The following is a 72,089-nucleotide window of genomic DNA, read 5'->3' on the forward strand; positions in this document are numbered from 1 at the left end:
GGTGAAAACTCATTAATCACATACAAGTCCGGTGCTGAAGACTGTTATTTTACTGTTTCCACAGAGTCCCATTCCAGTCCTCAAGGAACCAGGTTCACAACTCCCAACAAGTTCTCCTTCCCTTTTACTTCTCTTTTGTCCTCCCTCCAGGATCTTGGCTCCTTCCTGCATTTTTTTTCCTTCTTTTTTTCATGTATTTTTTTTTTATTGGTTGTTCACAACATTACAAAGCTCTTGACATATCATACTTCGAACAATAGTTTCAAGTGAGTTATGAACTCCCATTTTTACCCCAAATACAGATTGACCCTTGTGGCCAAGGCTGGGACAACTCTCCCTTGGTCCTGTCTTGAGAATCACAAAATGACACATCTTTCATTCTCTGAGTAGACAATCAACAAGAAAAAATACTGCTCTTACTGCTACTGTCTTTCAAAATAACCCCAATTCATAATTACACTAAACTCCCTTTCCATCAAAAATGAGGAAGAAACAAAAAAGTAGAGGGACAAAGCCTCTCACCCTGCCACACAACCAAGAAAAGCAACAGCAATACAAAGCCCCACAATGACCTACATCCCTCGTTCCCTTCAATTTATATTTTCAAACAACCCCTGCTGAGAATTTTTTTTTCCAAACCAGCATTCTCCGGGTCCAAGTTCCTCTTCACCAAAAAGGATACCACACTGCCCTCTGCCAGCTGATGGGTTCACCACTCATCTCCACAGCATCCGAGCCCACCCATCATTCAATGCTGGAATGGACTAGGAATGGACTAGGAATCCCTGACAATACCTCTGCTCTCTCAGTAATAATCTCTGCCCCTGCCAACAGGCAGAACTTGATCAGAAATGCTGCCCTCTTTAGGACAGCTTAGCTATTTAAGGTTTAGCTGCACATGATTGGCAGCAGCTCATGTCAAAGGTCAAATGGGGTCTCCTTGACTCTTCTACTGAGGTTCTTGCTTTTGTTGCTGTTTCTGATTCTCATGGAAAACAGGATGGGCTGCAGACTTCATGGCCCAAGTGTTAATGCACTCAAGGTACAAATCCCTAGTCCCAACCTTGTGGGCTGGCAGTCCACATAGCCTGTAGTTTACTCTTATTCCTCACAAAATAGCAGTAGCTAAATAACTGAAGGCCCTCAGATGTTGCCTACAGATATTGGGTGACTGTTGAGAGGAAGAGTGAGTTTGAAAAAGGAAACTGTCTTCAAACCCCAAAAGTTACACTCTAAAGTCCTTGTTTCAATTAAACAGAGTCAACTTAATGATTAATTCCCACAACAGTCTAGATATCATTTTCTACCTCCAAAGAGCAACAGTTCATTATTTTAGTCCAAAATGTCTTCTATGATGAACCAAACTATTTCTTAAAACAAAATATTAACTACAAAGAATATAAAGTAGTTGACCTTTAAATTGCTATATTTCCAAACGTTTATGTTTTCTCATAAATATGTCCTGGGAAAACAGATATTCTCTCTGAATTTTTGCTTCCTCTTTCTTTGTTTCAGTGTCCTTGAAGGAAGATAAGCTGAGTGCAATTAATCACAAAGAATTTAGCAGAGCACAATTTAGATAGAAATACTGTGTTACATCTGCCTTACCAAATCTCTGACCAGGAAAACTCTGGGAGAATTTTGAATGTATATATCAAATTTGATCATGTTTTTGCCACCTCCATGCAGGCATGCATACTAATAAATCAAGCTGATAAAACAAACCAAAGAACTTCTCTATTAGCATAGTTGGTATCATGAAGGCTTTTCCCCAATGTCTTTCCTACCCTGGAAAATATTCATGGGTATAAAGGCAAATAATTCGTCAACTAAATTGCTTAACCTTTACCCACTTGAGAAAACAAAAAGTATTATTTGATTGACAGTCTTGACTTTTTATTTTAATGCTCTCAAGTTTGGTTCTCAAGGAAAAATACTTCTCAATTCTACTTTCTTATCACTTTTTTTTTTTTTTTTTTTTTTTTTGCTATCTGGTGTTACTTTCTTGGTTGTACCAAGAATCTAATTGTCAGTAGAAGTTGCACCAAGAATAACTTAGAATTTTACTGATGGAGACAGGATGATTTATTGGACCTGACTCTTGTCTAGACTGGCAGGTTATATAGACATTTCTCAAAATCCAATTCATCTTTTATGTTTTGCTCATGTTCTGGATGAATCATGGCTCATGATTTCCTCGCCTAAACTCTTTCTTTTTATACAGTTGTATGACAGCATAAGTCTTCTTCACCCAAATCAGGGAGACACAGATGAGGTTAAATAACATCAATAAATAGTTCTCAAAAGCAAAATGTCAGCTATTCTCTCATCCCTCTGCAGTGGCACCTAATAGTAGGTTGACCAACCTTCCTGCTTGGCCTTGTTCATACTTACTTTAGCGCTGAATGTTCTCTGTTCCAATGAATTCCTTAGTCCTGGACAATATGCAACACAAAATCAATTTCTAATCTTGACAACTTATTATGACATGAGAAAATGTCTAGTTAGTGTATTTTCTGGAATCCCTGAAACAATCAAGATCATGGAATAAACTGGACTCCAAAACCAATCATCTACACAGGCTTTATCCCCCAACATTAAAACCAACTTGTCTTAAATGAAAAGTTTTAGGAAAGCCTGCTCAGAAGAATCTGTACCTGCTCAAAGTGTATCCCAATAGCTAAAATACCATGATCCTGACTTAAAATTGTTGGATCTTGCTGTTTGTTTCTCCTAAGTTTCCATTAATGCTTCTTGCCTGAATTCTTCTCTAACTCTGTCTTACTCCTATAAGCAGGAAAATATCCAATCTGTGGTGTTTCTTGCCAATGTCACATACTCAATTGCTTAAGCATTGTTCTATAAACATTAATTTACCTGCACTTTTAGGCCCCACTAACAGGTAAAAATTGATCTATCTCCCTAGGCTTCAGAGAAAGCCATGAGGCAGAGAAACAGGAAATATTGACTAACTTCATTATGTCAAATAGGTTATAATGTATTCATATCCCATGTAAAATTTAATTGTGTATCATAAAACATGAAAAGATTTATATAATCTTGTTTTTGAAATTAGCAATTTTGATATTGCAAATGTTTTGTATTTTCATTTTGTTTATTGACTTATTCTTAATTAACAAATAGTGATTTTATATATTTAATGGAGTAAAATGTGATGTTTTGATCTATGGATAACACTGGGGGAAAATTGGCTCAAACTAATTAACATACACATCACCTTACCAACTTTCTTTTTGTGTTGAGAATATTAAAAATCTGTTTTTAGCAATTGTGAAATATACACTATAATTATCATGGTGGTATTTTTGATACTATTTTGTTTTATAATTTTTAACCCTGTTTGTGTGTGTGTGTGTGTCTTAAATATTTTTAAAGTTTTTAAATATTTTATTCAAATGAAGAAAGCAGTTCTGCTTCCCCCTCATATCTGTTCAACAGGCCAGATGAGGGGGTACACATCTGTAATCCCCACATATTCAGGAGACTGAGGCTAGAGGACTGCAAGTTCAAAGATAGCCAGGGCAACTTAGTGAGACCCTACCTCAAAATAGAAATTTAAAACAGACTAGGAATATAGCTCAGTGGTAAAGTATCCTGGGTTACCAGAAAGGAAAGAAAGAGGAAAAAAAAAAACTATTCAGTAAAAAAAGTAACTACAACTCTACTTAACACTCTACCCACAGATAATTCTGAGAATTCAAATTCTCTGAAGTTGGGAACACATGTCTTACCTATCATCAGGCTAAAACAATCTCCAGTGCAAACAGGAATGGAATAAGAATGGTTCAGGGCAAAAGTAAATGATCAGAGAAACAGAATAACAAAAGCAGAACGGACAGAGAGCAGACCAGGAAAAAGATATTTCTACCAACTTCACCTGGTAAAGACTCAACAATTTCCTGGTAAAATGAAATTATAAATTAACATCAGAACCACAGAAGACTGATGTAATCATCCTAATCCATTTAGTTATTTCATTAACTCTTCTGAATTCTGATTCCAAAATGTGGGATTGTATTGTCAAATCAACTTTTGGGTTTTCTTTACAAAGTCCAAGTCAAGAATCTTTCCAGGCATTAGGAAAATCGACAATTTTAAGTATGGTCTCTATAATAAAAGAACAAGATAAGCTACTCTTCACAAAATACTATCTTACCAAGGCTCAGACAGAGAGAGAGAGAGAGAGAGAGAGAGAGAGAGAGAGAGAGAGAGAGAGAGAGAGAAGAGTCTTTATTACTATTTCACAAGATTCCTCCATTCTCCAGTTCACCAGTTCATGGGCATTTCTGGTAACCCCAGCAGAGCTGAGGACTTGAGACAATCATTAATCACTTTTAAGTAAATAAATCAATAGTGGCACACAACCAGGACTCTATTACTTAGAGTTGCCCATATAAAAAGAAGCTCAGTGGTATATATGTGTGTGAGATTGAGAATCTGTTCTTGAGATTTTGATTAAAGTTCATATTTGAAACTGCTCTTCATTTCAACTGTCCTCAGACCCCTAACCATCTAAGAGACAGCTTCTCTTCCTAAACAATGAAATTCTGGTAAAACAAAGAATCATTTTTAGAAATCACAACATGCAGAAACTTTAAAGTTATAAATATACATTAATTCACCAAACTTTTGAGAGTAGGCCAGTTTCTTCTTGTTTTTCACACCAATAACACGTGGTTGGTGCTATGGTTTGGATGTGAGGTTATAAGATTCTTAATCCAATCACTGAATTAATCCCCTGATAGGGATTAACTGAGTGGTAATTGAAGTGGCACAGTATGGCTGGAGGAAATGGGAAATGGAGGTGTGGCTTTGGGATACATATTTGTATCTGGCAAATGGAGATCTTACTCTCTGCTTCCTGATCATCATGTGAGCTGGTTCACTCTGCCACACTCTTCCACCATGATGTCCTGTCTCACCCCAAGTCCCGAGGAATGGATCCTACTGTCTATGGATTGAAATCTCTTAAACTGTGAGCCCCTAAATTCACTTTTCCTCCTCTTCAGTTTTCTTCTGGGGTTCTTTCAGTCACAGAAGAGTGAAAGAGCTGACTAAAACAGTTGACCATGTCAATCTTCATTTTTCTTTTCAATCATGAGTTGCTTAATGATGGAACCATGTTCTGAGATATGCATCATTAGGCAATTTCATAATTTTGCAAACACCATAGAGTATGCCTAGACAGTAAGGGCCAATCACTGGACTTGGCCAGTTGATACAATCAAGAGACATGGCAACAAGGGTGTGACCTCAATGGTCAGTGCTTGCCTAGCCTGTGCCAGAATCTGGGTTCAACAAACAGACAAAGTTGAAGTACACAAAAGGTACATAAGGTTACTGCCAGGCTAACACAGCACATGGTTTTACAGTAATGTTTTTTAATCCAAAGAAGTAGCACACTCTAAGATAATGATGATATGTATACTATAACAAACACATTAACCAATAACATGGTCATTAATTATCATTATCAAGTATTATGTACTGGATATAATTGTATGTGTTATACTTTTGTAGGACTGGCTGCATAGTAGTTTGTTTATATCAGTGAATTAGGGTTCTCTAAAGAAACAGAACCAATAGTAGTTGTAGATGTATGATCATAAAACAGGATTTATTAGATTGGCTTATAGAAGCAGAAGATGAACAGTCCATAATGGCCATCTGGAGACTGGAGAGTCAGAGGAACCAGTAAGGTGCTCAGCAGAAGAAGCTGGAGCTTCAGAACAAAAAAAGACATATGTCTGAGATTAAACATCTAGAAACTCCTGGGGGAAAAACTGTTCAGAGTCCACGGAGAAGAGATGGCAGCAGCTATCAATGCATTCACTCAAGAAAAATTGATCTTGCATTTGCCTTGACTGCCCCCTTCTTCCACCTTTTGGTCCATCTGCATCCCCAGTCTATTGGACTGTGTTCCACACTCAGTTTGCTGTCCCATATCCCAATCATCTCTGGACATACCCTCATGGACACACTCAGAAGTCTCCTCGTCCTAGGCATCTATCAATCCCATCAAGTTGACAATCCAGTTAAACCATCACAACTGGCCTCACCACAATTTGCAAGTAAAAAATTACTCTGATGTTAAGATGGCTATCGTGTCATTGGACAATGGGAATTTTTCAGTTCAACCATAATTTTATTTTTTGGGATCACATTCATATGTGGAGTTCACTGTTGGCTAAAACAAAGTTATGTGGTCCGTGATCATAGTAGGAAGAGACAAAGGATGGAGACAAAGCAATCTGAGGACATAATCCATTTGTTTTTTGTAAATTACTTTGCTCCCAAATCTGTTGCAGCCTTCTCACTGAAACCAAAGTGTCAGCAATTGAATCTCTTCCTTATGAATCTCTCATTTGATATTTTTGCACCCCATTGCTCTGAACTTCACCAGTCTTAACATTACATTTTCTTGTATTATGTATCTATGTTTTGTTTTCTAGAACATCAGGTTAGCAGCAATGGCCATGTGCCACTAAGGTTTAATTTCAGGGTGATGGTCATGTGATCATGATGCTGGTTTGTGAGCAATGATATTGATTTAATGAGTCCAGGCAAAATATTTTAAATGAAATTAAATAGAATGGGAAATATCAGTCAGAGTGAAACACAAGTAGCACGTCCATCGTAAAACTTTTTGTTGTTGCTGTTGTTTTTAGTTCTATAGGTTTGTGCATGACTGTGTAAACTGTATTACAATGAAGTTTAGAAGCCACAAATTTAGACCAGGGCTGCTCAGGTAGTTATTAACCTGACAATGCTCATTGATTTACCTTAAAGAAAGATCATGGCTCATATTAAAAAAACCATCTCATCTGAATTATACATAAAACATCAATATAAAAAACTATTTATCAATACTTATTTTGCTAGCCAATGTAGATGCAATAAATAAAAAGACAGTTCTTTTCTTCAAGGAGTTCACAGAGTAGGGAGGACATATGAAGAGGAAATTTTAATTCAATATAATACAGCATAAATTAGGAAGCCAGGCACAAAAAAAAAAAAAGTGTTCCTTTGTCTCCCAGTGGTTTGTTTTCAACTGCCCTAAAACTTCAGAAAATCCCAGTCTGTAAGAGATTCATATTTTTGGCCAAGAACCTCACGGGTTTTAAGCCAATATTCTGTTATTGTTTGAATCATAAATGTCCCCAAAGACCCATCTGTCAAAGGCTTGGTCCTAGTTCATGGTACTGCTGGGAGGGAATGCCTAGTGGAAGAATTATCCCCTTGAAGGGAACTGGGACCCAGCCTGTGGCCCTCTCTCGTTTTTGCTTCCTGGCATCAGAAGGTAAGCGGCTTATTCTACCATGCACATTCCCCGCCACTGTGCGCTGGCCCGCCACAAGCCCAAACACACTATAGCCAATTGATCATGAACCAAAATTTCTGAAACCATGAGCCAATATAAATCACTCCTCTTCCTCATTCTCCAGGTGTTTTGACACAGCTTCTGAAACATGACTAATACAGTAAACATCACGTCAGGCCACACAATGGAGACTCGGTTGGACTGACTCATCTTTCAATCAGACTTCTAATTCTTACAGGACTCATGAGGCAGCTTTCTCTTCTCTGTTCACATTTTCCTGTGGACTTAAGGAACACAGCCCAGCACTTCCAGTCTTTCAGGAAGCATGTGTATTCTATGACTTATGCTCTTTGTCTCTAGTCAGCCCTCAAGCAGCACTGAGATTTGTCTGCAGGGTGTTAATCTGTGAAGGGGAAAGCAGCAGAATTGCATAGAAGAAGAGAATGAACTGCACAGAAGGATGAAGCAGGGCTCAGGCAAGCTGATGGGAGTTCTGCGAAGCACCCCTGGAAATTCCAGAATAAGACAAGAGTCTTGGCCTTGACAACTCTCATGATTATCAGTCACACATTGAATATGGGACGCCTCCAGGGAGGTGGCATAACCTTGACTGATGGGCACCATGGAGCAGATTCCTGATGGTGGCAGAGGTCTGAGCTATCAGCACCAAGCTTTCTGGGGGCTGGAGAGACAAGGACGTTGTCCCCGAAGAGGAAGCTGGTGTCACCCCATAGCATCCACTATACTCTCACTGTAGAGTATGTGTTCTCAGCAATCACTTCGCAATTTATCATCTCTATGTTGCTATCACTAGGAACCAATCTAAACACAAGAGATCAAACTATTTTTTAAATTCTTTCCTGAGAATTCTGAGTCAAATAGTCACTCATGGGAAAAATATGACCTCTATGAAAACAGACCCATCTCCACCATTGAATTATTCAATAATTCAAATTTCACAAAAGTTTGTATTTTAAAAGTACAGTCATTTGTCAGCATTACAGGAGATCTGTTCCAGGACATCCTCCTGATACCAGCCTCCAGGGACGCTCAAGTCCTTCATGTAAAATAACACAGTACTCGCATACAATCTGTAGACATTCTCCTGTATACTTTAAATCATCCCTAGATAATTTTTGATAACCAGCATAATTTAAGTGTGGTGTGAATTGTTGTTATACTGAATCATTTAGGGAATAATTCCCCAAACCAAAAATCTACATATGTTCAGTACAAACAAATTTTTCTCCCATATTTTTGATCTGTGATAGGTTAAATACACAGATGCAGAACCCACTGATACAAAGGACCAACAGAACCACATATTTGTGATCCTGAAGCACAGGATAGGTGAGAGCTATTGCCTCATTTAGGAATATCTTGGCTATGCCCCTTATAGGAACTCATGATAGACTACTGCCAATTTTTGGAGTAACAACCCAGAATCTCATAACTGTGATGTAGAAAGAAACTTACCATCAAAGAATTAAAACTCAATTGTTTAAGACTGTCTTATTTTCCCACTGTGATTTCAGACATTTATATATGAAGGTTAGGCTCAGAAATGCCTGTGGCTGAATCCTTTAAAGCAATTTTGAGTTAAATAAAATGTTTGGACAAATTGAGAACTCAAGAGTTTTATATAATATAAGAGGAGAAATAATTTGAGCCTGGAAATTTTTATGTGCAATTATTTTTGTTTCACTACCCCAAACTCCAGTGTAACTCCATCATCCTATCAGATCTTACATACACTCATATTTCCACCAAAGATGAACTGGCTGCCTCCAAAACTCACACCAAGGTGGTTGGATGAATTGCTCCAGATTATGAGGGTACTCATTATTTCTCATTAAAGGCACTAAAGTCCTCTAAAGATACACTTTAAAAAAAACATATTTTAGTTATAGATGGACACAATACCTTTATTTTATTTATGTTTTATGTGGTGCTGAGGATTAAGCCCAGTGCCTCACATATGTCAGGCAAGTGCTCTACCACTGAGCTACAGCCCCAGCCCTAAAGATACATTTTTATTTCAGTACTTTTAAGATAAAGAAGTACTGATCCTTGGCCATCAGACTGACAAAAATCACCCACTAGGATTGACCCATATGAAGAATTTGAGTCTCAGAAAATGATATTATCTTCCTAGTACAAAGTAGATACCTGATTGAGATAGATTGAAGATGTGTATCTAATTGATTAGAAAGGAATACATTAAAGGCATCCTACAGGATAAATACTAGTTAACCGAGCTGGGAAAATATTCCAAATAGAGGGAACAAAAAGAGAAGGGAGAATAGTTTGTTTATATAGTTACAAGGAGACCTTCATGACTGGAAGGAGGAAGAGACTTTGAGAGGGAAGAATCTAGGCAGGCTGCAAGGGCCAAGATCAAGAATTTTAGATGATGTGCAGGAATTCAAAAACAAATGTGATAGTAAGTGAAGTATAGTCTCAATTGAGGCAGTGTATATGTAACCAAATGGACACTAGTGGAAAAGGGGCCTTTCTATTTACTAGTATCTTGTCATGATTATTGAAACTACTCATAGCCAGAGACCATGAGAGATGGCACAGTTTTGTCGTGAGGCAGCTCTGCCTTGAAGTGAGGAGCTGGCGAACACCCTTAATGAGCTCACAGCACTTAGCTGTCTGCATTCAACAGAAAAGTTGTCGTTCATAAAACCAATCCTTCCATTTGAAACTTATGTGGGCAAACCAAACTCTGCAGTTTTCTATGAATAATCACAAAGGAAAAGATTAATAAATTTACCAAAATTTGAACATCAGTGTATATGCTAAGAACTGCATGTTTGAATCCCCTTTAAATTTATATTGAAATCCTAATCTCTAAAGTGATGGTATTAGAGGTGAAGCCTCTGGGAAGGATAAATAATTTAGAAAAAGTTTAAATTTCTTGCCATAATCACATGTTATTTGTATGTATCAAATTATCATACGCTACCCTATACATATGTACAATTAAAATAATAATTTAAAATAAAAAATAAAAGCACATGTTTCTCTTTGGGGAGTGAGTTTATTGACATTTGAATCCACTCTGAGGGAAATACACCTAAGAAGAGAAAAAAAAGTAAAAATTAATTATAGTAGTACATACTAAAAATAATTTTGACTGCAAACGACTCATGAAATTCCTTTGGTTCCCTTATTCTACTACGTAATGCAACAATAATTATGCTTTGTGTGCTTCCTCTGGCAACTAAAGAACCACTTTTCTATCTTCCAAGAAGAATTTAGCAGTATGGCAAGAACACGACAGGTGATTTTCTCAGAACACCATGTGCCCGTTAGTCATTACCTGCTTAAAAACGCAACAGCACAATGGGGTACAAGCCATCTCTTCTGCCTTCCTATCTGATTCAAGTGTATAAAATCCAAGGAGTGATTTCAAAAATAAAGCTAATATAAGGGCAGAGAGGAAACGTGATATAATAAAATCCTTTTCAAATAAATCTCACCCCTTTCTAAACATTAGCCACAATCTTGGCTCTGCTTCACTTAATCGTTCTTATTCTATATTAAAATTAAAATTAAATTTGCATTCATAAAAATTCTCAGACAGTACATTTTTAATTAGGAGCACCCCAAGTTATTCTTGAAGCCTTTTTGTTGTTGTTGTTGTTCTTGTTGTTGTTGTGGATGGACATGATACCATTATTTAATTTATTTATTTTTATGGGGTGCTGAGGATCCAACCCAGGGCGTCACACATGCATGGTGAGCGCTCTACCACAGAGCCACAACCCCAGCCCTCTTCAAACCTTTTTATTTGAATTGTTCTTTACAGATTATAAAGCAGGTTTACATATGGTATAGATATAGTTAGGCTTCTGACTCTTAGTACCTTGCTCCTTCTGAAATTCCATGCTTTACTTCTGTTTGTGCAGGCCTGCCAGGGAGTATGGTTTTTAAACCCCAGTGGATTTTTCTAGAAAACCAGAGGTTTATCCCTTTAAGTGGAAAGATTATGAATATTCACCATTCTTTCAAAAAACTTCACACTTACATACACACACACACACACACACACACACACACACACACAATAGCTTTTTGTCCCTCTTCGAAGGAAGGCCCTGCTCTGTCCTGTTCTGATTTCAATAAAAAATGATTACAGGAAAATGGCAAGAAAATATGATGGGAAATGTTAACATTGAAAGTCAAAATTGTGATTTTAGTGTTAAACATATTTGGATTAAAGACAACTGTTTGAAACTATGACACAAAACCAAATGACATTTCAAGTTTATATTTTGTTGAATATCTACAAGGTTGATATCCCTTGAATTCTACCCTCCAGGAAACGAGGATGGGATTCCCAGGAGAGGCTGCCTGTAATAGTGAGAAGCAGCTTTCTCTCTAATTTAATTTTTTTAACACTGCTGGGGATGGAACCCAGGGCCCTGCGCATGAGAGGCAAGCACTCTACCACTGAGCTGAGCTACATCCCAAGATTCTAGCCCTTCTTAAGATTCCTTTATTTTCCTCCCCCCCCACCCTAGATAGGGTCTTGGTATTGCTATGTTGCCCAATCTGGCCCTATACTTCTGGGCTCACTGATCCTCCATATCCACCCTACAAAATGTCTGGGACTAAGCATGGCAAGGCTACATCTGACCGGCAGCTTTGTGAGGTGGAAGGGTTTGGTCCAGAACTGAGTCCTGGCTCTATAACCATGTATATGACCTTCCATCTGCATGAGCTTCGGCTCTCTGAATGTCTCTGCTCATCTGTAAATTGGCAATAATTTCTAACTCATGTGATGTCTGGTATATGCTCTGTTTGCCCCCAGGTCTATGCACAGTGCTTCTCTGTCCCATTTTCTGGTGACCTCTAAGAACCGAACCCCATTATTCTGGCTGTTTTCAGCCAATGGAAAGGACTTATAGGTGGCTGGGAGGAAAGAAAAGGGAGACTCTGGGAAGGCCATTCATCCTGGCTCCTTCCCTCCTTCGCAGAGATCTTCCATCCCTACGCCTCTTCACAGATAGAGCTGTGAATCAAGCCTGGAACACCTTCTCCCCTGCCACTTTATGTTGGGGGCTGATAATGACTTCCCAGTATTCTTTTGGGTTGCCTTTACCCTGCCCACACCTCCGTAAAGAGTTCCTTCATAAAAAATTCCCTTAAAAAATCCTAGCTAAATGTATCACCTACTTCCTGGTCAGATAACACTGCTCAGTAAATGCCATTATTAGCTTGAGTCCTAAAGTTTTCAAACTTTACAATGGCACTATGCATTTGGAACACACAGTCATAAACAAAAGCAAAGCCAATGGTGAAAGGTTTCTATAGAAACTGGCATTGAACTGGACCTTGAAGTAGAAACTTGGCTAGGCAGAATAAAAGCAGGGGAGGGGAGGTGGTCATGCTCTCTGGTAATACATTTGCATTCTTTGAGATGCATGTAAGCCTTATGTTTTTATACGCACTCACATTGTGCACAGTGTCTTCTATACCATCAGACTGGAGGATCCTCCACAGGTAAACCCACGACCATGGGAGACTATTCTTGCTGCGCTACAGTCAGAGACCTTAGCATTTTATTTTTCACTTTATCTTTGAATCCAAATCATGTCTCATCATGGCCCATTACAGGGAGACAGGCATATAAAAGATAATGACAATGTGGTAAATGTAATAAATATATACTTAGAACCAAAAGTATGAAAAAGAGAGAGGTGGGCTGTGAATGCTGAGAAGTTTTTCTCAAAAGGTAGAAGAGCCACATATATCAGAATCATCTGGGGAGCTTGATAAAAGTACAGATCCTTGGGTCCTGATCTAGTTCCACCAAATCATAATCTGGAGGACTGAAAATGTAAGCCTACATTTTAACAAGTGCCAAGAGGTGTTCATTATTGACACAAAAGCTTGAGAACCACTGGACCTGAGAAGGTGCAGGTACAAAATAATAGCAGCCTTTTATGCAACATGACATAGCTTGTGCTTTATAATACAGGATGTGGAAAATCACCATTTTATGTAAGGCACCCTGGCAGGGGTGAGATGAGGACAGCAAAACTACTAAGGAAATTGCCATATTAGGCTAAATAAAAAAATTTAAAATGATAAAACATTAGGATAGTGGTAATCAGGCTGGGAAAGAACACATATCCATAGCAATTTAGGGGGTAAAGTCATCAAAACTTGACAAAGAGATGAAGAAGACAAAGGGTTAGAGATCATTATCAGGATTTATCTTGGGAGAATGATGATTGCTTGTTGCCTGTGGGTATGGGAATAGGTGTCTGGTAGGTAGATGAGCTACAAACTGTAACATCAGGAAAATGGGTGTCCTACAAGTGTCCTCCAGAATTTAGTTTTTTTGGCCCATATGATAATTGAAATCTCCCTTCCCAAATTTTACACCCTGAGACACTGAGCCCCACTGGAACTGCACTGGAGATTTAGGGCCCACCTGAATACAGACACCAGAGAGCTCTCTGGCTCCTTCCACATCATATAAGGACACAGCAAGAGGGAAGCCATTTGCTGAATAGAAACACGAGAAATTGAACCAGCCAGCACCTTGATCTTGGACTTTCAGTCTTCAGAAGTGCAAGAAAATAACTCTCTTGTTTAAGCCACTCAGTCGAGAGCACTTTTTGTGGCTACCCAAGCTGACTAATATAGTTCACTTTTCTTATTGTTCTATCTATACTCCTCATCTCACCTGAATGCTTCCTATAGCTAAGGAGGTAGGTATCTAGGATATGGGCACATACAATTAGTGACATTCTGCAAAGATGTCCCAGAGAGGATAGCTGGAATGAGAAGTGGGCCAAGGAGCAAATCCCAGAGAACTCCAAAGATCCAATGATGAGGGACAGATGAAGAAAGAAAATTGCAAAAAAAATGAAATTCAGGGTAAGTGGTTGACAATGACCAAGCCTAAAACCAGTAAGGACAGAGCTAGAAAGAACATGTTACCTTTGTCAATGACGCAAGCCAGTCCACCAAGTCCAGTCATGTGAGTTGTGCTCTGCACAACATTAGAAGTTTCAAATCAGCTCTAGGTAGACTAGAATCTATACACCCTGATGTGGTCCTAAGGCAGACAACCATGAGCATAAAGGAAGCAATTTTGGCTGAGAGACAAAATTTGCAGTTAAATTGCTGTAAGTTGGAAAGAAAATGAAAATTTAGAAAGTACAGAACATGCTTGTAAGAAATATGGAATAGAGAGAAAGTAGACCAGGTGGCAGGTAGGAGAGAAACCCAGACAAAATAGTTAAGATTAAAGAACACAGATTAGCTGTGCCAGGAAACTTATTAAAGAGAGCATCAAGCAGAAACACCATTAATAAGACATTAGCCATGAATTCAAACATCAGTCTAAGAATAATTCATCAATATCACTTCAACCACCCTGAAGAAACATTTCTTCAGAACTGCTCCACTTCAGAAAAGCCAATCCTGCTCCAGGGGATGCTAGCATTTGCTGCCCTAGTGACAAAAACCAACAAATACTGTATCAGACAGGAATCCAGGAACAGTGGCTGTATGACTAGGGTGAGCATAAAGTTGTAATGAATGAGTTTTCTCCCAATTGTATACTTTTTTTTTAACAGAAAAAGAACAAAATCTGTGACAAAGAGACAAGTTCTCATGAGATTAAGTCAAAACACTAACTACCAGTTTTGGCTGGTGTTAATCTCCATAGTCAAAAACTAGTAACTTTGTTATCTGTGATGATGTGTATTAGATCCAGGATGTCAATGCTGAGGCACACCAAGATCATCAGAGATGTTTGTTCTAAGAAAACAATTGGGACTGAATTTAAAAGGTTATCAACAGGATTTTTATCATAGCATTACTTGTAATTCTAAATATATCAGAACCCAACTAAATATCTAGAAAGGCTATCACCTAAACAAATAATAGTACCCCCATTCAGGAGAATATTACACAGCCCTAAAAATGATGTTATCAAATAGGATTTAAAATGTTTACAATACAGGACACACTGAGAATAGGATAAACTATAAAATAATATGTAGGAAATCATTTTTGTAATGTGTATGTGCAAAAAAATATAGTTGATATTAACAGGTTTATATTTGTCTACTAAGATTACTGAGACTTATTTTTTTCTTGTATGTTTCACCAGTTTTATTCAATAAACATATCATATTATAAAACTATATATTATTACATAAGAAGTAGAATAACAAATACTAAATCCTTTACAATACATTAAATAACAGGTTATTAAAAAGATTTCTTATTTAAAGAAAATTAATAATATTTTTTTACCTCAAATACCAAAATTATACTTTCTCATGGAAGAAATATAATTTCATCAATTTCCATTGTCCGAATTTCTAAATCAGATAAGAACAATCTGGAAATGAAATAAAAAGAGTAAATCAAGAACTCTTGGTAGGAATAGAAGGATTACTAGTTAGAGAACTGCTATAATCTGATTACTCAGTACTGACTTGGGGTAGTGAATACTTGAAGAGCCAGGCCTTGACATTCTGGCCATGAAAGTTAGTAACTAGCTCTCTCATGACCTCAACTGGTAACACTGTGTGCATATTATATTGCTTATAATTATTTATATTACTTATTATTATTTATCTCATTTTATGGTAAATAGCAAAATTAAGCTAGTGATTTCCTAAGCCTGTTCTGGTGCTATGTGGAAATACAGACAATGTTAGAGATAAAACAATGACACGTCAACAACCCTGCCATCTCCCGTCTTCTAAAGGAAATTCTGGAACACAGAGAGCAAACAACTACAAAAACAACAGTCCAGTTAACTATTTTTAAATCATCAAGAATTCTAGCCAGGCATGATGGCACATGCCTGCAATTCCAGCTGCTTAGGAGGCTGAGGCAGGAGGATCTCAAGTTCAAAGTGAGCGTCAGTAACAGTGAGACACTAAGCAACTCAGTGAGACCCTGTCTCTAAATAAAATACAAAATAGGGCTAGGGATGTGGCTTAAGGGTCGAGTGAGTTTAATCCCTGGTACTACCTCCCCCCCAAAAAAGAATTTTAAAGTGCTCTCTTGATTAAGCCAGATCACCATCCTATCTAAAGCAACTGTGTCTGTCACCACACAAACCTGTGGCTAAATTTGAAAGGGGCAATGCCATCTCCAAGGAGATTTTCATTTCCTGGTCCAAGAAAGGGAAAGACACCAAAGGCACAAGTTAAGTAGGAGATTGAAACAAAGGTCACTAAGGATTGTTGAATTATGTGGATTACACGACCTTATAGAAAGAAGGGCCCTTTCCTATTATCTTTGAAGATTCATTTTTCAAGAGGCATGTACAGATGCATATTAATAAGCATGACATGATGAAGTTACTAAAAGATGTGAGGTCTGCAGTACATTTCTAAAGTAAGAGAAATTATATCAGAAAATGAATGCCTCCCACCTAAAAAAAAAAAGACACTTAAGAAAAACGATATTCCCTAAGATGCATGATGTGTTGACAAAAGAATAGACCTTGAAAAGACTCTGAGACAGTTTGAAGTATTGTAACAGAGTGTCAGCAAATTCTGTGCATGAGATCACACTGCAATCACGCAAGGAGTTATAGAAAATATTCATGCCTGGACCCCACCCTCAGACTTCACTGCAGTAAGGTAGATCCTGAGCATGGGGATTTTTTAAAAAACTTTCTCAGATCATAATGAAACACCAGTGAAACTGACTTTATAAAATTATGGGTATTTTTCCTTTTCAACCAATGCAGCATTTATTAACCTATTCTATAATTTCACTTTCATTAAAAGTAAAAATAAAACAATTAATCACCAATTAAACATAGTGGAATTGGATGAAGTCTAGAGGACTGTTTCTTCTACCCACTGTATCTCTGTGGGCCTCTGTGGCCTCCGAGCTTTCCTGGGCCGGGTCTTCTTCAAATATAATATGAAAAGAAGAAGCTAATAAGACTTGCTGGTCAAAGGGTATGTTCTGTGGCACTGTGAAGCACTGTGTCATTTACCCCACATTCAATTCTGTGATGACTTATCCCATTATTATGGATAAAAGACCCGACTCGGAATATTAAGTGACTTTCTCACGTCACATAACTGCAAAGCATGAAAACTCAGGGCTCGAAAACTGGCCTAACTGACCTCCTAGTCTAAGCTCATTCCACTATCACTGTGCTGCTTTCCTGAGTCCCTCAGAGCCTTGAAATTCTGTAAAATATGAGCTATAAATATCAGGAAAACTACCATTTGCTCAGGAGCATTTCCTCTTGGGGTAGAGGTTAAAAAGCAGTTGACACATTTAGCTTTTTCCAAAAAGGGCCAAGTGGCCGACATTACCAAAGAAGTCCTTCCAACCTAATGAGATTTAATATCTCCTTCTATCCAGAGGCTTAACAAATGCATGAGAGCTAACTGCAGAATGTGACTGAAGGAAAAACAAAACCACCAAATAGGTTAGTAATGAAGTTCAGGGACAAAAGAAGTAAGAAGACATAGCAACACTGGGAAGATTCTCCACATAAAAATCTAGTGATATACACTAATGTGCAACATGTGTCTTCAATAGGGATTTTGTAATTCTATTTCTTCTGAAACACTAATACAATATTAATTAATATAAGAGAGAAGAACAATTATATTAGCAGGATGACTAGAAAACAGGAAACCCTGGGAATTCTTTAGCATTATAATAAACATTTATAATATTTTCATTAGACAGATTGGTAGATCATTGCTCTCAAAGGAAATGCAAACTGAAATATTTGGTCTAAGCCCTGAGTATAAAGGATTTTTAAGAAACCAAAGCACAAATTGGATATGTTTTTCATGAGGAAGCTCATTTTAAGAATCTTCCAACATTATTAGACATTTCTACTTAATAATAAATAATCAATATCTTTGTGAATCATGTAGGAAACTAAAGGAGAATAAAACTGAAAACTACACTAGGAAATAATCATCAGATAAATGTATCACTTCCTTTATATGTAATCTGCCCAACAGAAAGTACTCAAACCTATCCAGGGCATTGCATTACTCATTCATTCACTTAACAAATATTTATGGTGTTGCCTCAAAATAATCCTGTTAAGCACTGAGGTCATAGCATACGAAAAAGCAGCATCTGACCCTACACTCAGGTAGCTCCCAGTCTTCTAGAACAGGGAGCATCAATCACCCAAAGAAGTGAGCACATAATTACCTAAGGCAGCTGCGATGAAAGACAGTGAGACAGTCCTAGGACAGCCTGAAATTTGGGGTCTTGATGTCATCTGTTGGGACAAAGAAAGGTAACTATAAAAAGTAAGGAGAGGGCTCCTAAAGAGCCAGACTTAAGTACAGATGAGGAAAGGGAAATGAGTTACTGGCAGAAATACCAACAAATGCAAAGTCCCCAAGGCAGGGAGTATGACATATTCTCTGAATAGAAAGAGGACCCAGTGACCAGGTGCAGAGGGCAAGGGTGAGAAAAAAGAGAGACTAAAGACATAATCAGGGTCCAGATCAGCTGGGGACTTTGAGAGCAGACAGTGGAATTGTTCAAAGCTTCCAGGGTGATTTCTCAACTTGCAGCAAGGTTCTAGAACCAGTGAAAACTACTATATTCAATCACACTGTATTTTCTTTTCAACCAAGTTAGCATTAATCAACTTCATCTATAACTGTATTTTGGTAAATAGCAAAATCACATTATTAACTAAATGTTATGAAATAATTTGTCATTGTAACTTGAAGTCTAAAGGTCTGGGCCCCTTAGATGCAAGAACATTGGAGCCGGAGCAAATATAATGTTGGATATGCATTTCGGAAAAGTCATTGGCTTCTGAATGAAGAATGACTTGGAGGGGCAGGGAATGCAGGAGCCCAGCTAAGAAGTGACAGTAGTATTCTTGGAAAGAGGTGGTGGCACTTTCCTCTTTGTACCTTGGCTTTCTCCTCTGTAAAGGACAAGGAGGCTAGATTAAATAATCCTAAGGGTTCTTTCAGCTAAATGTCACCAAATGCAAAGGGAGTCACTTTTGTTGAATAAGAAAGCTATATTAAAGGTTGTATTATAAACTAAGTTCACAGCATGAAGTAGGAAAATGTATGCTTATGGTATTCAAAAACTCTATATTCCACAGTATCACTATAATTCTTTTTTAAAACCTTTACTCTATATCATCTAGCTATTGTCATGCAAAACTATTTGCAACAGAGTGTCAGCAAATTCAAAGCCTTCACCATCGTCTTACTCCATTTTTGTTGCTATAACAAAATTCCAGAGAATAGGGACTTTATAAGGAAAATAAGTTCATTTTTTATCACAATTCTGGAGGCTGAGAAGTCCAAGGTCATCTGGGGAGGGTGTCATAACATGGTGGAAGGTGAAAAGGAAGAAAGCATACTAGGGCTGTCTTGATAACAAACCACTCTTGCAACAACTAACTCTCAAGAGAATTAACCTACCCGCATTTTTCTTTATATCAAATCACATCTTAAAGGCTCTACCTCCCACTACTGCCAAAGTGATAATCTAATTTCAACATGCATTTCGAAGAGGATAAACCATATTCTGACCACAGGAACCATAATTACAGGGTGGTGGGACACCACCATATTACTTCTGGAGTTTGTAAAAATAGTGTACTTAGCTAGCAAAGAAAATATATTTGGTTTAAGCCTTAGTAAGGACAGAGTGAAAGTTTTCTAAAGAATGGCACCTTCCAAAACCATATACATGGATGTTTTTATTCACAATAAATTCCCTATTTATCTTCATTCCCCCTTCAGTAGGCAATAACCATAACAGGGTTTTGCAGACAATACATGGACGAAGGAGATGTGTAGTATGAATGAATAAAAAGTGAATTAATGATAGATGTTTTTCCCTTGGAATGTCTCTTCTTGATGAAAATTCTTCCTGATATTTTAAAGAATTTTATGACTTTATGACCTGATCAGCAACTGATCCATGTATACTCGCCATAGAAAGGAGTTAATTAAGTACATGGCTCTAAAATCCCTTCACTATTTTTCCTGCAATCTAGAGACACTAATCTAGGGCCTGGGCATACGGAAATAGACATTAAATCTGAGTTCCTGGAACTTGCTTTCCAGTGGGGAAGACAGATTAAGAAAATTAAACAAATATAGCATCAACATCAAATACTGTTAAGAAATTGAAGTTTTCTTTTTAAAGTAAAACTCTATAAGGCTTCAAAGATAATACCATCCCGTTCTGGTAATATTCACTTCAAAAGACATCTTGAGCAGCTGGAGAAATCAATCCGGCCCATGACATCTCCACAGAGGCTCTAAGGAAAAGTTCATGCAGAACATGGAATTTACAAGACGAGGCTGGGGAAAGGATGGTGACCCCCATGGGGGCTATTCCAAGGAAGACATCAGGCCTAGCATCAGAGACATGAGTGGGGTGAAAAGGCAAAGCCTGTGAATTTCTGGGAAAGAGTATTTGAGGCACCAGCAACAGAAGGTACAAAGGCCTCTTTAGGGGAGCAGCTTTGCACTTGAAGGAATATCCAGGAAACCATGTGGAAGGAGAAGATAAGAGATGAGGGAGAATCAGACAAGGTGCCCAATGACAAGCATTTCTGGTTTTTTATGGAGGATTTGAAAGAAGATTGATAGTCAGCCTCTCATCTCCTGAAGCATCTCAGTGACTGACGTTGGTGAATTTGGCTTTAGAGAGCATGAGAGAGGACATAGGGAGGACAGAAAAGATTCTATTACAGAGGTAAGGATGGCCTAGAATCTTTGTGGCAATAGAGACGGCAAGACATGGCTTTGTGCAAGATATACTGTGACTACAGAACCAAAGGATTGCCTGGATGTTGAAATTGAGAGAAAGAATTTGAGAAGGACTCCAACACATAGACAGTGAAAGTCTTGACATTAAAAGAAACGGGGATTCTGGATACAAGGTACTGGACAGAATATGAAGAATTCATTTGGTAGCATGTTAAATGTTGGCTACTGCTATGATCTGAATGTGTCTCCTAAAATCATGCATTGGAGATTTGACATCCACTGCTGCCATGTTGACCAGTGGAAACTTTGAGTGGTATTTACGTCATGAGAGTAGAGCCTTCATGAAAGGATAATAGTCATTAGAAAAGGGTTTAATGAAGAGAGTTTCATCTTTCTTGCTTTTTTACCTTCCACCACAAGAGGATGCAATAAGGACCTCGCCAGAAATCAGTAACTTGTTCTTTGACTTCATAGCCTCCGTAACTCAGAGTCAATAAATTTCTGTCCTTTATAAATTCCCCTGTGGCGTTCTGTTACAGCAACACAAATGACTGAGATAGAAGTGGGGTATGGCTTTAACAAATACCTAACAATGTGAAAGCAGCTTTGGAACTGGGTAATGGGTAGGGCTTTGAAACACGTGCTGAAAACAGCCTATACTGACACAGAGCATTAAGGGTGATTCAGGTGAGGACTAAGGAAAAAGGAGAAATGTAGAAAAAGCCTCATGGAGATTATTCAATTGGGTATGAACAGAATGTTGGTAGAAATATGGAAGTAGAGTCTACTCTAATGAAGTCTTAAAAATAAGGAGTATTAGAGCATGAATGAAGGAAAGACCATCCTTTTTACAAAGTGAAAAAGAACTCTTCTAAACGGTGTCTCTGTTCTAGAACTTTGTGAAAGACAGAACTTGAGAGCAGAAACTAGCATATCTGGCAGAAGATCTCGCTAAGTAGAAAATTGTTCTGGGTACTTCATAACTTCTCTTAAGTGCTTATAGTAAAATATGAGAAAAGAGAAATGATTTGAAGACAGAATTTATACTCCAAAGGGAAGTAGAACATAATAAAATGGTATTTATTAGAATTTAAACATGGCAACAATCTAAATGATGTATAACAGAGAAATTATTAAATTCTTGTCATTCTCACAGTGGAATATTAAACTGCTCTTTAAAGGATATGTTCCAAAGATATTAGACATAGAAAATGCTCATAATCTAATGACAAGTGGGAAAAAAGCAGAAACATGGAGATTCTCTGCAGTGTCCTTGAAATTATTTATATTTCAGAGACACATGTTTAAATTCTAATAAATACCATTTTATTGAAAAAAAAATTTGGAAAGTTATATGCCAGGCAAGGCAAAATATTTAAAAAAAAAAAAACTTTTCTGGAAAGAAAACCAGAGTATGGCCAAGCAACTCTTTGATAAAGAAGAATGATAACCCTGAATCATTTTGGAGATCTTAGAGGTTATCATGCCCATCATAGGCCCAGAGTGTCAGGACCTTGAGGGCAAAAAGGTTTTAATGGCAAAGCTCAGGGCCTCTGTAGGGCCTAGGGACTATCTTTCCAGAACCACCTCAAGTCTCTGGCCCTGCATTCCAGAGCGTCACTGCTCTCCTACCCTAGCTTCAGCTCATGCCACTGCTCCAGAAGCCACAAGTGGTATACCTTGGCAGTGTCCACCTGGTGCTAAGTCTGCCTGGGTGCCCAGGGTGCAAGAGTTATGGAGGATCTACCATCTACACTTTAAAGAATATCTCAAACAGCCTCAGAGCCAAGGCAGAGAACTTCCACTGGATCAATCCACCACAGAGTCCCTGCGGGAACAATGCTTAGTGGGGCTGTGAACGTGGACTGCCTCCAAGTCCTGAGAACTGTGAAACCACTAGCTGCAGCACCAGCCTGGGAAGGTTAGCTTACAGGCATGCAATTTTAGTGTGTGCAAGTTGAAGCGTGGGCTGGGCCCAGCAAAAATGGCCATTAGGACTGGGTTGCCCAAGGACTTGAGGAACCAACAATCACCCCAGTATTTCTAGGAGGTAGGACATGGAGTCAAAGAAGATTCTCAAACCATAAGATTTAATGTTGCGTTCAGATTCAGTGTTGGATTTACTTGGGACATGTTAGCCCTTCCTTCTTGTCTATTTCTCCCTTTGGAAATGTGAGTGTGTATCCTCTGCCTGTCTCATCATTCAACTTTGTCAAACCATAACTTATCTGATTTCACAGGCTCAAGGTGGAGAATAATTGCCTAGGATTAGGCTTTAAGTTTCACCCATACATTATTTAGGTGATATCCAGATAGTCATCTAGTTAAAAGTCTTAGGGATAGTGGGATGGAATGAATGTATTTTGCAGTGTGGAGGACATACATTTTAGTGTTCAGAGCAGTATACTCTGGTCTGAATGTATGCCCCCAAATTCTTATTTTGGATAATTAATCTCCAGTGCAACAGTGGTAGGAGGCAAGGCCTTTGGGAAAATGTTTAGATCATAATTAATGCTACTGTTTAAGGGCTTGATGGAGGGAGTCTAGTCCCTTTTTGCACTTCTGCCTTCTGCCACATGAGGACACAGCATTCAAAGAGCTGGAAACAGAGATTACACCCGCAGTAGTGAACCTGTGACACTTTAATTTTAGATTTCTCAATCTCAAGAACAGTGAGAAACAAAGTTGAGTTCTTATAAATTATCCAGTCTCATGTGTTCAAATATATCAACAAAAACAGACTAACCTCCCCTATTATACATTCAAGCAGGGATGCAAAGAAAGCAGTTCAATATATTCAACTGGAGTAAAGAATGACTAGAAGATAAGATAAATATTGTTAAAAGATGTGTGTCAAGATATTTAAAGTGATGAGACTGCATGAGATTATTAGGAAGTGAGCATAGGTAGAGAACCAAAAAGGTTTCATTCCTCAGTCCTAGGACCTTCCAATATTTAGAAATCCAAGAGAAGATGGATCCAGCAAAATGTAAAAGAGATCCAAACAATGAACATGAGAGTGTAACAGGAATAAAACCAAGAGAATAGGATGCACCAGAATCCACATAAAGAAAATGTTTCCAGAATGAAGAATGCTAATACTATTAAGAACATGAGAGAGAGAGATGAAGGCCATAAATTAACCACTAGATCTGGCAATGGGAAGGTCACTGGCTGTCTTAACAAGAACATATTTACTTCCAAATGCGTTTTAGGGTTGTTTTTTCTAGTACTATAGAGAATTTCATTCATGTTTTGATGAGAATTGCCTTGAATTTGTATAATGCTTTTGATAATATGGCCATTTTGACAATATTAATTCTGCCGATCCAAGAACATAGGAACTCTTTCCATTGTCTAAGGTCTTCTTCCACTTCTTTCTTCAATGTTCTATAATTTTCAATTTAGAGGTCTTTCATCTCCTTGGTTAGTTTTATTCCCAACTTCTTTTGGTTTTTGTTTGTCTTTTTTAAAATTTTTTTTTGTTTTTTTTTTTTTTGTTTGTTTGTTTGGTTTTTTTAGGTCATTGTGAATAGAATTGTTTTCCTGATTCTTTCTCTGTAGATTCATTACTGGAGTATAGGAAGGAAAGCTGTTGATTGCTGGATTTAGACATTGTATCCTGATACATTTCTGACTTTATCAGCTCTATTTCTTTTCATGTTTGTATTCCTTTAATTTCCCTCTCTTGCCTGATTGCTCTGGCTAGACTTTTGAGAACCATATTGAACAGCAGTGGTGACGTGGACTTCCTGTCTCCTCCCTGGTTTTAGAGGAAGGACTCTCAGCTTTTCTCCTCTATGATGCCAGCTTTGCATTTGTCACATTTATTCAATATGGTTTTGAGGAAACTTTCTTCTACCCCTCATTTCTTCAGTGTTTTCGACATAAATGGGCATTGAATTTTCTTGAAGGCTTTTCTGCATCTTTCAAGATGATTATGGGATTTTTTTTCCTTAGTTCTGTTTATGGGATGAATTACAATTTTTTATTTCCGTGTGTTGAACCAACCTTGCATCCCTGAAATGGAACCAACTTGACCATAGTGTACACTATTCTTAAAATGGTTTTGCATGTGGATCACTAAAATTAAGGACTTTGTGCCCATGTTCATCAGGGATATTAGTCTGTAGTTTTCCTTCCTTTATGTGTGTGTCTGGTTTTGGTATCAGTGTGATACTGGCTGCACAGAATGAATTTGGCGGAGCGGGGAGTCCCACCTTTCCAATTCAGGGAATAATTTGAGAAAGATTGGCACTAGCTTTTCTTTAAAGGTCTAGTAGGACTCAGCTAAGAATCCATCTGTTCCTGGGCTATTCTTAGTTAAAAGGCTTTTAACTACAGCTTCAATTTCATTGTTTGATGTTGGTCTGTTTAGATTTTCTGTATCCTCTTGGTTTAATTTAGGTTAAATGTGTCTAGAAATATGTCAACATCTTCTAGATTTTCTAACTTTATGGAATATAAGTTTACAAAATTGTTTCTAATGACCCTCAGGATTTCAGAATTGTCCATGGTGATATCTTCTTTTTCATCTCTAATTTTGTTGATATGGGTCTTCTCTTTCTTTTGGTTAATTTTGGCTAAGGATTTATCAATCTTCTCAACTATTTAAAGAACTAACTCTGTTGCATTGATCCTTTGTAATTTTTTTTATTCTCTATTTCATTATTTGGGCTATGATTTTAATTCTTTTCCTGTCTTCTACTGCTTTGGGGCTTTGTTTATTCTTGCTTTTCTTGAGGTGTCACATCATTTACTTGGGATCTTTCTTTTTTTAATGTAGGTTTTCCATGCTATAAACTTTCTTTTATAACTTCCTTCATAGTGTCCCAGAGATTCTTCACAGAATTATAAAAACACAGTCCTAAAATTCATTTAGAAGAAGAATAAAAGACCCAGAATAAAGAAAGCAATACCAAGCAAGAAGAGTGATGCTGGAGCCACCACACACCTGATCTCTTATTTTACAGAGATAGAGTAACAAACACAGCATAGTACTAACATCAGAATAGTCATGAAGACCAATGGAATAAAATAAAAGGTAACAGGAAGAACATACATAGTTGGTCATCTGATACTCATCAGAGATGCCAAAAACATACATTAGAAATAATAAATAATAAATGGCACTTGGATAATTGTATATCCACATATGGAAGAACTGATGAATTCTAGATAGGGCAGAGGGGTGGGAGGGAAAGGGAGTGGGCAGGGGATTAGCAAGGATGGTGGAATTCGATAGACATCATCATCCAAAGTACATGTATGAAGATTCTAATTGGTGTGAAATACTTTATATACACACAGAGATATGAAAAATTGTGCTGTATACATGTAATAAGAATTATAATGCATTCCGATGTCATTTATTTTGAAAAATCAATTAAAAAAAAAGAAAAAAGAAACTAGGTCACTTCTCTTACTCCAGGTGAACCAAAGACCTATAGTTATTAGACCAAAAGCTTTGCAATTTACTAGAAGAAGACATGTGGTCAACACTCCAACATATTGGCACAAGAATCAACTTCCTTAACAGGACTACTAAAATTTAAGAAATAAAACCAAGAATCATCAGTAAGTTGGACAATACCAAATTAAAATGACTTTGCACAGTAAAGGAAACAACTAAGAACATGAAGAGAGAATCTACAAAACGGGAGAAAATCTTAGCCAGTTATTTCTCTCAGGGATTAATATCCAGAATATATAAGAAACTCAAAAAATGTAACACCAAAACAAAAAATAGCCTAATCAATAAGTGGGCAAATGAACTAAACAGACATTTCTCAAACAAAGAAACGCAAATGGCCCACAAAAATATGAAAAAAAATGTTTAACATCCCTAGCAATAAAGGCAATGCAAATCAAAACTACATTGAGATTTTGTCTAACTCCAGTTAAAATGGCAATGATCAAGAATATGAAAAATAAATATTCATGAGGATGCAGGGATAAATGTACAATCATAGATTTTGAGTCAACTGAAAATCAGTACAACCAATTTGATAAGCAGTATGGAGATTACTCAAAAAGATAGGAATGAAAACACAATATAACCCAGATATCCTATTCTATAGTATTTATCCAATAAAGCTAAAATCAACATATTGTAATGATACAAGGACATCACTGTTTATAGCAGTGCAACTCACAATAGTCAAGTTATGGAACCAGCCAAGCGCTTACCAACAGCTGAATGATAAAGAAAATGTGGTAGATATACACAATGGAGTTTTATTCAGCCTTAAAGAAGCATGAAATTATGAAACTTGCTAGTAAATGGATGAAAATGAAGAACATCATACTAAGTGAAATAAGCCAGACACAGAAAATCAAGGGTTGAAGGTTTTCTATCATATGCAAAGACTAGAGAGAAGTAAAAAATTAAGAACAAAAATGAGATCCCACGAAAACAGGAGGGGGATAAGAGGAGTGGAGGAAGGGGATTGAGGGAGAGAAGGATAGGAAAGGGGAGAAACAACAGAATGAAATTGACCAAATCATTTCTGTGTGTATATATGTACAATGAATTCTACTTTTATGCACATCTCTAATGTACCAATTTAGAAACCGCAAGTAAATAAATGGAAAATCAGTAGAGTAGAGGAGCAGAGGAATGTATGAGGGGAGGGAATGTGGATTGAAATGGACCCAGTTATGTTACATCCACACTGAATGTTGACATAAACCCCAATATTATGTATAACTATAATACACTATTAAAAACATTTTTAAAAGAATAAATGGAGGGCAAACTATGTTTTCTTCAAAGTATTACTCTCACTTTTGTTTTAGTTACAATTCCAAATGGTATGGTGAATTTTAGCTTTCAGTAGGACTATTTTAATTGTTTATAGGAGACAAAGCCTGCAAATATAATCAGAATTCTGTAAAGCAAGCCTTGATCACAAGCAGTAACCAGTTTCAAGTTTCCACATTTCTGCAGTATTTTTTCTTCTCAAGATGTTAAAGATTTAGAAGGCAAAGCCAACTTTTAATTCCCAATTGTTATCTAATTTATTATCAGAAACCATCATGTCAACCATGAGACTGAGAAGTAAAAGGAGTAAATAAATGAAGGAGAGAAATCAATATTTAACCTGCATGATAAGCTTTTTGGCAAGCTTTGTCAGAATGACAAATTTCTAAAGTGTTTAAAGGAATTCAATTACAGTTTCTATTTAAAGAAAACGTTAAACTAGCAGCCAAGCAGCATAATTTACAATATAACAAATATCATTATATTTATTAATATATTTGAAGGAGACTCTGTATGATCATTATAGACCTTATGAGTTACACGTGAGCAATGTATCTTCCCTTATAAATATAGACCATAACAAAGAGAGTTCTCTAAGGCCCCAGTCTTATTTATGGAAGTTTCTTGCTCTGTGTAACATAAAATCCTGGAAAAAATAATTCATACATAGTAATAGCTTATTTTAAAACATTAGTCATTACTATAGACATATGGAGGGAAAAACACCCTACCATAATCACATTATATAGCTATTACTTCTTCTGTTTACACAACATTAAGATGTTAGACACAATGAAAATCATCTTTAAATGCTAGAATAAATTAGTAATTTACACCTGACCTACCAGTGTCCTATAAAATTTTATTGCATATAGTTTTTCAAAGAATCTCAGAAAGATAATGTTCTTTTTATGGAAATATGTTATTTGAATACATATGTATCTAGAGCTATTTCACCACTGTGACTTCATAAAAGAGGAATAATACCAACTCCTCAAGTTTAAAATCTATCACCTTGCAATGTTTTCTCTACTGCCAACAACCTTATAACCTTGAAAATGAATCGTTCCCCAGGTAAGCCTTGAAACAATGATCAAGATTTGTCATTGAGTGCTACCTTGCTGAAGAAGTGGTCATGGACAGACTCCTGACTCAAAGACTGTGAGACATCTATATGTGTTATTTCAATCTGCCACATGTATAGCAACTTGTTATGCTGAAATAGAAAAGTAATTCAGAGAGTATGATAAAGAAAGAAGTCTTGCACTAAGGAAAAAAGAAATTGGAGGAAGAGAATAATGTCTAGCCAAAACTTGAGCCAAGACTCAACCCAGTCCAGTCCCTAATTGGATTGACATGATTAGCCCTCATTCCTACGTACCTAATACAAGGAAGAGCAGACTACCTCTGGGAGACAATGCGATGCCCTTCACCGTCTCTACCAGTTCTTTCATTTAAAAATTCCTGAGGTCTGGGTGTGTAGCTCACTGGTAGAGCACTTGCCTAGCTTACACAAAGCCCTGGGTTAGATTCCTAGTCATTGAGTTGGAAAGGGGGAGGGGGTTGGTATATTTTTTTAAAAATTATGAAACAGGCAAAAGAAGAAAACCGTAACCAATAATCAAGAATAAAACAGTAAAAACTTACCCAAAGATAAGCCAGGGTTGCAGCCAGCAGAGAGAGAGAGTGAGAGAGAGAGAGAGAGAGAGAGAGAGAGAGAGAGAGAGAGAGAGAGAGAGAGGAGGGGGAAGGGATTTAAAATAAGTGTATGTGAGATTAAAATAAAAAAGAGATAGCAAAATGTCTCAAAATATGGAGAATTTCATCACATAACTCAAGTTAAATTTTTAAAAATCAAGTGGAACTTCTGAAACATAAAAATTCAGTAACTAGTGTTAAGAGAGCTGTAGCTCAGTGGCTGGATTCCATCCTTAGCAGCACCACATTAAAAAATAAACAAATAAAATAAAGGCATACTGTCCATTTAAAGCTACAAAAATAATTTAAATGTTTTTACAAAAAGAAATGGTTGAACAAGATAAATAGTAACCTGAATATAGCAATGGAGAAGAATACTAAATATGATGATAAGTCAATAAAAATATATCAAAACTGAAGCATAGAGAAAAAAAGAAAGCAAAGAGCATGTGTGTGGCAGAGTCAAAAGGTCTGCTATGCATGTCATCAAAGTCCTAGGAGAAGAGAAAAATGGGACAGCTATAATATTTGAAGATATAGTGACTGAATTTATTTCTAATTGATGAAATCCAACAACTCACTTAAGAAACTCAGAAAATAGAATAAAAGCAATGTGAAAATCTGATTACATTATTTTTAAATTCTTAAAACCAAAGACAAAGAGAAAAATCTAAAAATAAAAGCCAAGAAGAAAAGAAATATCATTTCAAAAGAAAAAAACACTGAAAGAAACTTTTCAAAGAAGCATTGAAAGTAAAATAAAATTGAAAGCATCTTTAAAATATTACAAAAAACTAATATCAATCTACAATTCAAAAAAGAAAGAGAAATGGCCATGATACAACAAAAGAAAGTCAAGTGAATTTGTTTATCAGAAGACTAGCCTCATAAGAAATGTTAAAAAAATTTTTTTCAAGGAAAAGGAAAATGATACAAGGAAGACAAAGTCACAGAATGTACTGAAGATCACAGAAATTTTTAATAGATGAAACATAAATGTTGATGCTTAAATTAATAATAATTCCTTGCATTTTTATAATAAATGTTGAAATAAAATATATTATGACAACAGTAAAGGAATGGAAGTAAATTTAAGTTATTGCAAGATTGTTGAACTTTTTTGAGAAGTCATCAAAAGTATATTTCATGATAGACTATAAAAATTTAAGATTGAAATCCATAATCTCTGATTTAATCACTAACTAGAATATAAAAATAGATAATTAAAAGGATAATGTAAGAGGAAAAGTGAAATACTAAAAACAAATTGAAGCCACTTTTTCAGAGAAGGAAGAATAAAGTATTGAAAAGTAGATGAAATGTAGCAGGATATAAAAATCAACATCCATAAATCAAAGGCATTTCTGTATTCTGTACATCAGTGACAAATCCTTTGAAAGAGATACTAGGAAAACTGCCCCATTCACAATAGCCTCAAAAATAAATAAATAAATAAATAAAATATTTGGAAATCAACTTAACAGAAGTGGTAAAAGACCTCTACAATGAAAACTACAGAATGTTAAAGAAAGAAATTTAAAAAGACCTTAGAAGATGGAAAGATCTCCCTTGTTCTCGAATGGGCAGAATTAATACTATCAAAATGACCATACTCCCAAAAGTACTATACAGATTCAATGCAATCCCAATCAAAATCCCAATGACATTCCTAATAGAAATAGAAAAGGTATTCATGGAAAAATAAGAGAGCCAGAATAGGAAAAGCAATCTTGATCAAAAGTGAAGCTGGTAACATTACTATTCCAGACCTTAAACTATACTAAAGAGCAATGGTAACAAAAACAGCATGATGTTAGCATCAAAGTAGACCTGTAGACCAATGGTACAGAATAGAGGACACAGAGATAAATCCATGTAATTAAAGAAATCTCATATTAGACAATAGTGCCAAAAACACACATTGGAGAAAAGATAGCCTCTTCAACAAATGGTGCTGGGGAAAGCTGGAAATCCATATGCAACAAAATGAAATTAAACCTCCATCTCTCACCATACACAAAACTTAACTCAAAGTGGATCAAGGATCTAGGAATTAAACCAGAGACGCTGCTCCTAATAGAAGAAAAAGTAGGCCCAAATCTTCATCATGTCGGATTAGGCCCCAACTTCCTTAACCCTAGAGCACAAGAAATAAAGTCAAGAATCAATAAATGGGATGGATTCAAACTGAAAAGCTTCTCCTCAGCAAAAGAAACATTCAGTGAGGTGAAAAGAGAGCCCACAGAATGGGAGCAAATTTTTACCCCTCACACATCAGATAGAGCACTAATCTCTAGGGTATATAATGAACTCAAAAAGCTAAACACCAAAAAGCAAATAACTCAATCAATAAATGGGCCAAGGAACTGAATAGACACTTCTCTGAAGAGGATATATATAATCAATCAACAAATTTATGAAAAAATGTTCATCATCTCTAACAATTAGAGAAATGCAAATCAAAATTCTCTAAGATTTCATCCCACTCCAGTCAGAATGGCAGCTATTAAGAATACAAACAAAAATACAAACAGCAAGGATGTTTGTATTGTGGATGTGGGGAAAAGGCACATCCATACATTGCTGGTGAGACTGCAAATAGTACAGCCAATCTGGAAAGCAGTATGGAGATTCCTTGGAAAACGTGGGATGGAACCACCATTTGACCCAGCTGTCCAACTCCTCCGTTGACACCCAGAGTACTTTAAAACAGCATACTATAGGGACGCAGCCACATCAATGTAGCACAATAGTAGCACAATTCACAATAGGTAAATTGTGGAACCAACTCAGATACCCTTCAGGAGATGAATGGATAGAGAAAATGTGGTATATATACACAATAGAATATTACTTAGCATTAAAAGAGAACAAAATCATGGCATTTGCAGGTAAACAGATGGAGCTGGAAAATATTATGCTAAGTGAAATAAGCCAATCCCAAAAAAACAAATGCCAAATGTTTTCTCTGATATGAGGATGCTGACTCATAATGGGGATGGGGAGAGCATGGGAAGAATGGAGAAACTTTAGGTAAAGCAAAGGAGAAGGAGGGGAAAGGAAGGGGCAGGGAGGTAGGAAAGACAGTGGAATAAGATGGACATCATTACCCCAAGTACATGTATGAAGACACAAATGGTGTAATCTTTGCGTACAAATAGAGACATAAAAAATTGTGCTCTATATGTGTAATATGAATTGAATTACATTATGCCTTCACATATAACAAATTTTAGAATTTTTTTAAATAGATGGAATGAATAAAAATGAATATGAAGATGGTACATTTAAACGAAACTATCAGAAATCAAATCTAAGTAGCTACAAATTTAGTAGGCGAAAATTAAGGCAAAGATATGAAGACTGAATGGAAAAAAAAGAGGTAAACTATATTTTGTCTAAAAGAAATACATTTTAAATACAAAGATAAGTAAGTTGAAAGTAAACAATTGGAGAGCTAGGGTTGTGGCTCAGTGGTAGAGTGCTTGCCTGGCATGCATGAGGCACTGGGTTCAATCCTCAGCACCACCTAAAAATAAAATAAAGATACACCTAAAGCTAAAATATGAATTTTTTAAGTAAACAACTGGAAAAAGATTTGCAAAGCAAATGAATAAACAAAATGCTACTTATGGATACATTAACATTGTGCAAAATGTTCTTCAGGGCAAGAACTTTGTAAAAGATAAAGGGGATCACTGAAATTACAAAGACCAGAATGGTTGAAAAATACAACAATGCTAAATCTCTATGCATCTAATGGCAGAATTTAAAAATGTATGATGTAAAAATTGAGGGAATTAGAAGGAGAAATATACAGACCTACAGCAATAGTTGAAGATTTTAATATACCTATCTAGTAACTAATAGAAAAGCACAAAAGTAACCCCTAAAATTTTTTTTTAAAAAATTGAACAATACTATCAAATAACATGACCTAGATGTTATTCAAGTGATGCCACATTTTAAAACTTGTGGAAAACATTGTTTTCAAGTGTACATAGAAGATTTATCAAAATAGATCACATGCTGGACCATGGAAACTACCTTTATTCCATATAGTCTTCACTGCTTTGTCAAAAATCAATTGTCTACAGTTATGTAAGTTTACTGCTACACTTTCTAATCTGCTCCATTAATCTGTTTGTTCAGCCAAAACTATATTTTTTTGACTACTGAAGCCCTACAGAATATATTGAAGTCATTTACCCTCGGTCCTCTAATCTTGTTTCTTCTCATTCAACATTGAGTTGGTTATTCTATATCTTGGACCTCTCTTCACATCAGAATAGCTTTTTCACAAGCACAGACAACTTGCTGAGATCTTAACAATAATTGCATTTAATCTACAGGTCAAGTTGGGAAGAAAGACATCTTGAAAACACTGAATCTTCCTACATGTGAAATTTGGCTTATTTCTTCATTTATTTACTCTTTGGTAAGCTTTGTAGTTTTTCTCATATAAACATTGAGCTTTTATTTTTTAGATTTACATTTAAGTTTCTCACTTCTTGAAGTGCTCATGTAAATGTCAATGTTCAATGCAATTTAAATGTCTATTTTAATTTTAAATTCCACTTCTTCATTGATGGTATACAAAGGAATGTAGCTCAGTGGTAGAGCACACCTGGGTTCAGTCCCCAATATCACAAAAAGAGTAAAAGAGAGAATTAATTTCTTCTGATTCAATATTCTGAAAGAGAATGTAGAAAATTCTTTTTTGTTTTTTGTTAGTTTTCATTATATATTTGAAAGGACTCATTAATGAGCCCATCTGGGACTAGTACTTTGTTTTGGAAGGTTACTAATTATTCTGTTTCTTTAATGAGGCACGTCTATTCAAATTGTCTATTTTTTCTAGTGTGAGTTTTTGCCAGATTCTGTCTTTCAAAGACTTGCTCCATTTCATCTCAGTTATCAAATTTGTGGGACTAGAATGATTCCTAACATTATTTTATTATCTTTTTAATATGCATGAGATCTATATTGATGTTCCTCTTTCATTTCTGATATTTGTAATATGTCTCCCTCCCACTCTCTCCCTTCCCCTCCGCCTCCCCTTCTCCTCCCCTCTCTCTCCCCACTTTTTCTTAGTTAGCCTGGCTAGAGGTTTTCAATTTTATTGATCTTCTCAAAGAACCAGCTTTGGGATTTGTTGATTTTCTGTATTGATTTTCTATTTTTTAATTTATTTGTGCTCTAACTTTTATTATTTCTCTTAATTTACTTTTTATTTAATTTGCCTATCTTTTTCTAGCTTCCTAAGACAGAAATTTAGACTATTGATTTTATGCCTTCCTTCTTCTCTATGTATTCAATGCTATAAATTTCCCTTTAAGCCCTACTTTTGAGGTATCCCACAAATTTTGATAGATTGCATTTTGATTTACATTTAGAGTATATTTTAATTTCTTTTGAGACTTATTCTTTGACCCATGTATTATTTAGATTTGACCCATTTGTTATTTAGAAGTTTACTGCTTAGTCAGTAAGTATTTGGGGATTTTTCAGCTATCTTCCTGTCATTGATTTCTAGTTTAATTCTATTAAGGTATAAGAGTAGACATTGTATGATTTTTTTTTATTTTTAAGGTGCGTTTTGTAGTCCAGGATATATTCTGTCTTAGAAATGTGCCATGTAAGGTTCACATGAATATAGTACCTGCTGTTCTTCTATAAGATGGTCCGCAGCTAGGAAGCATATCTAGTTAATTGCTGATACCATTGAGCTTGATGATGTCCTTCTGATTTTCTGCAGGTGAATATCTATCTCTAATAGAGGGATGTTAAAGTCTCCAACTCTAAGAGTTGAGTCATCTGTTTCTCTTCTAGTTGTTTTTGTCTCATGTGTTCTTACAATCTGTTATTTTAATCTTACACACAACTAAGATTGTTAAACACTCCTGAAGTACTAATCTATCATTATATAATGCCCTTATCTCATTATTGATTTGGAAATCTGCTCTGTCTGAAATTAATACAGCTATTCCTACATTCTTGGGATTTGTATAGACATGGCATATCTTTCTTCATCCATTATTTCTAAATATGTATCTGTCTTTAAAATGGATCTCTTGTAGAAAACATATAATTGGGGACTTTTATCACTGTGACAATGCCTTTCTCTTAACTGGCATGTAATGTGCAGTGTGATTATTTACGTATATTTTTGGATTGATATTTACCATATTCACTATGGTTTTCTACTAGTCACCCTTGTTCTTTGTTCTTATTTTGAGGTTCTATATTTTTTCTGCATCTTGTGGCTTATATGATCCCATTTTCTCTGTTTTTCTTAGTATACCCATTATGCATTTTTGTTTGTATTTACCACTACTTGCCATAGTGTTTACAATATATATATACAACCAATCCAAGACCAATTTAAAATAACTCTACCACTTCACCCGTGCTAATACCTACTAATAGCATAATGCTCCTAATTCCCCCTTCTGCCCTTTGTATCCCTGTTGTCATTAATGTCATTTATTCATAAGCATATATTATACACATATAATTAAATACAATGTTTATGTTATTATTTTGAATAAACTATTATCTGTCAGAGTAATTAAGGAAAACAAGCTTTTATTTTACTTTTATGTATTCTTTGTCTGATGCTCTCCCTTTTTGGAGATCTGAGCTTCTGTCCTATATCATTTTCCTTCTCTCTGAAAAACTTCTTTTAACATTTCTTTGAATTCAAGTCTCCTGAAACAAATGTCCTTGGTTTCTGTTTATGTGTAAAAGAATTTCTCCTTCACTTGTAAGACTATCTTCACAAAGGACAGAATTCTGGGTTTTCTTGCAACACTTTATATTTTTTACTCCATTCTCTTCTTGATTGAATGGTTTCAGGGGAACTTCTCTTTATTCCTCTATACATATTTTCCCCTTTGAGGCTTTCTTTTTTTTTCTGAAGTTTGAAGATGATACACCTAGGTCTAGAGATTTCTTTTTGTTCTTGTTCTTGTTTTGTTTCATTTTGGGGCATGTGCTCTATTAATGTTCTCTGACATTTCTGGACCTATGGTTTTGTGTTTAACATTGATTGGGGGGATTTCTGAGTCATTATTCCTTCAAATACTGCTTCCATTTCTTTTCCTCTTTCCTCTCCTTCTGGTATTGCTGTATGCATACATGATACCTTTCATAGTTGCCTGGGATACTCTGTTTTGTTTAGTTTTGTTGGGTCTGGCTGGGCACAAAATCACGAGCCACTCACAACCTTGTAGATTCAAACAGCAATTCTTTATTCCCAAACTCACACCGGCCCTCTACAAACACGTTCTGGGGAAATCACATTCTGGGCCCTCAGCATCTCCCCCCTTCTGATTAAACAACAAGCAATGTGGCTTAAGGACCTTGCCTGGTAGGTTGTCCAATTCAACATATGGTTCTTACCTGTCATGGGAAAAACTGACCTCTAGGCGTCAGCCTCATGTCTTAGGTTGATACCACTGCAATTGGATCATACCCGTCACTGACTACTGGTCCAGCATACAGCCATACTTGTGGATAGGCCTATGCACCAGTGGGGGGGTGAAGTTCTTTGCCTCACCTTTGTTGGCCTCCAAATTTTAGACCATCACTAGCAGAAGGGAGGAGGATACAGAAATGCCACGACACCAAGCCAATTGACGGCTCCTTTCTGGAAAAATTGCATCACTGGTGAAACCATCAGCAAAGATATGCCAGCACTACCACAATTCACTGCACCAAACGATAGTTCACAATGCATACAAGTGATATATAGTCCAGGCAAGTTCTGCAGGCAGTTCAAAGCAGAGGAGTCTATCAATATGTCCATTTCCTCCCAAAGTAAATCGAGTCCTTGATTGAGCATTACTTGTTGAGTTATATTCATTGATGCATCAGTTTATACAATTTACTATGATAGCTATCATAGAAGCTGTAGTTTGGTTTTATCTTAGCCTTCACCTGCACCGGGATGGAGATGGGAATTCTGGCATTGATGCTAAAGAGACATTATCCTGAACAGAATTATTAAATATAATGAAAAGGAAAGGTGAAAGTAAACAAACAGATCTGTTAACCTCCTTTAAAAATAATCCTTAACAGCTGTTTACCTAATTTAGATTAAACCATTTAAATCACGTGAATAAAAAAAAATTCGGATCCATTTTTTCATGAGCGCTCCTCATATATGAAATATGGACATACTCACATACAGACATACAACACAAAACACAAGAGTGCACACAAACATACAACACATAAGACAATAGTAAAGGCCTTGTAGCTTTACCTAGGTGAAATCTCCATTACAATGTTTAAAAAATCCACAGTCAAAAAATAAAACTGATTAGAAAAACATTAACCTAGGTCTGTATGAGCTCAAAAAATAAAATAGAACTTTATGATGTGGGAAAAGGTGATAATAAAATAGATATTGAAAAAAGTATCCTGGTTAATCACTGTTGCAGATGTAATAATAGCCAAACTGGAGCCCTGGACATCAGCTGTTATGGATTTGAGTCAAATCATCTTCCTTTTGGTCTGTAGAAATTGCTTTAATTAATCTCTCTGGAATCCAAATCGGCTGCTGTTCTCCCTGTGGAAAAACACAAACAGAACCCCGATACCAGACAATCACTGGGTCAGAACCTTTCCATTGTCCTGTTAGAATATCTTTCCAAAGTACCTTAGGCTTGTGTACATTTTTTGGATACATATGCCATTCCATAGCACTGAGTCCTGATAAATCCAAATTTAAAAAGTTTAGAGTAAAAAGGGTTATTTTAGGTTTATCTTTGGGGGATATATACCCCTTAAAGATTCTTTTAAATTTAAGTCTTTCAAAAGCATTCTGCCTTAGTTTTTAGAATTATTTTAGTCCTTTTAATTTTTAGATGTGGTTTTAAACCAATTTCCTTCTATTTTAATGTTTTCTAAATTGGCTCTTGTCTATAAATTTTAACACCCTCATCTAAGACTTCTAATTTCTGCACCATCAGAAATTAAAGTTGATGGGCTTTTGAAAAAAATTACTAATAATCTCCTTGTTCTTTTATTTTATCCAATATTTGACTTTAAACTTCTTTTACCTTTTTCTATCTTGAATGTCTGTATCTAATAGTTGTCTTAACTTTTTGTATTTTTTATCTGAAATACTTTTATTTGACATTTTTAATCATTTTTTATCTTATTTCTATCTTCTAGTTTTTTTTCTAAGGTTTGTACATTCACCCTTAGTTGCTTTTTTTTTCCTCCTAGTTTTTTTTTTCTTCCTATTTTGTGGGTTTAAAATTCTTGTCTTCCTTTATCTTTTTTATCTTCCTACATCTTCTTTATCTTTTTTTGTTTTTAACTTTCTATACTTCTGTCTTTAAAGTTTTTCACTTCAAATTTTTAATCATCTTTATCTAAATATCTTTTATCCTATTATCTTCCCATTTTCATGGTTTTTTTTTTCCTCCATCATGAAGGCATCTTAACCACCTTCAATTTAACCTTTTAAAGCCTTTTGCAACTTACTTAGACATTTAACAACTTTTTACTTTACCACACAAAGATTATCTCATCTAAAAACATTTCTTTTTCTTTTAACCTTCCATATTAAAATATATTTCCACATTTTTTTATATCTCTTTTTTCTTTTTTCCGCCATGAAGGTATCTCGACCACCTTCAATTTAACTTTTTAAAGCCTTTTAATTATCATGTATACTATTCTTTTAAATGTACTTTTTCACCACCTACAATTTCACTCTTTTAAACGAGGTATAGATTCTGTTTAAATCACTTTAATGTTAGTTTACATGGATGCCCTTCAACCAAAGGTTTTTTTTTTCTCCATTAAGAAGCTTTGTCTCAATCTGCCATGTACAAATATCTTTTTCTTCTTTCTTCCTTTCTCAAGCTTTTAAATTAAGTCTAGTTTCCTCAAAATCTTTTTAAATGGCATTTTACAACTTTTTACTTTACCACAGAGAGATTATCTCATCTAGAAACATTTCTTTTTCTTTTAACCTTCCATATTAAAATATATTTTCATATCTTCAATCTTTTAATAGCTCTTTTCTAGCCGTTAACCCTTTTTATAAATTCACATTCTGAAACAACTCTTATACAATTTCTGATTTAGACAAATTACTCCACTTTAAAAAGATGAAATACTTTCATTTTTTTTTATGGTACTATAATACTATAATTGAAACCCAACTGAAACTTCTTATACTCTTTGTATATAAATTACACATGATAGAATCTTAACTCTTAGACACAGACCAAAGCAATATTAAACTTTTTTTCTATTTACCAATTTATGAAAACACACATAATGTTTAAATATATTACCTTAAGGAACTTAATAAGTAAAGAGTACTTGATTTTATATTTAGTGGTTGATATTTTAACACTTTAGCTTTGTAAATTAATCAGATGTTAGACAAATGTAAGATCTTAGATCTTAGACAAATGTAGTAAACAGAACTAGCCATCTCTTTCTTGTTGAAGAAAAATCTTTTTACAGGATACCATGATGGTCCCATTGATGTACTTAATAACTCATCTTTAAAAAGCCATGGGCTACATTTTTGTACTGTATCAACATATGCTGTAATTGTTCTTGGTCTTACTGGGGTGCCTCCTTCCTCTAACAATTTCTCTTTCTCAGAGGCGAACAACTTCAAACCTTGAGTCAACCATTTTCCCCAGTTTGCCTGAGAAAGTTCTAGGAATAGGCAACTTGAAACAAAAACAAAATAAATCAAAACAAGAACACATTGTTTTTTGAAACGGTCACCCATTCTTTCGCTCTCCTTCAGGGCTGAGCAATTTTACTTACCTCCAAGTTTCAGACGTTCCCCATACGGACCACCAAATGCTGCAGTCTGGCTGGGCACAAAATCATGAGCCACTCACAGCCTTGTAGATTCAAATAGCAATTCTTTATTCCCTGACTCACACCGGCACTCTACACGCACGTTCTGGGGAAATCACGTTCTGGGCCCTCAGCAGTTGGGCAGGGCTGGCATTGGATTTTCAATTTTGGAAGTTTCTATCTTCGCATCCTCAAGCTCAGAGATTCTTTTCTTAACCATGTCCAGGCTACTAATCAGCCCAATCAAAGGAATTCTTTGTTTGTTATAATATTTTTTATCTCAAGCATTTCTTTTTATTCTTTCCATGAATTTCCATCTCTGTCAGCATTTCTCATATGTTGTTTACCTTTTCCAGCACCCTTAGCACATTCATCATATTTTTTAAATTTATCGTTTGATTAATCCAATATTCCTGCCACATGAGATTCTGGTTCTGGTGCTTACTCAGCCCCTTCAATCTACGTTTTTTGTTGTTGTTGTTGTTGTTGTTGTTTTAATCTATATTTTCTAACCTTTTAGTGTGCTTTGGAATATTTTTGTTAAAATGTAGACATTAAGAACTAAGTACAAGGAATGGCAGTGATAGGCCTTTAATACACAGTACTGAAGCTTGTGGGTGGAGGGAGCATTCTACAATTCTATGCTTAGGTCTCGATCTTTTTGGTGAGCCTGTATCTTGGACAGCAACTTCACCTGTGCTTCTGGGTTGTTTTCTCTCTCTTCTAGGTGGGACATGATGGCCAAAGGGGGTTGGACTGAATTTTACCTTTGCCTCAGGTTAGGCTATGATAAAGCCCAGCAGGTAAGCTCTGGCAAAATGGTTTTAATGAAGAAAAAAAAAAAACAGTTATGTTAAGAGGAACAGAGTGATCTGGGAATTTTGAAATGGTTCATTTTCCCTTCCCTGCTGAAGCACAAGGAACTGTTCTCCAATGTGCACTGTGACAAACAGGTTGGGCTCCTAAAGGTAAAAGTCATAGAGGTGTGGAGTCCTCCTTGCTGAGTGGAGCTTTTACCTCTCAGACTGTCCCCACGGGGCCTCCAGCAACCACCAACTTCAGTCCAGCTTTTCCACCCTCACTTGCACTGGCTCCTGTAGAGTCTTCTCGAGAGTTTTCCTCCATGCAGATATTTGCATGCACCTGTCTGTCCCTTCAATTTTGGAGGCTGCCATTTGCCTTGTGAGTTCACCAGTCAACTGGATCTAATACCTGTGGATTTCTTAGTTTGTTCACCTTTTTACTCATTCTTAGAATGAAGTGATGACTTTTAAGCTCCTTAAATGCCATTCTAAAAACTGGAAGACCCGAGTCACCTATTTAAATATAACCTGTTGCTTTTCATTTGTAAAAATGACTATAGTAATAACATCAATCTGCCAATCTCAAATATTTTTAATATAGTTTTGAAGAGAACCAAGAACTATATAAATATAAGGAAAGTGTTCTTTAAATGAAGGGCAGTTTGAGCTATCACAATGTCAACTATTATCTCTGCAAAAATCTTGGGCAACATTATTTTAATAAAATATTAGGTCATCCCTAATTTTTTAGACTTTCTTACACTTTGCTAAACAAATAAATTGCATTTAGTTAAATTGACTAGTAAAACGATATTACATAAATTTCTAGCATGGTAGGTATTTCCGGAACCACTGAAGCATTCATTGACTTTAAAAAGACTTTGATGCTTCCTCAAAATTTAAAACTTCCTCAAATTTAAAACTTTTGCCTTACACAAATAAAATCTAGCATCCCAAATCAAAGAATCACCACCCACAAAAAAAGAACTGAACTTCTACATTATAAAACTGACCTTAAGGGCTGGGGTTGTGGCTCAGTGGCAGAGCACTTGCCTAGTATGTGTGAAGCACTGGGTTCAATTCTCAGCACCTCAGATCAATAAGTAAAATAAAGGTCCACTGATAACTAAAAGAATATTTTAAAAAAACTGAACTTAATAATCAAAAGATAGAACTTCTAAGCATAATATCAATGTTTTTATAAATCAATCCTGAGAATAAAACCTCAGTGTAAAGACTTTTTAGAAAATAACAATATGGAGGATTCTAAGTTCAAAGCCAGACTCAGCAATTCAGCAAGGCACTTAGTGACTCAGCAAGACCCTGTCTCTAAATAAAATATAAAAGAGGTTGGGGATGTGGCTCAGTGGTTAAACACCCCTAGGTTTAATCTTCAATACCAAAAGAAAGAAAGAAAGAAAAGAATAACAATGGATACTAAAATAAACTGAATATGTGAAGAGAAAATTTCACAAACATTGTTTAATGACACTTGTAAACTTGAACACAGGTTTTCCCCCAAAGTATTGCAATTTCCTTGATTTCCCACAAGCTATTTTCTTAAATGCTTTTGTAACATTAGCTACTTCAAACTTTTGATGCACAATTTAAGAAGAAAAATGCATTGCAGAGGTAACTAACTTGTTTTCTGTCGACCTTATCCAAAGGCATTAAATTGAAGTTTCCATTCTGTGCTCTGAACCTTTGCTTTATAAGATGGTGATGAGAACACTTATATTCCTTGCTCTCATACTGAGTCCCTGTAACAAAACAGAACAATCTTCTGAGTGCTTGCTCAGTACCATAGGAGACGCGCTATCTAAAAAAGGTTTATAGGGTACGAGAAGCACAGCGTGTTTACTGAGCTCTACAGGGAACACATAGTTTACTGAGTTTCACAGGATACAGGGCAGTTTCTACTCTGCGGTGTTTATAATGTGCTATGTTAGGTGGTCTATCTTAACAGCTGTATTATGGTGCCAGAAAATTTTGAGAATACTGGCAAAGAGCCTCAGAGTAGGTTACTAAATCTGAAAACATAAAATGAATATAAAGACCTTCAAGTTGAATTTTAGTTGGCAAAATTCCTACTGTTCTTTCCACCCGGCTACTGGATTTTAAAAGGATCATAATTTAAAAACAAATTTCTAAGTCTAGGAATTAAGCTACATTTAATGTCGAATAGCAAATACACTCAAAAACAGGGACATCCTGGAAGCACTTCCTTTCAGTTTGTTATCATAATTATGATCTCTTTAATCCCACTTCAGGACTAGAAATAAAAGAATATAAGGTAGAGGGCTATAGTAAAAAAAAAAAATAGAGTAAAATTCTAGAAATCATCAACAACATCATTTTGCAGAACAGCAGCCCATTTTAGTGGACTTGATAAACAAAAGTCACCCTAACAGTGAAACAAAAGGCAACCTGGTCTCCAGACCCCTGGTCCGCTCTCCACACTTTAAATCACAACAAATTTATGGAAAGAAATAATAAATCCCATTAGACACTGAAACATCACTTGTCAACACCAGAGTGAAGCTGGTGATAATGGGCAGCAACAAAAGCTGGGAGACAGCTAATGACAGCAGTAGGTGAGCAATTAGGTACAAAAGGCATGTAGCTCCCAAAACAAAGAGAGGAGCACTCTAAAGTTATCATTGCTTGTGGATGCATTATTTACCACCAAGAAAAATAGAGAGAGTTATTGGGAAGATGAACACTGTCTCTAAATAAAATATAAAAGAGGTCGGGGATGTGGCTCAGTGGTTAAACACCCCTAGGTTTTAATCTTTAATCTAATGCATGGGCTGTCTGGGCTATTTCTTTTGCTCTTAGCTGGGAGGGGATATTGTCATGGGTCATCTTTTATAAAACAACAAAATAATTCATCTTCAGATAAAATTTAGCATATTATCAACTTGTATCAGACTGTTAAAGAAGCAGTATTGATTTCAGTGTTTGCTTCTATAACCATTTACATCAGAAAGATGTTTGTTAAAAGTGCAAGTTCTCAGAACCCACCGTAGGCCAACTGAATGGGCATCTCTGAATCAGCTGAACTTCTGATTTCCTGCCTACCTATAAATTCTGCCCTGAATGCTATAATTTCTTTCTAATGTATCACTAGAAGAAAGTTTTAAATGTGGTAAAAAAAATTACTTAAAACCTCCTACTTTTTATCCTGAACAATTTAAAAAGCTCAGTTTCTTAGTTCTTAGAGCCCAGGATAATATTGTTTTAAGTGTTTCCAATTTCTGCTTGAACCAGAATAATAATGGTGGAAAATAAATGTATTCAAGAGATATAAGGGGAGTAATAGCTAAATCTTCTAATGTGCCAGGCATTATTACTACTGCTTTATATGTATTAAAAACTCAAACCTCAAAAAAGCTCAATAGTAAGATTTATTACTACTTAGGATATGATTCCCATTTTGTGGTTACAGAAACTGCAATACCCAAAGGTTGAATAGATGTTAACAGCATGAAGAATTAGTAAGTGGAAGAACCATGATTCAAATCAAGTTCTAATGGTCAGTCACTATTCTAAACCACCTCCCAAGTGCTCCCCATGGAAGTCTATGAGACTGAGTGACCAGTTGCATATGAACTATAATGTGAAGTTGACCCCCAAATTTGTGCTACTTTTATGTGTCAAATGAAATAAATAATTTTTTTTTCAAAGATGGCTAACAGAACAAAAGAAAAACTGCAGTCTGGTAGAAAATAATTGTGGCCCATGTATCTGATAAAACTGTCAAATTTCTGAATTCTTAAAACTCGACAGTATGAAAACAAAAACTGAATTAAAAGTAAGTGAAAGAATCTAGTAGATATTTCACAAAAGAAGGCAAAGGGTGACAAATAAGCATATGGAAAGATGCTTCCTATCATTAGACAAAGGAAACAAAAATTAAAACCACAATGAGACACCTTTATATATCTGGAATGATGGAGGGAGGGACGCCTTGACAGTTCCAATATCAAATCCTGGGGAGGAGACAGAGTAGCTAGAACTCTGATAAAGTGTAAGTGAAAATGCAAGATTGTGTGGCTGGTTTAACAGTTAGGTACTTCTTATAAAGAAAAGCATGCAACTGGGGAAAGTTTTTGTAATCCCAGAGATTCAGGAGGCTGAGGCAGAAGAATCACAAGTTCAAGGCCAGCCTCAGCCACTTAAATAGACCTGTCTCAAAATTTTAAAAAGAACTGAGGAATGTCACTCAGTGGTAGTGTCCCTGGGTTCAATCTCTAGTACAAATAACGAAAAATGAAAAACATGCATTTAACATAATTCATCAACTCCAAGATAACTAATACCAGTTTTGTGGAGATCAGGAACAGGTTCTTGTTCCCAGTGTTGAAGAATAAACACCTGAGAAATGCCAAGGCAAGGGTAGCATGCAAGTTTTATTTAAGAAAGTAATAGAGAACAGATTCTACCAGAGAGGAGGGGGCCTCAGAGCCAAAAGTCCATGGAAGGGGATACAACTTGTTTTCTTATAAACCCCAGAAGCCATCTCTTTAATCATTGTCTTCCCTCTCTTCCCTGTATATGTGATTAGGAGCAAGAGATGTAATGTTGCATTGTGTTTACTGATATTCACACAGACTCAGGAAATAACATATGGGACCTTTGTCAAATAATAGTTAAGAAAGAGGCAAAGATAAGCTTCAGAAATAAAACAATTTGCCCAAGATTTGTCAAGAGGCCACCTAACCTGAATTAGGACTCTGCTTTTCACCTGATTTCATGTTGGAATGACTCCAAAGTAGGCTAGACTTAACTTCATTTACAGTTACTTTCAAAAGATTTTTGGTAAAAAGATGATTGTGATCTCAAAATAAACAGGGGATATAATATTACAACATTACATCCAAAACATGAATCAAACAAGGTAAGAAAGTGGCAAAAATGTCTTCATATTTCAAACTGTCAAACTTTAAATACATTGGGCTCTCCTTTTTATCTTCCAAAAATATATTTAAGCTTCCATCCCAAAGTAAGCAATAACACAAAATGTTATACATAACTTATTGATGGGAGGTTATTTTTATCCAGTTAAAAATATTAAATGACATAATTAATTCCCATCTAATTTTACGTAAGTCTGAAAGAGATTACTGCTACAGAAAGCTTTAGTTTGGAGAATACAGCTTGGTAATATGCTTTCTTAAACTTTATATTTTAAAGACCAGTACACTTGGAGGACATGAATACATCTACTAAACAAAGAAGCCAGTAACAGCATCACAATTACAATGATGTCTTTATATTAAGCAAGATTAACTTTTAAAACAAATTTAGAATCCGATGTGTAGTGTAATAATCTAAAATAATAGTTGTTTGTTTTAACAGAGTTGTATAAACCCTAATTCCTTTAAGACAGATTTCCTAAATAATAAAACCTGACACAAGAAATTATCTTGATAATTAAGAGCAAATTGGTGTTTTAAGAATCCCTTGTTACTTCAACACATAGAGAATTAAATTCAGGTTTATATCAGTACCTTAAAATTTGACCTTGGTGAAAAACCCCTGAAATACTTTTAACTGATTGTGCTAATTTTAACCAACTTAATCAGATACAAAGTTTTTGAGTTTAACCTCCACAAATGTTGTATAATTTACTTAATATTCTATAACTTGTTTACTTTACCATAAAAAAGACTTTCTCATCCAGAAACATTTCTTATTACCCCTAATTTCCATACTGAAATATATTTCCATACCTAGAACTCTCTTCTCTCTCTTTCCAAATTGCTGACCCTTTTTAAAATTCACATCTGAGATAATCCTCATGAAATTTCTGAATTTAGAGATATTACTCCATTCTAATTAGATAAAAAAACTTATTGCATTTTTACAATACTTTAATTGAAATAGCTGAAACTTTTTAGACTCTTTGCATATAGAATTACACCTGTTCAAATTTTAACTCTTAGTAACCCTGCTTTTAGTGAGGAACCAGAAACGAAGAAACTGTAAACTCCTTTTTTTTCATTTATCAATTCATAAAAACACATTTAATATTTAAATATATATTGCCTTATGGAGTTTAAGAAGTCAAGAGTAGTGGAATTTATATACTGCAGTTGATGTTTTAGCACTTCAACTTTGCAAGTGAGTCAGATGTCTCCACTAACACATTTATGAACATTATTCCCATTTATGTTAAATATGAAAATTAATCCCATTTATGTTAAATCTAATTTACTCAGGTATGTGGGGGTTTTTTTGTTTTGTTTTGTGTGTTTGTTTGTTTTTGTGGTGCTGAGGATTGAACCCAGGACTTTGTGCATGTGAAGCAAGCACTCTACCAACTGAGCTATAGCCCCAGCCCATAATTTACTCAGTTTTAACTGTTAACTTTAGGATACCCATAAACAAACAAGATATCAGAGAAGTGTAATTAATTGTATAAGCCATCTTTTCCCTGTTGAAAATCCTAGAAGCAATGGATATTGCACTTCAAACATTTTATAGAAACTAACACTTGATTAATTGACCACCTTTAAAAATGTGTGGGTTAGTCAGTTTAAAGACATCTTTACTCTTATCTGTTTACCCAATTTAAATTGAACTTTTACTTAAAGGTTTAGGTCACATGAACTAAAAGGTATTTGGATCCATTTCTTTTTCTTAAATTTTAATATCAAATTAATTGATTTATTAATTTAATTTTCATTTATCTATATGCCAATTTGGGTACCAAGTAAATGATATGTAGATAAAGACACATATATACACACACAAAACGCAGGTGCACATAAATATACATAAAAACTAAAAGAAAACAAGGATTTTTTGAACTTCCCCTTGACTAATTGTGCTGTGAGTAGACATAAAAGGAAAAACAATGCAAATAAAACCTTCTATAGTTAGGTAAAACAAGACTGATCACAATAAAATATATTAATGTAGGTGCGCAGGATTCAAATGTGAATTCACCACAAAACCATGAGTTCAAAAAATACAATTTTTTTTAAAAAAAATACAAGAGTTCTAAAAAAAATGATATGACCATAATTATTCTAGTAAAGGAGCATATAGAGAACATCTTTATCAGACCAAAGTTCGGGATCAGATTAGAGTCAGTGCAGGTGATGAAAGAATGTGGGAGCCAGTGAAATCCTCAGGTAAAGGTTCTCCAGGTAAAGAAAGAAGACTCACTTGTACTTAGGGGATCACTTTATTTTCCTTCCTTTTACAAATCAGGCTAAGCTGCAGAATGGTATTAGAATTTACATTTCCCTCGGATGGCCATGGTTCTCCATCAGAGGGTTTGCACTGAAGCCATGCTTGGCAGCAGAGGAAAATGAGGTGCTTTTTCATGAGCATCTGTGGGTCAACCTTGTCCCATTATTTCAGTATGCAGGCTGGTGGTAAACCTGGCATGACTGTTGAGAGCTCCCATCTGAGTAAGATGAAAATGGAACTCAGGTGCCTACGCCAGGGAACCTGCCCACTTTCCCAGACACTCTCCCTAATGAGCTTCTGATGGTCTGCAATCCCGCCTCTTACTCCCATGGCCTGCTTCATTTATTGAGCCTTACCAGCAGGGATGCGAGTGTCTTTGTTTGCCACATGCCAAAGACTCAGAAACTCAGAGTTAGTGGTTCTGACTGGCTTCCCCTGGCCACTATCAAATTTCCAAATGCAGTGCCCAATGAAGAAAAAAAATTATGGCCTACATACAGTAGAATGTATTCCTCTGCTCTGTGCATCATTATGATTATGTACTCTGGTCTGTAAAAATTGTCCCCATTCATACAGGGCTCATGGAGACTATGGAGGGCCAGAGTCATTAGGAGTAAAGGCTGGAATAAAGAACTTACGCTTGAATTGTTATGGGCCAAAGGAATCTCCAAGAGGGCAAGAGGGATATATAGTGGTTGTTGAATACTTAATGTCCTTTTCCTAGAGGAATAAAATATCCCTCTCTCAATGGTTAGAGTCTGATCAGCAAAAGAGAGGAGGTGCTAAGGAAGAAAGGGCACAGGAGGCAAGTGTCAGCTCACATGGAGGTGTACGTGTTCCTGGGGTATTCACTCAGCACTGTCCAATCAACCATTCACCATAAGATACCCAGAGGGCTGTTGGGAGATGGGGTCAAACAGGTAATCTTTGAGATCCACTGAGGAGAGGCCTTAGCCAGGACCTTACAATTGTTGCCCAACTTTGCCTAAATCCTCACCTCCAAATTTAGACTAAGATCTGCTGACACCAGACATATTCCAAGCCAGGACAGAAAAACAGAAAACCACCTTTGCAAAGTGCAACATGCCTGACCTGCAGGGCAGGTGATTAGGAGCCACAAAAAGTCCCGAAGCCTTTCACCTCAGACTTGAGGTTGGCAACTGTGCTGAACAGGTTTAAGTGGCTGATGGGTACTCAGAATTGTCCTCCAGAAGGAAAGAGTCAGAAATATGTAAGGTGCCGATAAGCTTACCTCGGTGGTGGTCCTGGGTGAGCCCCCAGCTGATACCCGTCTTGTGGAGATCAGGAATGGTTTCTTGGTTCCCCAGTGTTGAAGAATGAGCACCCGAGAAATGTGGAGACAAGTGTAGCAGGCAAGTTTTATGTAAGAAAGTGACAAAGGACAGACTCCTCCAGAAAGGAGGTGGCCACAGAGCTGAAAGCCCATCGAAAAGGGTATGACTTTCTTCCTTGGAGACCCCAGAAGCTGCCTCCCCCCTTTATCATTGTCTTCCCTTTCTTTCTTTTATATATTAGGAGGAGTAGGAGTACTAGGTTGATTGTCAGCAACCCAGAGTGCCAAGGAGAACAATCCCAGAAGTTAACAGCAAGCAACTCTTTGTTCTCTCTCTGATAACTAGTCATCACCCTCTCTGCCCCCCCCCATCATTCATTTCCTACACTGACTGCCTGACCTTTGCCCCTGCCTCAGTTTGATGAGGAATGGGACATATCCTGTCTATTTAGGCCAGGCAGGGTTGCAGGTGAATTGCTTTTTGGCAAAGAAAGCTTGTGGGTGTAAGCACAGCAGGCCATTATAGAACTGTTCTCTTAACCTTGTCTCCCTCACCAATTCTCATCTATCTGTCCCCTAATAGAATTACTTAAAAGATTTGCAGTTGGTTACATTGACTTTAATGGAATTTTAAATATTGTAGCCTGGAGTGTGTGGCAATATATGTATAGAAATTAACTAAGAATTAATGTTTCAGCATGAAAAAGGTCCATAATCTAGAAGTTGCTATTGAAACCCAGTTTTGAGATGAGACTAGATTCCCCACTTCACCAAATTCCTCCTGGATAGTTGCCTAGTAAAATTTAAAGAATAAAATCCACAGACAATAATGGAAATGAAGAGTTTATACAGCAGGGTTTATTTAAGTGAGAAGAAAGAGAACTTCCACCACTCAGGAGGGGCTCTGATAGTAGAAAATCCCATTTTGATGTGCTATCTTAGGAGCTTATTCAGTTCTAGGTAGAGCATGAAGCAAAATCCATGTTAAACAGGCTTTGAAAACAGCACCAAAATAAGTGATCAAAATCTATGTGAACCAGGTATTGAAAACAGCACCAAGGCTATCCCCTTCCTATAACTTGCATCTGGGTTCAGTCCCACCTTCCATGTTTTCCCACCTCTGGGACAAAGTAGTTAGCTGGAAGCATTCCCACAGGTGAGCCCCATGGTCTTTTACATTTGAAATCGGCCTTGATGGTGCTCACTAATATTTCCACCAGTTGGCCTCCAGATATAGTTTCTGCATTTGAACAGAACTGGATTGGGGCCCATCATTTCCAATTGCTGACCATTGACTATTATCATTCACTACTATAAATACTTCTTTTATCCAGCTATTGAAATATTGGAAATTATCATTTTGGTTGTCAGACACAGATCTTTATAGCCAAAAAGTATGACTTGTTGACTGGTATATAAGTATCAGGAATGTTGACTCTAAAAGTTGAATCAAACATATCCATGATATATAGATTGACCAAAATATTTGAGGCATTCCAACCTTTGCATCAAGAGGGTATAAGAAGCAGCAAATTTCTTATTTTTCACCATTAGAGATGGAACCTGAAACTTGATTGCCTAATCTGTCCTGCTTGTAGTCCTCCATACAGGCGGACTGATGCTAAGTATATGGATAGAAGAATCTGACCTCTGTAATGCTGTTGTGTCCATTTCAAGTGAATTTTTCATTCAATATATACTCAGATAACATAGAAAATAAAGAATTAAAAGAATTAAGACTTCATTCACCCTACAAAATAAATTTAGATGAAATTTTGAAGACATTATCTGCTAAGAAACTTCCAATTGCTCCAAAAAGTCATTATTTTTTTAGGATATTTAAAGGTGAAAACCCAGAATGAAATAATAAATATCTGTTATTTTGTTGTTATTATAAGTAGTTTGGTTTCCACATTACGGCAATAGAGAAAAACAAAACTAAAACTCCTTGGCCAACTGGAAATATTTTAACCAGCCTTTCTCAAAAATTCAGCCTCTGAAAAACCAGCCTCTACCTCAGAGCAAAGCCTTCCAAGAAAGAGGGTGTGACCCTTATCCTTGGAAAGACCCACAGAGCACTCCTAGGCACATTCCCACCCTGCTGAGTTGTTTATCTATAAATAACAGGAGAGATCTGCTGCGCCAGATGTCCCTGACCCAGTCAGACTAGGTGGGAACCCATAGCAACCCTCTAGCAGCCACCAATCAGCATGAGACAGGGAAATACCTGGGATGCCAGATGACCCTCCCAGTAGTTTATGGTGGTTGATAACATGTTGGGAAACCATGTAGTTCAGCACGTACTCTCCTCATGGCTTAAACCAATCAGTTCAAACGAATCCCCCTCTTGTACTAGCCAATCACCCCTACTCAACTTGTTCCTGCCAGTGAATGTGCTAATCATGTTTTAGAGTTGTTTTATGATTTTCCCTCAGTGTGTGATGATTTGCTAAGAGATGCTATGATGTATATGGGGTTCCTGCCTTCCCCAAAGAGTGTATAAAACTGCTGCAAACCCTGGGCTGGGGCCTCTCAGCGTCACCAGTTGCTATGTGCACAGAGGACCGAGTTAGCTCACAATAAACACCTCTTTGCTGCTCACATGGATCTTGGTCTCTAGCGGTCTTTGGGGGCCTGAATTCGAGCATAACACCTCTTCCCAAGAAATTAATATTCCCAAATTACTGCTACCCTGCTGTCACCTCAGGCTCAGCTCCTCTAAGTCAATTTCCTAACACAACTAAAGATAATGTCTTCTAGTCTTCATGTCCACCTTATAAGCCTGAATATTTCCAGGAACTTACTTGTGTCTTCCACTCAATCTCCTCCTTTCACATTCCTCCAGCATTCTTTGACTTATGGTTTAAGTCCTATTGACCTACTTGATCTGCATTGTCAGGGTCAATGCCACTCCAAAGATCTAGAGGTTTCCCTTCAATTAAAAAAAAAAATTGACTCCTAACAATTATCCATTCTGAACAGAGGCACAGAAACAAAATCACACTAGCAATCACTTTACTCCATTGTATAGTAGTAGCCTGTGGGTAATACAATCTCTTTCCTTTCAAGCTTGGATTTAGACATGAAGAGGCAAGAAGAGAAAACAGGTAGGAAAGAAGGTAGTAATAGTAAAATGGGAGCTGAAATGCAGGGATTGAGAATGTTTTCACAGATAAAAAAAAATTAGTAATATTTAACTCCTGGGTTTTGGAATAGAGAGCTGAACCCAAGAGTGTGGTGCTCTCTCTACATGATTTTGGAAATGGTGCAGTATTTTGAGGTGTCAATGTATTTCTCATTAATGTATATTGTTTAATTGATTCAATTAAATGACAAGTTTAATTGGGAGTTCGCTGAATTCTGATGCATAGTGAACCACTACCTGACTAACAATGATAGGAAATCATTTCACAAAGGAAACTATTTGACTATGAACATCTCCAGAGTAGTCTCAAATTATGGTTTTAAATGCTCCTGGTATTTTCTTTATATCATACTAGACAATGCCAAATTCTCAGAAAACATAATCATTAATATTGAATGAATATTGGCAGAACTGACTTAAAAATGCAAATATAATTACAAAGACAGAAGGTAGAAGGCTCTTACCACATCTCAAGAAAAACTTTCTACTCATGTACACTGTTGGCAAGATCAGAATTTGTATACCTTACCCTGAAATACAGGGATCGCTGACAGGGAAATTTAGCAAAAGAGGAAACTAAGTCAGGGGTATAACCTTTCACAAATCACATAATCTCCCTAGGCCTTTTTCCTCCTTGTTAAAATAAGATTGCTGTTGTGAGGGAATCTGACAACCTTATTCTGCTCCTAAGTACTTTAATTGTATATTTGGTGGAAATATTCCAAGAAAGAGTATCCATCATTCCTTCTTTTTCTCCCTTTCCTTCAGAATAGTGATTTCTAAAAATCCTTGAAATCATCTTGGTTTGTATTTAGTAATCACTTCCATCTATGCAAAAAAAATTAAATTTTAACTTCTTTGCACACTGTGCAGAAGATACATTTTAAAGTAATAAAAATGATAGAAATAAAAGTATATCGTGCTGGGTGCAGTGGCACATGCCTGTAATACCAGTGGCTCAGGAAGCTGAGGCAGGAGGCTCTTGCGTTCAAAGCCAGCCTCAGCAAAAGTGAAGCCCTAAGCAACTTAGTGAGACACCCTGTCTCTAAATAAAATACAAAATAGGGCTTGGGGAGTGGCTTAGTGATCAAGTACCCCTGAATTCAATCCCTGGTATACACACACACACACACAAAAAAAAAACTGATCACAGACAAAATATAACAGATTCAGAAAAGAAATGCAGTTGTAACACAGTCAGAAAAAAGAAACAAAATATAAAATTCTTTCAAGAAAAAAAGTCTAGATTACCGAAATACTGTCTCCCTCCCTATAGTGACATGTACTTTTATTTATTCTGTTTTCTAAGTTGACTTCAATAACTATACATAGATCTATCATCAATAAAAGAAAATATATTTGTTTATAAAGAAAGAAAAGGAGGAAATAATTTTGTATGTCTGCTTTTTCATAAAGAATATGTCACTTGGAGTGCAATGTGCATAGTACTTTGGTTCTTTCCATTGGGAGATATTTTCTATTTCTTAAAAACAATTTATTCAGTTTTAAGAAAAATTGAGGCATATTATGCTTAAATTTAGACTGAAGGATGAAAGAAAGCATCCAAATGGACGATTTTAGGACTGTAAGAGTTTGGTAAATATCACTAGTTAAGACAAACTGTCTTCACTTATTTGGCCTCAGCAAGAAAACAGGATTTGTCCAGAGTAATGAGGTGCCTGCACCCACATAGGGAGAGCTAAAGGGTTGCAGGATTGGGTTAAGGGGAGTTGATGGTAAAGAACACGCTTCACAGAGCATGTTAATCACAGATAGGACAGCCACGAGTCCCCAGTGGATCCTGTGAGCATTCAACAGCGTCTTGCACAGATGAGTGTGGGATGTGACAGCATGAGACCCAGAAAGCACATGAAAGGAGAGGAGAAGGTAGGTTCTCCGTGAGTGCAGAGGCTTCTGGGATTCCAAAAGGTCTTTCTTCTCTCCAACCAGACAGTTAAATTCCTGAACTTGGAGCTGTGTCTTACCCATCCCAGTGGGCCTCAGAATGCCTTACATAGAGTAAGAATAACAACCAACTGTGAATAACCATGAACAGGCACTATTGTAAACGCTGTACAGGTATTAACTTAGTGAATCCTCTAAACAGCACCATGAAGCGAGTGTTTCTGCAGATAAGCAACCAAAAGCATACAGTAATTCAACAACTGCTCTAAGGCCCAGAGCTAGTAGTGCTGGGAGCAGCATTCAGCTTGGGCAATCAGACCCCAGAGCTGGCATTCCTAATTACCTCATTCTACAGCCTCTCACATGCGTGATAAAGGAGGGAGAGAGTAAATAAAATATCTTATAATGAAGAGAGTGTTTATTCTCAATTTGGGAGACAGTTAAAAAAAAACAAAAAATCAGTCAAATGCAACCCTAAATATCTCATAAGGGGATGTGAGGGGAGGAATCTGGCTTTAAACTAAGGATTCCTGTTGTCTTAGATGAAAGTCACTCCTCAGGCTCCAAGATCCCTAACTAAAGGATGACTGAAAGGCAAGAAGATCAATAATCAAACTATCTAAGTCCATGAAAGACATACATCCCTCACACTGAGAGGAGATTGAACCTCCAAACAGCAGTGCCAAATAAACCCTTTCCAAAATAAAAAGCTCATTTCTCAATAATTCCACAATCTAATTGAAATCTATGTCAAGGGGATAGATTAGACTATCTAGAGTCACAGACAGCAGATAAACCGTGATTTGATAGTTTCATCACAAATAATATTTGGGCTAAATTCTCAGCTGCAAATCAAGAGTAACAGAACAACAGCACTGTCTTGATATGTCTGAAATATACATGTAAAAATCTCCACTTGAAAATGTATGCTTATAATTTTTTTCACCATAATAGCTGAATTTACTATGAATCCAGGCTATAGCCTGAGATGGAGACACAACTCTTAGCAGAAGCCTGTAACGAAATGAGGGAAGCAGACTACGGCAAAAGAAGAAAAGTAAGGTATGATGTGGTGTCTACTGGAGATCACAGAGTGGTCCTTCCTTAATGCAGGAAGGCCAGTTTTGTACCCTGGTGACAGTAGGTCATTGCTCATGGTCTTTAATGAAAGGCAAAGTAAAGTCATAGCAGCATGACTACCTGGTTGAGATGGCTCATGCATGCCCAAGGTGACTGTCAGGAGAAGGGCACATTAACCCATAGCTGGATATGCCTGCCATGGTATAGTGCACCAAAAGCATCAAATGCAATGCACTGTCTTTAAAATTACTGTTGAACTCCATCCACAAATCAAAAGAGACGGAAAAATTCTAAAAAGAAACAGTAGAATGAAAAAACATGTATCTACTGATTTCCATTAGGTTAAAAGTAGAGTTAGGATTATGAACACAAAATATCTTTCAGATAAGAGTTCCTGTGTTGTCATTAGGTTATCTTATACCTGTAAGCAATGAATGAAGAATTACAAAGTTGTCAATTGGGCTACTTACTATTGGCCAACAATCTACAGCCACACCAATCGAGTAGATTACCCATGGATTCTCATAGTTCCTGTCAGTGCTCCTGAAAGTCACTAGACAGACATTGCCTCCTCGTGATCCACAATAAGACCATCTTCAGAAATGTAGCCCTGCAGCAAGAAAACTGCTTAACATGGATGTGTTTCTCCTTCCTGATTAAACCTTCTTTCCCTAATGTATTTTCAGAGATTATTGAAAAACAATACTACATGATTATACCTGGATTTATCTTAAAGAAATTCAAACACCTAATCCAACATCTTCATTTATTCAATACCAGAATAATTGTTAACAAAGTGATATTTATGAAATGCAAATGGTAGTGGTGATGTTCTCCTATAATCCTCTTTCTTAAAAGTGGAAGTTGCAGCTTTCCATGTGTCTAATATATAACAAAACTATGAGCCTTATTAAAAAGGATAGTCCATATATCATCCCAGGGTGCCCAGGGCCATTCAGGCTTATGCCTATGTTGCCCTATGAATAAATTCCAGCCTCAAAGGGAGTTAAAAAGGCTCTGACTGGTGCTCAAACTTTGGGAATCCCAACGAACTCTAAACTTTGGTACAATCTAATCAACATTATCAGTGTTAAGCTATTTTTAACCCCATCTCTACCCTTCCAAATGCTCTCATATATCCTTTTTCATCCCTGTGAATATAAGATCCAACAAGAACAACTTAGAAGACAAAAAGTTTATTTTGGCTCACAGTTTCAGAGGCTCAGTCCATGGTCAGTTGACTCCACAGTTCTGGCCCTGAGGTAAGGGAGTGTGGCAGAAAAACACAGGACATGACAGCCAGGCAGCAGAGAGAGATTTCTGCTTGTGAGGGCTGAAATATAAACCCCAAGGTCCATCCCCAGTGAGCTATTTCTTTAAGGTGAAGGCTTTCATAACTCAATCATTTCACCTCTGAGCCTTCTTACATTGTCTCACACATGAGATTTTGGAGGAATCTTCATATCTAAGCCATAGCAGTATGTTTGGGCTCTTTCATGCAGTGGATAACAGAAAGTGGGCAGTATCTGAGTGTTCTGGAGTCTGGTAAAGCACAGGACCAGCCTCAGAAGTCTCCTCTTAGTCCAGTGGCACCCAGTACCAAAAGAAATCTGGAATCTGAAGTCCATGTTGTGTCTAAGGACCATTTTTAAATCTACTTCCCTTTTCCAATGTACATGACTACAAGGCTGGTTGATTTTTTCGGATATTATATAGCCATCATCATTATTCTTTATTCTAATCAATAACATTTATGTTTCTCTAAATATACAACCAAATGCCACTTAAATAAAGAAATCTTTAAAAATATAAAACTAAAAAGAAAGGTTCAATGTTAAAAATTGCCATAATTCCAACAGGTCAGAGAAAAATCACTGCTTATCTTCTGGTATGTTTTTTTCCTTAATAAATTACTATCTGTGCTAGGGACACATATGTACTGTAATATTATTTATAGCCTTTTTACTTACTGTGTTTTTCCTATATCAACCTTCAACAATACGAATTTTAGTGACTCACTGGAATCCCCCTGTGTGTACTGAGAATCACTGTTGGTCTTCTATCTCTTCCTTTGTTAGCATAGAGATAGACAGTGAACCAGGGAGAAGAAAACAGAAGTTACTGGGGTGGTGAGAGAAGCAGAAATGCCTTCAGGCTGGCTTTGATAATAAGATAGTAACAGCTCCAGCCTCAGTGTTTGCCACACGCTACACCTTGCAGCATCCTCAGGACAATCTTTTGATGGGGATGGAACCCAGAACTTGCACCATGCTAGGCAAGCTCTCTAACACTGAGCTGTATCCTCAGTCCCTCAACACAGTCTCGACTGAATCAAAGAAACCTGAGGGCTTCTTCAGCCATGACTAGGTATGACTGCAGACTGTTCTTTCTTTTTGCATCATGTTCTACTATGTGGTCCAAATTAGAATTGGAAAAAAATAACTTTCAACTTCTGTTTCTATTGTAACTTACATTTTTCCTATGGAAGATACATTATATGAGGCCAAAAATGTAGAAAAATTATGGTTGGTTTCTCTTTTCTATACCAAATCTGAAAATAAATTTGAAAAGCTACGCTTTGTAACTCTGACATTTTCCTGTTCTGACTTTTTGTTCTGGATAAGACCAAAGACTTTTGATATTTATAGAATAAAGTTAGTTATCTCTGGTACAAAGCGAACTCAAACTCAGAGTATTAGGTACACAAAGAGATAGATTCTTTCCTAAATATAAAACACAGAGAATGGGATTATAATGAATATGAAAACACAGACAAATGGGTATTGCTTACTATTTGAAAAAGGCAATCAATGCTGTCCATGCCCAAACTGATAAGTGAGGTGAGTTAAAACAACAGGACTGATAGAAATAATCAACATCAAAATCATTCATTTTAAATGAAGTAATTTATTACTTGTCAACTTGAACTTGCAATTGGAAATAGCATCACCCCTAATCTTCCACAGGGTTAGTCTTATATTTGATAAAAAATTTCAAAAGTGTGTATACTATAATTTTGTACCTTTTGCATATAATCCAAATGTATTCACCCCAAAATCTTTGTCTTTGGCCAGTCATATAGCATAGGCTGGAGTCACATCTCTGTGGGGAAATAGTTCAATGTTCTTCAGTTATTCCAAGTATTTACAAGAATGAAGTCTTATGGATTTAGATCAACCTCTGGTTTTGAGCTCCTGTTTTAGTTTATAAATTACTTTAATCTCATTCAGTACCATGTCCACCCAGATCTAAAACTCAAACTTCTCTGCTTTTTTTTCCCTCTACCAGATCTACACACTTGCATAAGGCTTTGGAGTTTAAAGTAATACACTGAAAGCTTTGGTAAAAAATGGAGAATTATGATTTAGAACTTCAAAGCTACATATAAAAATTATGTATTTTTCTCCCACTTATATTTTGATCCCTCCTTTGCCTTAGTATATTACCAAAAATAAGTTCCTTTCCAAGATCTTGAACTACCTGCCGTCCTTGCAAGACTCAGATTTTTGTTTCCCTGCAGCCTCTTCAATCCTGGGCAGCACAGATTTTTGTGTACCTTCCTCTTTATGTCAGCCTTACTGATAATACATTAGTCAAAATTAGCACTGTCATGCATAGTGAGTGAGCTCCTGAAATCTGGTGGGCACAGACACATAACCATTATATGTGTCAAGATGCTAGTAATTGCAGTTAAAAATAAATATCACATTATAAGACATGGATTAGCCCATCTTTTTGGAAAGTTCAGAGGTACATGAGCTTCGGAGTTGGTTTATACATTGATGTCATAAAGGAGAGTATCCTTTACAATCTGCTTCATTCCATAGTTGACTCAGCTTGCCATGACTGTAAGAAAGCTTTGACATTTCCCCATATCCTCAGTGGGAGATAAGGCTTAATTTTTGCACATTGAACAGCATCACTTACTTAAACCTCACTTACTGGGACCATGGCAAAATGAGAGGGATTACCCCCTTGGCTTATCTCCAATCAGGCTATAGAGGGGATTGTTCCGTTCAAACTGAATGTGTACCATTCAGACTCTCAGTGTCCACAAAAAGAGGGAGTCCCCATCTGCAGGGCCAGCAGCCCAACATCACATACTATAAGGAACCACAACTAGAGAGACTTAAAAGTTTCAACAGGTCTCTTAAGTACTGTACAGTCTACATGACTTACCTCTCCCCCCAGCAGGTACTGAATGTGACATTCAATGATTAATCCACCATGAGCTGTTCATGCTCTTACTTCCACTTGGCCTCACCACTTGATTAGACTTGATAAATGCCCCATTTCCTCACTCATGACTCTATAGAGCAATCATGCACTTCCAGCTCAGCCACTCTTGCCTGCTTCTGCCATAAGAGAACATCTCAGTCCCATGATCCCCCAACCCTGCTTTCTGCTCATCCCTCCAGACTCCTACACCCCTGAGCAGTCCTTTGCACACTGGAATCCAGTAGGATGCATAGATGCAGAAAGCACATTTCTATATAATAATTCCCATGGTAGTCATAACTTTTTCCTAACCAAGGACATGTTTGGTTTATTATTTGTTTGCATACTTCTAGCCAACCATTGACTTGGCATATGTTGTGTACTATATTAGAATTTCTTTTTCATTGGAGGTCTTTTTATTTGTTTGTCTTTGCAGTCCTGGAGATCAAACCCAGGCAAGTGCTCTACCCCAGAGCTACATCAACAGCGCATACTAGATATGTTATTAATCCTAACAAATCTTCACAATAAGATCATGTTTTACAGCTAGTTCACAGATTAGGAAACTGAAGCTCCGGTGAAATAACTTGTATAAATCATTTACTACAACCACAGTAGAATGTAACCTGGCCCATCCCTACCTCCTCCCTGAGGAAGACATACATGAAAAGGACAAAGAGATGCAAATTACTTTATTATTTGGCTGAAACCCAAATCCATTTCAGAAACCTAGGAAACTGGGTTGGTCACGAGGAAATTTTCTTCTCTTCATTAAAGGCATTAGAGGCAGAGGAGGCCTCCTTCCCTCCAAATCCAGACTCATCTTGAATCTTGAATCTAGTGAAAAGAATAACCAGGAGCTGGGGTTGTAGCTCAGTGGTAGAGCACTTGCCTAGCATGTGTGAGGCACTGGGTTCAACTCTCAGCACCGCATATAAATAAATGAACAAAATAAAGGCCCATCAATGTCATATATATAACCATACATAGGCATAAAGGGGACATTATTCAGTATTCCTATTAGAAAAAAGACCACACTGACATTTTCCAGGCTGATGTGGTAGCAACTTGGTTATATGTGGGGGGAAAAGAATGGAAGCAACAGCTGGCTACATTTAAAACCAGACTTACAGAAGAAAAGAAATTACATACATGTGAGTGATGCAGCAAACATCAGCTCCAGAAACAAAATACAAACCAACCTACAACAAGAACTGCCATAAGAGTCTAGCATTTGTGCAATACTTCTCCTTTTAAGAAATGAAATTTCCTGGGCTGGGCTTGTAGCTCAGCAGTAGAGCACTTGCCTAGCATGTGGGAGGCACTGGATTTGACCCTCAGCACCAAATAAAAAATGAATGAATTAATTAAAGGTACTGTGTCCTTCTACAACTAAAAAAACAATATTTTTAAATGAAATTTCTTGCCCTAAATTTTAATAGTATTTTGGGGGGGGTGAGGGTGGGGAGGTAATCAGGGTAGAGAAAATTCCCCCTTTACTTAAGCATCACAGACACTGATTAAAACTGGAAATGTTTGTTGAAAGCTTTCGTTTTTCATTACTTGCAACAAGTGTAAGATTATAAGAAAATGCTCTGGGATGTGTAGTTGGTGTGAAAATGCAATCCTGTGCTACTCCAATATAAATCCTATTTTATACATTAAATATGGGCACATTTCAGGAATGATATAATATTCAAAAAATTTAAACAGAAACCAAGTATCTAAAATCAATGCCTCCTGACAGAATGCCAACATGGAATAAATCCCTAGTGGTTTAAAATGCATAGAAAGAATAAACACTAAAAAGATAAGCAGTTTTATTAGAATATAATTTAAATTTCACATTTATTGAAAATCCTCCATTGAGCCCTCACATTTACTGTCTGCTCTGCATACATTACTGACATGCATCAACACTATTTTTATAACCAATAACAGAAAATTCAGTACCATTCATCTTCCATACAGTGATACTTTCCTTTTCATTCCTTCTGCAATATCTGCAAATGTCACAAATAAAAATATGCAAATACACTATAAGAGAATTGGAAGACTAAATCCCATTATATAAATATGATTTGCATAAAAATGAAGACTTATGTATGGAAAGAGCTAAAAGGCCTTTGTTAAATTGTTTTTTCCTCATTGGAAATACAAATTGAAATGGAAGAAAATATTATCTATTTTTCCTTCTTTCTCTGCCATTTAAGATCATGTTGGTATTAAACATGAAAACTCCAATATTTATCTTCTCATTGGAAGGGAAAATCAATGACAAACTTCTCTGAACATAGAATAATTATAAGGCAAGTGGCTACATTCAGGTATAGAGTCTTCCCGTGCCATGCTCCATTTGATAAGATCCAAAACAATACCATTTTGATACTGTAGGAAGCAAGAAATAAAGAAGGGGGGATGAATAAAAAGAATGAAGACTTTCAAATAAGAAAGGGTCTTAACAGCAGATCACATGTTGCATTCATATTCTACTTCCAGTAGATCATTGTTAACCATTTCAGAATACAGCTGTATATAGAGTATGACATCAGGAATTCACACACAAACACCAATTTGGACAACTATTCATATATGAAAATACTTTCACAAGAGTTACAGAATCCAGACAAGAGATTAGGCATTTGAGCAGAACACAGAAATAAGAAATAAATGCATTAAAAAAGATAGGGACATACACAGCTCAAGGACTGCATATGTCCAGGACTTACCACCTGCCTATCATGAGAAATGCTCTGTGAGATGGAGAGTATTATGAGCACCTGACCTAACCATGGATACCATGCTCACTCCAGAGAATCCCAAGTGCCAGGCCAAGGCCTTGCACAACATTAAGACAGACTCTATAGCTCCAGATTCCATACCCACTCAAGCCTCTAGGACTACCCCTGAGAACTTGGGCTCCAGCATTATCTCAGTGCCAGACCATGGGCCCAGACACCAGGCACCATGCCCAATCCAGCATTAGGCTGGAATTTTCAGGTACAGGCTGATCCCTAAGACCTAGACCCAGGGCAGTTACCACACCAATGGTCCTCAGACCAACCCCTATACTCTCAGAATCCAGTACTAGACCACCAAACCAGAATTTAAGCCTACACTCATGGACCCAGACATCAAGTCCACTCAGATTCAGTCCAACAGAAGAATCATTAATTCATAGACAGGTCATTTGAAATTACTCAATTAGAGGAATAAAAAGAAAAAGGAAGAAAAAAATAAAATCTACAGGACTTCTGGGATACCATCGAGTAAACTAATATATACATTTTGGTCGCCCAAGAAGCAGCAGAGAAAGAGAAAGGGGAAGATAATTTATTTAAAGAAATAATGATGGAGAACTTCCCAAATGTGGAGATGAAAATAAAAATCCAGACCATGAACTTCAATGATTGCCAAATAGTTTTAATCTACTTGATATGGGTTAAACATATAAATAATTCTCCACCATGATACATTATAATCATATTTTTAAAGTAAAAAAAAAAGGAGAGAAAGAGTAAGGGAACTCGATGTATAAATGAACCCCCATAACTATTAGGAAAATTTTCATCAAGACAAGGGAGAGCAGGATGATATATTCAAAGTGCTGGAGAAATAAATAGAAGACCTAACCATAATAAGGTACCCATCAGAGCTATCCTTAAGAAATGAATGAGACATAAATAAAGACTTTCCAAGAAAAACAAAACCCGAAGCATTTCCTTACCACTAGAGATATTTCACAAGAAATACTAAAGGGATTTCTTCAAACAAAATGTTGCTAACAACAGGAAAACACATGAAAGCATATAATTCACTGTAAAAGTAAGATTATCCTAGTACTGTAATAGTGTATATAACTCACTTTCCACTCTAGTATAAAAGTTAAAAGATAGTATACGTGTTTTATGGTTTCTATTAAAAATAACTATAGTTATGATAACTTATTAATAGATATACAATATATGAAGATGGCAATTCTGACATCAATAGCATAAAATGAGGGAGAAGGAGTTAAAGTGAAGTGTAGTGTTAATGCATCTTATCAAAATTAAGTTTTTATCACCTTAAAGTAGACTGTTACAACTATAATATATTTAATGTAAGTTTCATGATAATCATAAAAAACTGTCACACAAAAGATAAATAAATCAAAGTATTGGTATGAAAATTATACAAGCACACAGGAAGTCAGGGACAAAGAAACTACAAAACAGAAAATAATTAACACAATGGTAAGACTAAGTTCATACCTATCAATAATTACTTTAAATATGAATGGGTTAAATTTTCCAATAAAAATATAGAGTGAATGAATGGACGAAAAATAATATCCAACTATGCATACTGTACGAGATTTACTTCAGCTTTCAGGACATACATAAGATAAAAGTAAAGGGATTTTAAAAATATTCGATTCAAATGGTGACTGAAAAAGGTTGCCTTTTTGGGTGGTTGTAGTGTTAGGTAGCTATACTGGTATGAGACAAAATAGACTTTAACCTAAAAACTGTTTAAAGAGACAAAGAAGGTCATTATATAATAAGGGAATAAGACATCAATGATACTGTAAGTATGTGTGAAACCAATATTGCAGCATCTACTTATATAAATCAAATAGTGGATCTGAAGAGACAGACATTAGCACAATAATAGGAGACTTCAAGTTCTCATTTCAATAACGCGCAGATCATCCAGACATACAGTCATTAAGGAAACTTTGAATTAGAACTACACCAAATGAACTTGAGAGACACACAAAACATTCCACCTAAAAGCAGTAAATGACACATTCTCAAATGCACATGAAATAGTCATAAGTTTAGACAATGCACTAGGCAACAAAACAACCCTTAACAAATTCAAGAGGATTAAATTCATATCAAGTATATTTTCTCATCAAAACGGTATAAAATTAGAGGTAGACAAGATGAGGGAAACTGGAATATTCACAAATAGGTGAAAATTAAACCACAGGCTCTTGAATAACCAATAGTACAAAACAAATAAAAAAGAAAGTTTTTAAAAATCTGAGACAAATAGAAATGGAAATATAACACATTGATAATATGGGAAGCAGCAAAAGCAGTACAAAGAGTAAAGTTTAAAGCCTTCACTTACAAAGATAAAATGTCTCCAATAGCCTAACATTACACCTCAAAAAACTATAAAAAGGATAAGCCCAAAATTAGCAAAAATGAGGAGAAAATGAAAATCAGCAGAAATAAATGAAATAAAGGCTGGAAAAGCAATAGAAAATATCAATGAAATTAAAAGTTGTTTTTTTAAAGACAGACAAAATACCCAACCCTTAGCTAGACTAAGGAAAAAAGAGAAGACTCAATTAAAGAATATTATAAATGAGAGCTGGGGGTATAGCACAGTTGGTAGAATGCTTGACTTGCAAGCACAAGGACCTGGGTTCAATTCCCAGCACCCCCTCCAAAAAAAAAGTATTACAAATGAAAGAGGAGGCAATACAAATGATACCACAAAAATATAATGAAAATTACTTTCACCACTTTTACTCAACATGGTACTTGAAGTCTTAAAAGCAATTAGATAAGAAAAAGAAATAAAAGTCATCCAAACTGAAAAAAGAAAAATAATCTCTACAAATGATATGATTTACATACAAAACATCCTAAAGATTCCATTAAAAAACTATTAGAACTAATAAACAAATTCTTTAAATAAGGCTGCAGAATATAAAATCAATATATAAAAATCTAACATAATTTTACCATGTACATATATGAAAACAACACAGTGAATCCCACCATCATGTTCATCCGTAAGAATGGGATCCAAACTTGAATAATATATATTCCATGCTTGTATCTCAAAATGGTTTCTGCTCTCATGTATAATCAAAAAGAACCAATAAAAATAATAATGAAAAAATATCTTCAAAAAATCAATTGTGTTTCTATATCTAACAAAGGGGTCTTGGAAAAGAATCCTATTTTTAACATGCAATGAATTTAACCAAGAAAAGAATTATCTGTACACTAAAAACTGTAAGACACTGATGGAAGAAATTGATGAAGGCACAAATAAACATATTTTATGTCCATGAATTAGAAGAATTGAAATAATTAAAATGCCTATACTACCTAAAGTCACTCACAGACTCAATTACAATAAAAATTCCAATGACTTTTTTTCTGCAGAAATAGAAATTAAAACCCTAAAACACATAAGGAACCCCAAAAGACCCCATGCAAAGCCATCTTCAACAAAAACAGCTGAAGGCATCACAGCACTGGATTTCTTTCTTTTTTTTATTGTTGGTTGTTCAAAACATTACATAGTTCTTGATATATCATATTTCACACTTTGATTCAAGTGGGTTATGAACTCCCATTTTTACCCCATATACAAATTGCAGAATCACATCAGTTATACTTCCATTGATTTACATATTGACATACTCATGTCTGTTGTATTCTGCTGCCTTTCCTATCATCTACTATCCCCCCTCCCCTCCCCTCCCCTCCCCTCTCCTCTTCTCTCTCTACCCCCTCTACTGTAATTCATTCCTCTCCCTTGTATTATTGTTCCCTTTCCCCTCACTTCCTCTTGTATGTAATTTTGTATAACCCTGAGGGTCTCCTTCCACATCCCTCAACAAATGGTGCTGGGAAAACTGGAAATCCATATGCAACAAAATGAAACTGAATCCCTTTCTCTCACCATGCACAAAAGTTAACTCAAAATGGATCAAGGAGCTTGATATCAAATCAGAGACACAGCGTCTGATAGAAGAAAAAGTTGGCTACAACCTACATACTGTGGGGTCGGCCTCCAAATTCCTCAATAGGACACCCATAGCACAAGAGTTAACATCTAGAATCAACAAATGGGACTTATTCAAACTAAAAAGTTTTTTTCTCAGCAAAAGAAACAATAAGAGGTAAATAGGGAGCCTACATCATGGGAACAAATCTTTACTCCACACACTTCAGATAGAGCCTTAATATCCAGAGTATATAAAGAACTCAAAAAATTAGACAATAAGATAACAAATAACCCAATCAACAGATGGATTTCAAAATCTACCTCAAATTATCAAGGCCCTTTCATAAAAGGAGATACACAGAACAATGGAAGAGAAAAAAGGGTCTAGAAATAAAGCCATATATTTAATTGACCTTTGACAAAGGTGGCAAGAAACCACAATATGCAATATTGGAAATAGGAAGAGGATAGTCTCTTTATAAGCAGAGCTGGGAAAATTGTATATCCATGTGTGGAAAAATGAAATAAATAAAATAAATGTATTTCACATTTTGGATAAAAAGTAGTTCAAAGTGAATTAAAGAATTAAACATAAGACAGGAGAGTGTACAACTACTAGAGAAAAACAAAAGCCGGGGGGAACCTTCTTGACATTGTCCTGAGCAATAAATTTTTGGATATGACCCCAAAATCTCAGGCAACAAAAGCAAAATAGACAAATGGGATTGCATTGAAATAAGAAGCATCTTCACAGCAAAGGAAACCATCAGGAAACTTAAGAAGTAATCTAAGGAATAGTAGAAAATATTTGCAAAACACATACCTGGTAAGGGGTTCATATCCAATATATAAAGAACTCACAATAGCTCAATAGCAAGAAAACAAAGAGCCTGAACATTTAAAAAAAAAAAAACAAAACAAAAAGGTGGGGAAGAGCAAAGGACATGAATGGATATTTCTCAAAAGACAATCTAAAAATGGACAACAAATATATTAACAATGCTTAACATCACTAGCCATCAGGAAAATGCAAATCAAAACCACTTGCCTAGCACGTGCAAGGCCCTGGGTTCAATCCTCAGCACTACATAAAATAAATAAATAAAACAAAAGTATTGTGTCCAACTACAATGAAAAAATAAATAGAAAAAAAACACAATGGGATATCACTTCACTTCAGTTAGAATGGCTCCTAGCAGAAAGATAAAAAATTAAAAATTGCTGGTGAGGACGTGGCAAAAAGGGAACCCTTGTACACTATTGGTGGGAATGTAAATTGGTACAGTTATTGTAAAAATCAGCACAGAGGTTCCTAAAAATAATTAAAAACAGAACTCCTATATTATTTAGCAATTCCAATTTTGTGTTCTTTTCCAAAGGAAATCAGCTTGTCAAAGAAATATCTTCCCTTCTGTGTTCAGTGTAGCCTTATTCACAATGCTAAGATATTGAATTAGCCTACATGTCCCTCAACAGATAAATGGATAAATAAAAAGTGATAAATACACATATGTGTGTGAGAGTATATGCTCATGTGTATAAATACACACATACAATGAGATATCACTCAGGCTTTAGAAGGAAATCTGCCATTGGTGACAACATGGATGACATTATCTTAAGTGAAATAAACCAGATACAGATAAATACTGCATGACCTCACTTATATGTGGAATCTAAGGATGTCAAACTCATAGAAATGGAAAGCAGAAAAGTGGTTTTCATAGACTAGGGAGTAGGGAAAATTGAAAAGATATTGGTCAAGTATACAATTTTTTAGTTATACAGGACAAATAAGTTCTGAAGGGCCAATACCCTGCACTGTAACTAGAATCAATAACACTGTTATTTTATACTTTGAATTTGCTAAAAGACTATATCTTCAATGCTCTCACCATAAAAAATGTAAAATGGCAACTGTCAGGTCATTTTTATGACAACTAGTTTGAGTCATAATCTGTTTATTGTATTCTTTAAAAAATACTATTTTTTTAAAGAGAGAGAGAGAGAATTTTTTAATATTTATTTTTCAGTTTGGGTGGACACAACATCTTCATTTTATTTTATGTGGTGCTGAGGATCGAACCCAGCGCCCCGCGAATGCCAGGCAAGCGCATTACCGCTTGAGCCATATCCCCAGCCCACACTGTATTCTTTAAATATATGCAAGCTTTACTTATCAATCAATACAGCTGGGATGGTGGAAAAGCTATGTATGGGTTGGATGTAGTTTCTCTTCACTTTTCCTCCAATCCCCTTCAGATACACAAATGTTCTCATATCAATTATCTATTGATTTGTTCTATGTAGCTCTGAAACCTTACTGTGCCCAACTGAGATCTCTATATGCTACTGTTATATTTGCCCCACATTTTCACATCATGAAAATATCAGAGTTAGGGCAATGTAACATAAACAGAAAAAGAAAGTTTATCATGAGAGTCCCTTGGAATCAATAACTACAGATGATAAAGGAATTAGGACCGAGCAAAAAGAGGAGATGAACTGCAGTTTAGTCACAAAAGCCACAAATGATCCCACTGGGAACTCTAGGGCTAGGACAGCTGTTGAGGTTAACCTCCAATTGAGGAAAAGAATCAAGTGTCATATTCCCAGATATTAGATTGAGGCTAGATAGGGAGGTGGATGGGGTGTGGCTTTGGGCCAGGCTGCTGTCTTTAGCCAAGAGCAATTCTTGGAGAACATTCAGCTGCCAGCTTCTTAGGAGCTGTGGGAATAAGCTTTGAGGATTGGTTTAGGGCCAGGGAAATAGTCCAAATATTTAATATCCAGTAATGACCCATCAGATGAGGTCCCTAATGAATGGCAGCCAGATGGAGAGAACTATTTGGATATCATCCCTCACTTAAGGCACACCCTTTCCTACAAAGGGGACATGGGCATTGCCTAGGGAGCTCTGTGGTCTTAAAATGGTCTTTAAAAACAAATCTACAATTTGACAACGTAAGTGATTGATTACAAAGAATATTTTAAATTCATTACAGTAAAAATATAGATGAGAAACATTTTGTTTTGATGTGATGTTCTTCTAAAACAACCAACTGGGAAAGACTTTCATTTAGAAAAGACAAATAAAGAAGTCATTATCTAAATGAAAGTAGATGTGAGCCATTTCACAACAAAACTCTCCATTTTCCATAATGTATTAGTTACCCTTTCTGAAGCAACAAATCAAACATTTGGTTCATAGAAAAATGTGCTCGCCATCAGCCTGGATTCACAGAGTGTGATTTCCCACCCTCTGAGTTTCAAGTTGAGCTGAAACACTGAAGAGATATTTTGAACAAACTCTGATTTGTTTCCATTGAATTCTCTAATGGTGAAGTGTTTTCTTCTTTATGTCATTAAGGATGCAGTTAGCTGACAGATGCCGTGGCTGCAAGGACGAACTAGGGCCCTGTATTTTAAAGAATATTGCAAAGTAAGAGGATGTAGCTGTTGAAAGGCCACTGGCTTTTAATATTACTTATAATTTAGAAATAATAGTGAATAAATGTTCCTGTTTTCAGAAAAACCTTTTAAAATATTATTTACCAAATAGCAAATTTTGGAATAAATATTTTTTAAAATATCCTATTCATGTTTTTCAATTTTCAAAATAAATATGTTATTTTCAGTGACACAATATTTTTACATGATTTAGAAATTCAATCTAGTGCATAATTTTCAAAATCCCATACAAGTTCTAGAAGGCTCTTCACTTGTATTTATCATTTGTGAGCACCATGAGAACATGGAGCAGATGTTCAAGGGCACAGTCATGGGTAAAGGGCATTACCAACAAAGCCACTCAAAGAGAAAAACCCAACTTAAATACTTGTGTGACATCAAGGGGAACAGGGTGCTATATAGATCATCTTCCACAAAAGGCAGTGTTTGCCATTTGGTTTGGTGCTTCTCAAACAAGACCGTGGGCACTTCTTCGAGGAAAATATAATGTTGTAGAAATGAAAATGGCATCTACCTAGTCTTATATAAAGAGCCATTAGAAGTTAATGTCATGGAACAATTTTTAAACAGGTCATTTCAAAGTGTAAGTTCCCTAACACCACCATTATTTCCATTTTTACTGCATTGTTATGGGTGAGAACATTGTTAATCTGAGACAGAGCAGTCTACTGAATTCCTCTTTCATGAGTTTTGCAATGACTAGCATATAGTAAATTGTGAATGATAAACAATTAGAAAATGAGAAAGAACAGCAATGGAACAAATTGCCGGAGTCTGGCTGGGCACAAATCACGAGCCACTGAAGCAGGAACAAACTTTATTTTTGAACTGCAAGAAAAAAACCTCACACACTCTCCTGGAGAATTCTCCCGAAAGCCACGAGGCTCCTGCAGGAACCTCCAGCCGGAAATAGCTCTCCGGGAAATCCCTCCTCCTGCACTTCCCCAACCAATGGGAACTCTTGGGGAATCCCTGGAAATCCCCATGAGAACTCCAAAATAGCGCGAGAACTCAAAAGTAGCGGCAGAGGTGGATACTTATGCCTCGCCTGTCAAGCAATACTGTTGGCAAAATGCCCAGGGGCCATACAGACTGGCTGTGGCTCTCAGCAACATATGTGGATATGATCCAATTTATGCAATCTTGAACAGGTCACCGTATCTCTCTGACTCTCAGTTTCCTCTTCTATGAAAGATAACACCATGTATTAGGACACTTGTAAGCACTATGTATAATATTTGAAAAATGTTTGACACATCTTAAGCTGTTAACTAAAGAAAATTATTACCACTAAAGTCATACCTGAGTCTGTGGTCCAACCTCAAATATCTTGCTGGCACAAGAAGCAAATGCTGTCCTTAGGAGATCATGGAAACTAGAGGGAGTACTCACATTGGACTTTACAAAAATGTTGTTTTCCATGTAACCCATGTTGCCTAGGCACAAAGTGTGTTAAATTTCTTACCTCTGTCAGGAAAAGCACCCTGAGCAGAAATTCTTTCAATTAATATCTAATAATCCTAGGCAGAGACTCACCATGTCAGCTATGGATATGTGCCACTCACATATCCCACTAGAAAAGAACTCATTGGAAATATAAAGAAGAAAAATTAAATTATCACTGCATACCACCAGCAAGATATGGATGATGCTAAGTTAAATTTAATTCCATGCCAACCTCTAAATCTGTCATTCTACATTAAATAATCAAAATTGTATAATTATAGATTTTTACTGATCTTTTTATTGAATGCTTTATTGTTAGCATGTTCAAGCCATGCTACTGTTGCCATGTAAATTTTTTTTCATTACATTCATTAAGCAATTTTCGCATGGCTT

Source organism: Ictidomys tridecemlineatus, chromosome 9 (genome assembly GCF_052094955.1).
Source record: "Ictidomys tridecemlineatus isolate mIctTri1 chromosome 9, mIctTri1.hap1, whole genome shotgun sequence".
Lineage (NCBI taxonomy): Eukaryota > Metazoa > Chordata > Mammalia > Rodentia > Sciuridae > Ictidomys > Ictidomys tridecemlineatus.